At 44.1% G+C, this 70,493-nt stretch overlaps 1 protein-coding gene across 1 annotated transcript; it reads left to right on the top strand.

Annotated features, from left to right (window-relative positions):
- The first annotated feature begins 10,209 nt into the window (after positions 1 to 10,209).
- On the top strand, positions 10,210 to 27,206 carry GABRE (gamma-aminobutyric acid type A receptor subunit epsilon). The gene is made up of 9 exons (XM_068533865.1): positions 10,210 to 10,265; positions 14,385 to 14,605; positions 15,046 to 15,113; positions 19,468 to 19,688; positions 20,427 to 20,509; positions 21,872 to 22,009; positions 26,087 to 26,239; positions 26,357 to 26,556; positions 26,838 to 27,206. Exons 1-9 carry the CDS (start codon positions 10,210 to 10,212, stop codon positions 27,204 to 27,206), a joined length of 1,509 nt encoding a protein of 502 aa, XP_068389966.1.
- The last annotated feature ends 43,287 nt before the right edge of the window (positions 27,207 to 70,493 follow it).

Genomic DNA, 70,493 nt, shown 5'->3' with positions numbered 1-70,493 from the left:
GCAGGGCAAAACAGTAGTAGGGACAGGCTCTCTAATTTCAAGTTTAAATGTTCTGTCCTGGACAACTTAGGGTTGAAAAGAAAGGAGAGACTGATTGGCCCTTCTACATTCTTTCAGGAAATTCTTTACTTATCATATCAAAGGGCTCCTTTGCTATAGAACTAGTCTAAAAGTGACACAGCCTGCCCTGTGAGTACTGGGCTCCCCATCCCTGGGTCCCTAAAGTTGAATGCCCCACTTGTGAGGGAGACTATAACAGATATTCCTATTTCAAGAGGAAGTTAGGACCAGTTTCATCAAATCATTTATAGTTCCTTCCAAATCCTGATTCCTCTTATAGCCCATCATGCTAGACTCTTAGAGATAAAAACATATTATTTTTTCCTGTTAAAATTGCCCATAGAAATAGGAAGTCTCAAATTTATCTAGCCCACCTCAGAGCCCTTTCTATTATATAGAAGAGCACTAGCCCTAATAATTTGAGAACCGAGGCCCAACCAATGATGCTATAGGTGATGCATCAGAAAAGAGAGAACACCTGCTCTTTACAAAGGCCTTTTTACATTGAAAGTACATACTTCCTTGGTGAATTCACCTCTCGATCTGTTGGAACAAATCTTTTGTAGAACAGGTTGCTTTGCGTTGTAGATTCAATGGTGGAGCTTCCATCCAAGGAGGCTTCCAGAGCACTTGACCAAGCCCAACAATCCCAACTGTTACAAATGATTGGCAGCCGGGCCCAGCAGGCATTATGAAATTGTTATCGGTTTTCCACAGGTTTGGGAGGAGAAATGCCTTTCATTAAATAAGCTACATTTGTCCAGAGCACCAGGGAAAACGTGCTCCTCCTGGGAATTCCAACAAGAGACTCCCTAACCTACAAAAAGGCAAGGAAGTGTGTCTGCTGAGGAAGGGCAAGGGAACCACAGACTCTTTCATCTAAGTGCCTAGCTCCATCCCCACCAGGAAACCACCCTACTCCCAATCGTTGCTGAAGCATTTGTTTGTTTCCTTGGGACCTTTGACAGTTGGGAAAGTCTTACTGAGAGCTGGGGTGAAGAAATACAGCTCCTCAGGGTTATTCATGCTCAGAAGCCCTGTCCCCTGAACATCAGGCTTGGGAAAATAGGCAAGCCAGTAAACCGTTGAGACTGTTTGTTGCAAAGTCCTGCAGCTCTGAAGGATGAGTCATCTGCTTTTACCACCACTTGAAATAAATGATAATGGCTTGGCAGCCTCTCATATATTAATAGCCTTGTCATTTTACCTTCCTCCTGCTCCCTTTATTCCGCATTGGAATTAGAAATGGCAAAAATGGTTTCGGAGCTGATTGCCCTGATTTTCCAAGCTGCCCAGAAAGCCCAGGACATTCCCTGCACCCTTGCCAGATTGACACTCCACTGTTTTGATCCTATAGTCATTCTTGGCTATATTACCAATTTTAACTGCTTCATGCCATTTCATACTGCAAATTATCAGATTTGTTTCCTTGTCTGTGTATTGCGTGTTTCCTTGCATAACAATGTAAGCTTCATGAAGGCAGGGACTTGTCTGGCTTGTCACTGTATCCCTAGCACCCAGAACAGCATTTTGGGAAAGGAGAGGAGACGCTGGAAGTGTTACCTCTTCTCTATGCAAAGAAGGATACACAAAGGGGGCAAGGGGTGGTAATGGAGGAAGGGTCTCATGAAGGGGAGAACAGGACTCTCCGTAACCAGGGGCTTTTTGATATACTGGCCATTCCCCTCCAAACCCTGCTATAAACGTGTGTCACAGCTCTACCTCTGGTTAATCTCAGACTTAATCACTAAGCTTAAGGGGTTAAAAGGAATAAAACCTGGAGACTGTAAGTGGAATGATTCCTCCTCTATTTAGTGTCTCCATTTTGCCCATATAATAGGAAACATCTGTTGCTTGCCCTATGAGAGAAACATTTCTGTTCCTTCTCTTACTTCTCCCAGAGAAGCAGTGGCTTACCTGATTGGGAAGACAGAACAAAGGAAACACAGCAATCCCAGTTCCCTGGTTCTTCTGTACCGCAATTCTGAGGTACACAGGAGGGTCATCTGCCTTTTGCAGCTGCCTGTCCTCGGGAAAAGTAGCTAAGTTTAATTTGAGGCAAGGGTGAGGGATGGGGTGGCATTTCTGGAAGCCAGTTTGGAGCCTCTGTCCCCTTTATTAGTGAATGTGGGGAAGTATCTGTCCTGTATCTGTCTGACCCCTGTATCTTATTTTTAAATTACTCTGAATTTGGAGGGAGGGGATAGGGGTGTGGGTAATCATCTCTCTGAAACTCCAACAAGACCCACCATACTCCACACCCCAGTCCTCCACCGTGCTCTCTAGCGCACCCATCCCTGCACTGTTCTGTGCTTCTGCAGCTTCCATTGAACCCCTGACCACCCTGGTACCCCCTCTACATCTTCAATACCTCCCACCTCTTGGTGAACACTACCTCCACCTCTTTATCCAAATCCAACTCTAGCTCCTCCACCTGGAGGACATGGCTTCCCCTACAGGCCTCTCATTTACACACTCAGTCATTAACCTGGTCAATACACAGTGATTGGGCACCAGCTCTGGAGACCAATCGAAGCCACTTATTCTCCTGTACTCCGTGTCCCTCAGGGTCTGATGTAAGGTTGTCACATTCTCCAGCGTTGCTTCCAAACCATTACATCTCATCCCCTCTTGCTTACTCAGTGACATCACAGCAATCCTCACCCTTACTCCCCCAAAGCATAAAGTTTTACTCTTACTTGGGCATTCCCTTCAGCATATACACATGCTGTCACTTCTCCCACATAACCTACTCTTGATCCTCCTTCCTTGTCTAATAACTGCCCCATTTTCTACAAACAAAACTCGCCAAGGTGTTGTCTGTGCTCCTTATCTCCAGTTCCTTGTCTTTTTTGAACCCATTTCAATCAATCTTGGTTTCTCTTTCCCACTCCTTCCCAAAACACACACACACCATAGAAACTTCTTCTATCAAGGTCACTAATGACTTACATGCTGCTTACTGCAATGCTCAATTCTTAGTCTTATCCCACTTGACCTGCCAGCAGCAGTTGAAATTTGAATTCCTCCCTCCTTCACTCTCTTGATTGTCCTCCCACCTCACTGGTCACATTTCTCAGTCTTTTTTGCTGGCTCCTTCTCTTCTCCCCAGTCTCTTAATGTCAGAGTACCTTGGAGCTCAGTCCTTGGTTCACTTCTTTTCTCTAGCTACACTTATTCCCATGGTCATCTCATCCAGTCCCATGGCTTTAAATGCCATCGCTATGCTGATGATTCCCAATTTTATTTCTCTAGGCCACACTTTTTTTCTACCACAAACGCCAGGCTCATAAATGCATTTATACTAGGAAATCAAATAGACATCTCTATTCAACATGTCCAAACCTAAACTTCTGACCTATCTACCAAAAATGAAACAAAATGAGCTAAAACAAAACTCCAACAAAACAAAAGAAACAAACAACAACAAACAGACAGACCCTGTTCTATCCATAGCCTTCCCTATTTCAGCTGATGACAATTCCATCCTTCTCTAGTCATCCTTGACTTTTCTCTTCCTTTCACACCACATATATAATCTGTCAGGAAATCCTGTTGGCTCTACCTTTAAGATATATCCAGAGTCTGAACACTTCTCACTATCTATCCACTGCCATCACCCTGTTCAAAGCCACCATTATCTCTTTTTGGGATTACTGCAATGGCCTCCTGTTTTTATCTTTGTCATCATCGCTTTATTCTAAACACAGTGGTCCTTAAAAAAAAAAAAGTAAGCCATATCATGTCACTCTTCTTCTCATAACCTTCCCAATGGCTCCCATTTTCATGCAGAGTAAGTTAACATTCTTCCAGTGACTATAGGATGCCCCATGATTTGCCAGCCCCATTTCGTTATCTCTCTGACCTCACCTCCTACTATTTCCTCTTTGTTCACTCTACTCCAGCCACACTGGCTTTCCTGTTGTTCCTGGAACACTCCAAGTATGCTCTGACCTTAGGTAATTTTCATGGTTTGTTCCTTTGTACTAGAATACTCTTCCTTCAGACATTTGCATTGCTACCTTCTCAGTGATGCTCTCCCTTACCATCCTATGTAAAAGTATAACCCACTCTCCCTAGCACTCCCAGTCCTACTTACCTCACTCTGCTTGTTATTTTTCTCCAAGCCATTGGGCCATGCTATAAATTTGCCTGTTATATATATAATGGTTGGTCTCCTCCCTCTGGAATGTATGGCCCACAACGGCAGGAATTTTCATTTGTTTTTCTCTTTTCTTAGCATGCAGGTAACAAATGTTAGTTGAATGAATGAGCCTGTATCTTTCCTCTCCTCTCCTTTCCTCCCTTCCTCCTCTAAGGAAGAGGTATCCATCCTCCACTGGCAGACCAATCTGGCACACTAGGATGTGACCATACCCAACTACCTCCTTAAGAACTTCGTCCTCTCCCTCTTCTATAGTTTCACCCCCTTCCCCTCAATTGGCTTCTTTCTCTCAGCCTATAAACATGCTTATATCTCATTCATCTTTAAAACACAAAAATCAAAATGATTCAAATATTTGCTTCCCTCTAAGTGTTGCACTGTCCTCCTTCATGGTACAGTTCTTGAGAAGCTGTCTATGTTTTCTGACCTCACATCTTCACCTCATACATTCACTCCTCACAGAAGACACTTTCCAGACTTCGTCATTCTCAACTGCTGCCCAATACCATTTGCCATCATTGTTAGTTCCTTCCTTGAATCTCTTTCTCTTCCTCTCCAAGGCCTTGGTCCAGGCCCAAGGAACTCAGAGTATAAGCAGACATGATCCCTGCACTAAGTCTCCCTCCCCACATTTGGTCTGGGAGACAGCAACAACAGCTCTCCCTGCTTTCCAGCCAGACTTATTTGAGTCGTCCACTGCTCCACTGCAATAGCTCATGCCAGGCTCCCTGTTGATAAACCCAATGGACACCATGCAATTCTTGTCTTACTGGAATGTTGTTGAACCTGCCATCCTAGTAGAAATGTCCCTCTTTTCTGTTGGCTGCTGTGACAGCCCTCTCAGGACTCAGGCTTAAGCCCTCTGCTTTCTCCTTGGATGACTGCATCCAGGCCCATGGCTTTGAATAGCATCCATGTGCTGGTGACTCTCAGTCTCCATCCTCAGCCATGCCTGTCCTCTCCCATGTAGGCTGGACCTGAGCACCACCAGCCTGGGGTGCTCATTGAGTGGTCCAATTCCTTGAGGTCTAGACTCCTGTTTTGTCCACTCCATTTCTACCTTCTTGGGACAGGGGCCTTGCTCTGCAGTGTATATCTGGGGCTGGGCTCTTGCTCCTTGGTCAGATACTTCCTAGGTATGCTTCCTAGGTATACTTCCTAGATTTTCAAGACCTCAGGGACACCAGTTGTGCCTACACTGCTATTTATCCATTATTAACTAATAATAGGAATGGTAAGAATGGCACATAAGTTTTGTAGCATGTGCTGGAACCTGTGCTAAATGCTTTCCATGGTCTATGCCATTGAATCATCACTAATTCCATGTAAACTGGAAAGCATTATAACTCCCACTTTACACATGAGAAATATGGGACTCGGGGGGCTTTAAGTAACTTGCTCATGGGCATTTAGCTAGTATGTAGTGGAGGGTCTGAAATTCAAACCCAGCCTTGCCTGTAGTGGAGTACAGAGGCCTAATCACTGCCCTGTGCTGCCTCTGTCTCCACTGTTCATCTATCTGCTCTGAAGTCTGGCTGTCCCCTGCTTGCCCACTTCAACCACTTCAGCTCCCAGCTCAGCCCTGTAGGTAGTTCTGAGACAGGAAGGAAGAGGGCAGGGCACAATCATTAAAAGAATGAGACAAACATTAAGAAGAACAGGATATGACAAAAACCAGTTAGAACCTACTGGGCTCAAGATGGCGGAAGATTCCACTGCTGGTGGACCTTGAGACTCATTATATGCTCATTGCAATACATTAGTATGCTAAATGACACACCCACAGGCACCATGACAGTTCTGAGGCTGACCAAAAAGTCCAAAAAGTGAATGGTGCCCCAACTCCTGGAAATCCTCACCCCTTCTCCAAGACAGAATAATCCTCCCACTTGTTACCCTATGATATTACCCAGCCCATAAAAGCTAACTACCCCTATACCTCAGGGCTCTCTCACTTTCCAAAGAGATGATGCCATGCCCTGGGGCCGCCTCGTGCCTTCTGAGACAGCCCACACTCTGTCTATGGAGGTGTGTATCTCTCTAAATAAACCTGCTTTCACTTTACTATGGCTCACTCTTGAATTCTTTCCTGCTCGAAGCCAAGGACCCTCACTTGGCGGCCCATCCCAAGGACTCTCGCAGTACCTGGGATATGACCCTCCTCTCATGCCCCATTTTTTCCTATAACAGTTCTTTCTCCAGCTTGCCTCCCCCAATGTCCCAGGTATCTTGATCTTGCTGCAAGCCCAGATACTTAACAAGCTAAGAGTCTTGCACAGCTTCTCGGGGCTTGTATTTTTCACTTGGCCTAACAGGAAAAGCACATTGTGCAAGTGGTACAGTTTGGGCCAACCTAGGGCAGAAATACAAAGACTTTATGACCAGGAGCTCTGGTTTTACCACTAAACCACGTTTATAGCAGGGCATATGTGATTGGATGTTGGTTATTAAACGTGATTATTCACAACTGACAAAGGGGTTGCTCACAGCTATTCTGATCAATGGGTAGTTTGGTTTAGTGATGACAATACAGCTACTATATTAGCTTTTTTGTTTATATCCAGCTTTTATATCAAATTGAGGAGAGACATATTTGGCGTACAAACAGCCTAGGATTAAGTGGGCGCACGCACGTGGGTGTCCACATGCACGCGCACACACACACACACACACACACACATATCTAGACAGTAAATGTTAATGTTCTTGGAATATTAGAAAGTGAAATGCAAAATGCCAGAGCCTGTTCTCACTACCATGACTAAAAGCTCTTCCCCCTCCTGCCTTCTCTATTTCGGTTCGCCACCCTGGTCACCTGGGGATGATCCTATATCTTCTCCAGCAACACTCCTTCCTTTGCCTCCTCCCCTACTCCATCTAATGAGCCATCAATTGTGTCAATTAAACCTCCCCCACAGTGCTCCCTCCCTTCTAACCATCCATGTGGCTCTGATATCATTCAGATCCTTATAACTCCTTTTTCTAAGAGAAAAGGGGTTTCAGTCTATTCTTCCTGCAAACACTATTGCCTGCCTGCACCAGAGGGATCTTCTTTTTTTTTTTTTTAACATCTTTATTGGAGTATAATTGCTTTACAATGGTGTGTCAGTTTCTGCTTTATAACAAAGTGAATCAGCTATACATATACATATATCCCCATATCTCCTCCCTCTTGCGTCTCCCTCCCACCCTCCCTATCCCACCCCTCTAGGTGGTCACGAAGCACCGAGCTGATCTCCCTGTGCTATTTGGCTGCTTCCCACTAGCTATCTATTTTACATTTGGTAGTGTATATATGTCCATGCCACTCTCTCACTTTGTCCCAGCTTACCCTTCCCCCTCCCCATATCCTCAAGTCCATTCTCTAGTAGGTCTGCGTCTTTATTCCTGTCTTGCCCCTAGGTTCTTCATGACCTTTTTTTTTTCTTTAGATTCCATATATATGTGTTAGCATACGGTATTTGTTTTTCTCTTTTTGACTTACTTCACTCTGTATGACAGTCTCTAGGTCCATCCACCTCACTACAAATAACTCAATTTCGTTTCTTTTTATGGCTGAGTAACATTCCATTGTATATATGTGCCACATCTTCTTTATCCGTTCATCTGTCGATGGACACTTAGGTTGCTTCCATGTCCTGGTTATTGTAAATAGTGCTGCAATGAACACTGTGGTACATGACTCTTTTTGAATTATGGTTTTCTCTGGGTATATGCCCAGTTGTGGGATTGCTGGGATCTTCCTGAAGAACAGTTCTGACATGCAGTGTCCCTGTTCAAAACTCTTCTGTACCTTCCCCTTTGCCTACAAGGTCAAGTGCAAGTTCTTGGCTTGGAATTCAAGGCCCAGCATTAGCCTATTCAGCCTCCCACTCCAGCTTTCTCTCCCACAAACTCCTCCTTATTCTCTAGCAAGCACCACGCATTTCCGATTTCAACACCTTGGCTGGATCTCTGCTTGGAATGCCCATCTCTGAACCCCTGCCTGTAAGACCCATGTATGGCTGCAAGGTTCAAGTCCACGTGAAGGGCAGGATCCTCCTACCTACACGCAGCTTCCAGGACTGCCCAGTCAGATGGAGGCCCATCTTCCTGGAAACTCCAGGACAATCATGACTTCCGAACTTGCGCTAGTAATTTCTGAGAGAAATCCCCTCTCCTGTCTTGAAACACATGTGAGAGCCAAGACTGCGTTCGAGGCCTTGCTGTATATTCAGCCATCACCAAGTCCAGGGCCTGGCATAGACAAGCACTTGGGAAATACTCAGAGAACCACAACACAGTAAAAAGGCCTTGCCTCTTGGAAGGCTCCAGAGTTTCCAAAGGTCCTTGCAGTCATCCAGTGGATGAGGTTTATAAGGAAGATGGCAAAGTGTGATTAATCTCAACCCTTAAGAGAAAGCTGCCCCGGGTGGGTCATCTGATGAGGAAGCTGTAACCGTCTGCCTCTTTTGGTGCCTGGATTCAGTCACTCATTCAGCAAATATAATTTGCCAGTCATTGGGCACTGCACTCAACCCAGGGGAATACAGGTAAATCAGACAAACCTCCATCTCCTGGAGCTCCAGTGTCAGTAGAGAAAAAGACATGCATCTAAGACAGTTCGAGTCCAAGGCTGGCTACAGTAAGTGCAGAATCGCCTCTCTCTGCAGCAGTCTGGTGCTGGGCAAAAAGGCAGATTTCTCTTTCTAGTAGAAAATCATCAGTTAGTGAGCAGTGTTGAGAAGATGACAAAGCAGAGTGATGAGATGGGGGTGGGGTGATGGAGTGGGTGTATTAGGTTAGCGTGGTGCAGCAAAGCCTCTCCAAGGAGCCGTCCTGAGCGCTGGGATGCACACAGCCCGCTCTAGAGCAACAGGTGAGGATGGTGCTGGTGTTTGGCATCAGCTTGACGGGCAAATCTCTGCAATCCCTTCCCCTCTGAAGTGAATCATGAGGGTCTAGGCAAGAAAGATGAAGTCTGAGGATGATTGAGACTTGAGATGCTTGAGCCCCTGAATGGGGTCACTGACCCCTGCACCCCACCTCCACCCCTTGTGCCTTCTCACTTCTGGCATCACCAGGAGCCAGAAAGATATAGGCAGCCAATCTTGGAAAGAGGCTTTCCAAGGTCCCTCCACCCCAGGTGGTCCCTGTCACACCCAGGCCCCTGGACTGAACTGTGAGCCACGTTGTGTCAATGTTTCCTTTGGGATCAGAGGAAGTCCTACCCTGAATGCCTTGGGCTGGTCCTCTGTTGGTGGGTCCTCCCCCACCCCTAAATACCTGGGGAAATGGCCTGTGTGGTAACTCAGATCAGAGCTTCCTGGGGAGACTCCCAAGTCTCTTTTTTTCCCCTGTGCCAAGGAAGGTGCTAAGTTACTCAGCTTCCTTTGGATTTCGAAAGGCTGTGCTCTGAAGGACTGGAAGGTGTGTAGTGAGGGTGGGGAAATCTCAGAGGTCCGGGGACTTGGGAAAGTGATGAGATGCAACAGGTGGTGGGGGGAGCCAAGGGCTGGAAGCCACAGTCTGACCCCAATGCGCACCAGCGGGCTGGAGGGGGTCGCAGCCCCGCACCTTGCCCCTGCCAGGCCCAGGCTGCAGTCTCTCTCCCAGCCGCAGCGGCGGGCCGCCGGTTTCCCCGCCTGGGGCCCGCACACCGCAGGCTCGCCTCCTCCTTCCTCCCCCGCGTCCCCCGCTCCTGGCTGTCTGGCAGCGCTGCGGTGGTGGCGGCGGGGGGCCGGGGGCCTTGGCGACAGGGCTCCTTCCTCCTCTCCCTCCTCCTCCCCACGCCCGCTGGAGCCTACCCCTCCCTCCGCAGCAGCAAACACGTCGTCGGAGATTTCCATCGGGGCTTAGGGGGCGGGGCCAGGATGGGGGGCGCGGGGCGGGGCAAGTGGGAGGAGTGAAAGTTGGAGCCCAACAAAACCCTCCACACCGCGCTCAGTGCGGCCAGACGTTGCGCAGCGACCTCCGCACAGGTGGTCGCGCCGGTCCCCGCCACGATGTTGACCAAAGTTCTCCTGATCCTCCTGGGCACGTTCGTAATCCTTCCGTCGAGGTAAGTCTCCAACCCAGGACCCAGGAGCCCTCCGAGCCCAGCTCCCTCTCTCCGGGAGCGAGGCCGGCTCCTGAGACCCCCGCACCCCGTGTTCCTCGAGCCCCGCGCCCACCCTGCCCCTGGCCCTCGCACGGTCTAGCCTGGTCCCGCGTCCCCTCGACGCGCGCGGCCAGCCTCCACACCGCTCCCCCTAGGACGGGCTCCCTGGGCCTTGAAGGGGCTCCCAGGAAGGAAGACGGGACGCCTGTCACCTGGCCGCTCCTGTCCCCCCTCCCTCTACTCCTCGGGACTCCCGCTCTCCAAACCACCGCGTCGGCTCGGGAACGAGAGAGCAGGTCCCTCCCTTTCTGAGCCTTTCGTGGGAAGAGGCGAGCGGCCAGGGCAGGCTCGCGCTTCTGGGGACTGGGGGGACTTTGGGAAGGTGGCGGGCGGTGGGTGGAAACTGCGCTTAAAATGTTTGAGTGTTGGCTAGTCTGTCCTCTCGTTAAATATATATATATATATATATATATATATATATATTTTTTTTTTTTTTTTCCTGAGCGCCTAGTGAGTACCAGGCACTGTGCCAGACAACTCTGACTTTACTTACTTCCCTTCCCACCGCTCCTCTTGGTGCCAGTCCCAGGCAGGAGCCCTGGTTTCCTCTAAGAGTTCCCACCCCAGCCGTCCACCTCATGATGCCCCCTCTGCCGCCAGCTTCCCTCTTCCGCCCTTATCCCCCCAGACACCCTGCTGGGTCTTGGGCAGATGGGAGCCAGAGGCCAGAAATGGTAATCTCTTAGGTCTGTGGTTTGGGTCCTGCATTTCAATACCTCTCCGCTTTTCCAAAGACTAGCAGCAGGTTTCCCCTGAGCAGCCAGCTTCCCTCACACCTTCTTCTGGCCCTGGGACTTTGCCAGGAAGGTTGTCGCCTGCATTTCTGGCTTTTGAGGGTGGAAGATGACTGCTTCATATTTTTGAGATGATTTCCCATTGGGCACAAACTGTCACAAGTTCCTAAGCTTCCTGATCTTTCCAGCATTCTCGAAGCCTCCATGTCACTGGGCTTATGTTGCTTTTCTGTTTTGGGGAGGGGGAGAGGGGAGATGGCTTCTCTCCCCACCCCGGAATGCTTTAGCTCCTTAAGGGAGGGGCTGTGGGGCTCCCTGCTGACTCATTGGTGCACTGGGGAGTGGGGGGGCTGGCCTCGTCAGGGGGCTTGGTAAATATTTCTGAATGCGTGCTAGGAATTTCCAGTCATCCACCTCACTCCAGATGTGAATTGGACTGGTTGGGAGAGATGACATGGTGACTGGTAAGGGCAGAAGAGGGGTCTGGGGTGCAGAAGGAGGGAGAGGGAGCAGAGAGGAAAACAGCAGAGAATAGGGGCCGTTGTGATGGAAACTACCCTTCCAGCCAGGGGGAAGGGCTGCAGTAACTGACGTTCAGACAGTGTCAGCAGGGCAACCTGTGATGTCATTAAAGAGCTGGGGAGGTGGCAGCGGGGTGTGCTGGCAAGGGCCACCTTGAACCGCCTCGCTCTGGTCCAGGCTCAGCTTAAAATCACTTGTGTGACTTTGGGCACAGCCCCTCCCCCCACCTGGGCCTCAGTTTCTCCATCTGTAAGGCGAAAAAGAGGACTGATTTGGAAAAAAACAATCCAGTGGCCCTTGTCATGGTCCTTTCCCTCTCCCCAGCTAGTTGACTGAGCATCTTCCATGGGGGAGGGGTTGCAGAAATCCACCTCCATCTTAGATCATCACATCTAGAGGACTGTGGATGCCTGAAAAGCCCCCATGGAAAGATCCCACTAGTCCAGTGCACGAGTGTTTTCACTTTTCTATTATTTCTAGCTTTGAAAGTGGGCTTAATGGCTAGCTGAGGAAAGGTATACATTGTCAGCAGCTCCTTAACCCCAAGGATCCCAGGATGAGGGTGTTTTTTTGTTGTTGTTGTTCATTTGAAGTTTTTTACTGACAAAAGCTATTTGTAGGATGACAGCAACCTCAAGACCCTCTGATCTCACTTTCATAGCAGACGTAGTCTGGGAGCAGAAAGGCTTCGGTGGTCTTAGGGCCTTTGCTTGTTTGTTTGCCTCTCGAACCTCGGGGTTTTGTTGTTGGCTTTGGACTTCTGGGAGGGGTCATTGCAGGCTCTTGGGTGGTCTTGGCTAACAGTGCCAGTCCTGCTCATGCCTTGCTCCCATTCAAGTCACTCATTTTGCAGGGTGCCAGTTCCCTAGTTCTCCCTCCTCCTCTCCCACGGTGGCTGGCATGATCTACTCAGAGGACTGGGGGAAAAACCTCAGGGAAAGAGGACATCTCTGGATATGATATTTGGAAACGGAAACTGCTTTTCCCAAGCCCAGTTCTTCCCTTGCCCACAATGGGAATTAGCCACTTCAGACATAAGAAATGGCATAGACTTGGCACACCTGTATGCCAGTTAAGCAATTCTAAGAGCTTGAAATACTGCAGGAAAGCGCATTTTGCTGCTCAAGTTGGCAGTTCCTTGGTCTGCAGTACAGAGACCGTGCCCCCATCTCCTGCCCTGTTAACCCCTTATTTGAAGAAGCAAGTTGTCTGATTGCTTTTGTAAAAATAAAATCATTTTGGAAGTGTAACAGAATATAAAAGTGTAAAAATCAGGAGTGGATTTTTACAAAGTAAACATGCCCATGTAACCAGCACCTAGACCAGGAAATAGAACATTGCCAGTCCCCTCCCCCACCCCTCACAAGCTTCACCACATTCCCCCTCCAAGTACACCCAAAGGAAAACACTCTCCTGCCTTCCAACTTCACAGATTAATTTTGATGATGGCTTTTTAAAAAGCTTTTAATTATAATTTTTTTTCAAAGACATATAAAAGTACAGGGAACAGTAGAGTGAATCTCCATGTACCCATCACCAGCCTCATTAATTATCAACTCATAGCCAGTCTTATTTTCTCTGTATCCCACCCACTCTCCATTTCCAGCTTAAATTCTTTTAAAGCAAATCTCAGACATCGTATCATTTCATATGCAATTATTTTAGTGTGTATTTCTAATCATAAGGACTTCAAAAACATAATAAAATACCACTATCACACCAAAATTTTTAGAATAACTTCTTCATGCTGAAGAAACTAGCCAGTCAGTATTCAAATCTCCCTTATTGTGTCATAAATATATTTTTGTTCTGTCGTGTTTGTTTTGTTTTTTATGGTTTGCCTTTTAAAATCAGGATTCAAATAAGGTCCATATATTTGCAGATTTCAAAATACTTTTTATTGAATTAGAACATATATGCAGAAAAGTGCTCAGATCATAAGTGCACGGCTGATGAGTTGTCAGAAAATGATCACACTGGTATCAAGACACCCCCTGGTGCCCCCTTCCTCACTGCCTCCCAGCAAAGGTAGCATGACCCTGATTTCTAACACCATCGGTGAGCTTCATACATTAGCAGATGGCTTTTTTAAGTTTTAAAAAATTTTTAGTTTAACTCTTTATATTACTTTTTGGCTGTGGTGCATGGCTGTGGCACTCAGGTTGGACTCCTGTTGACCATCTATTTCCTGAATGACAGTCCTTGTCTCTTCTCCGTGCTCAGAGTTTCCCCTACCCCCAGCCCCCAACTCCAATGCAATGGAGTATCCCAAAAGCAAAGAAATGCAGAATTTCCCCACTGTTCTAGCCCTTGCTGGGAGAGAGTGCTGTGGCTCTCCTGAGCATTCCTCAGCAATCCTGGACCTCTGCCTGCCCATTTGCTCCCAGGTGGCACTAGTCAGGCAGACTAAGACCAAGGCTAGTAATGGCAGCTGATTGGCCAGAGCTCATACACCAATACCCTCTTGATTTTACGTTAAAAATTCTTTTAAAATCTCGAACTTGCTTTTGTTATTGATTTTTTAAAAATAAAGTATGAACATAAAAAAAAAAAGGATAGCATAGGAAGTTCCCAGAGAGCATCAGCTTTAGAAGAAATTCACAAGAATAATCTGTTACTGGCTCTTAATTTACTGTTACCAGTCACTCTTTAACTATGCCCTGGGTTGCAGGCTTATTTTGGTTTGCTTCTGTCCCAAGAGGTACCAGCTGGGTCCCCTACGGAGCGGAGGACAGAGCTTCACTTGTTTGCTTTTATGTTCTAGGATTGAAGGACCTCATGTTGAATCAGAGAAGGGACCCTCTGCCAGTGGTGATGATGTCTATGGCCCCAAGCCCCAGGCTCCTGATATGGAACTCCCCCCTGAAGAAATAAAGCCCACTGCTATTGACACCCATGACAGACTTGGCAAAATGCCAACAGCCACTGAAATCCTGGATGGTATCTTGAATAACTATGACTACAAACTGCGCCCTGGCATTGGCGGTGAGTAGCAGAACATAGTTCTCCCCCACCCCGGAGGGCAGGAGGGTTGAGGTCCTAAGTGTGGAGAACGGGCCTGGGGTGTAGGTGATCGTGCCCTGCATGTGGGCGGGAACAACTGTTGCTGACCTGCCAAGTAAGAGATGTCAACTCTAGTCTCAGCAGTGCCATTGACCTTGGTCTAGATTTTTCCCTTCTCTCACCCTCAGTTTGTCCAACTCTAAAATGAGATGACTGGACTAGGTGATTGACCTTCGAGGTATGTTCAGCTCTTAACAGTCTATGAATTGGGTCTTGCCATGAAAGAATAAAGAAAGAAATGGTATCGGATGTTGAAACCATGTAGTCCAACCCTTACCCCCTTTATTCCCCACTGACCACACCCTCCCCTGCCCCATGCTTCTGTTTGACACTTACCTCTGCCACTTCTGCTTACTTTACAGAGAGGCCCACTGTGGTCACTGTCGAGCTATCTGTCAACACCCTTGGGCCTATCTCTATCCTGGACATGGTGAGTACTGAGCTTTGATTATAGTGGGGCTTTCGCATACTTGTTTTTTCTGTGTGTCTGTAACAAGAGTTTTGGCGGGGAGAGATTTTAATCAACATGGACTTGAGAAGGAGGCTGAAAGGGACAAGTCCCTTGCTGCCTGAAGAAGACCTTCAGAATCCTGACTGTATCTTCCTGTCTTTCATTCAAAATAAAAATAATAAAGCAGCTTTAAACAACACAGTGGCATGGCTCTTTTCTTCTGATAATGATTTTTTTTGGACTTAAGCCTGTAGTTACCAACTCTTCCTCTAGGACTGTTTCTCTAATTTTGCCCTAGTTCCTTGTCTCCTTTTCTGCTGCTATCATCCCAGTGTCACTACTGTCCCCAGTTAGCCTCCGTTGTCTCCCACTTGATATATACAAAACACAAGGTCCCTGCCTACCCCCCCCAATCTACCTACTAACCTGGCCTCCTGAGTGATGTGCCTCCTGCAGTCCTGACCCTGCTTAAAGCATGAAGTTCAACCCCACACTCTAGCAGTCAAGGCTCTCCATGGCTAGAGCCAACCCAGGGCTCTACTTTTATTTCTTTTCACCCCTTTAGAGACCACATGCACTAGTCACACTAGCATATGGGTGTTCCCAGGCTATCTTGTACTTCTGAGCCTTTGTTCAAGCTATTTCCAGTTTGGGATGGCATTGTTCCAATTTTCTACCTTATCCTTCAACTTATATCACACTTGTTTACCTGACCTTCTCTACCTCACTGTACTGTAATTATGTACTCTGTCTGCCTTGCTCTCTCAACTATGTCTTGATGTCAGGGACCCAGTATATGTTAGCTGAGCAAACGAATTATAAAAGATGTTCTGCAAACGTTACTTTCATCTGCGGAGCCTGATAATGAGGAAGGCTGTGGTAACCAACTCCATCACAGCCATAGCCTTGACCTGGCTCAAGTCAGACACAGTTTTAGCATACACACTGGTACCCAAGAGGCACCATGTGAGTGGGTGAGCTCAGAGTCTAGGCTCTGAGATGGTACTTGCAAATAGACACTCAAAGGTAAGTAAATATTCATGGAGGATCAAGGTGTTTACATAGGCTGAGTGGGAGAGTGGGGTTTCCCACTGTGATGCTTTGTTTGGCTGCCTAGTTCTTGAGGCACAATGTACTTATATATGGCTATGCAAAAAAAATTACCCTAAAACACAGTGTCTTAAAATGACAAGTAGTCATTAGGTCACAGCTCCTGTGGGTTAGGAATCCAGGCATGACTTAGCTGGGTCCTCTGTTTCAGGGTCTCACAAGGCTGCAGTTAAGGTGTCAGTTGGGGCTGGGGTCTCATCTGAAGACTCGACTAAGGGAGGATCCACTTCCAAGTTCTCACATGGTTGTTGGCAGGGTTCAGTTCTTCTCTGGCTGCTGTCTGTAGGCCTTCCACAGTCCTTGCCACGTGGGCCTCTCCACAGGGCAGCTCACAATGTGGCAGGTGGCTTCCCTTAGAGTGAGCAAGAGCATGAGAAAAACTGCTGAAGATGGAAGCCATAAACTTTTGGGAAATAACAGGGAAGAAGAGAAACATGAGAGGAGACAGATCTTTTTGAGTTTCTATTGACATTTTAAAGTTCTTTTTTTCCTCTTCCCTTGATGTCAGATTTACTCTTTGCTGTTATCAATGTGCTTACCACTAAGTGAGTATGAACTTAGCAATCAGTTTGATTAAAATTGTTGATAAACTAAGAAACGCTGGGTTCTGAGCCAGAGGTTGAGTTCTTCTGGTCCACCATCATGACCACTGTTTACTCTTAATAGGAAAGGGACCTTTCAGATCATTGGTGGGGGGATGGAGAAAGTGGCCTGAAGAGTAGTAGAAAATCTGTGGCTACAATCTCCTTGCTATTTGCGTAAGATACAATTTTGGGAAACCTATTTCTATCATCTGCAAGAACCTGTGTGGCAGCAGAGCAGCAGCCCCACTCACAGTAGCTGAATACCCTATCCCTCTTTGCTCTATGCCTACTAATGTTGGCAGCATTGGTCTCACCTGAAGTGATGATACCTGACAAGCCTGAGAGATACAGTTTAATAACCCAGCAGTCACCGAACCTGGCATGCAACACAGAGCTGGTCCAAAGAGGAGCCAACAATTTGATTTTCTTTGGCCGGTAACATAGTGCTATCGCCTGGGCCAAGTGCCTTTAGAACATTCCAAACACTCATGTGGTATTAAATTTCCCGGAGAAGTCTGGCCTTCTACATAGTTCCAAATAGTTCTTTAAAGCTGTGGGAGGTCCCAGTCCTTGTACAGGCTACTTTTCTCTGATGATTCTGTAGAGTCCAGTGCTTGGTGAGGAGGAGTTCCAACATCCTTCAGTCAATCAGAGGTTGTGTAGAGCACAGAATTTGTCCTCAGGGAGAGAAAACAAGCCCCCTTGTCAAACTGGGGAAAAACTGAACCGTTAGTTATCAGTTGATGTGTAGTGAAGTTACAATTGGAATCTTGTTAAATAGAAATTAAATGCTCATTTGAAACACTCTAACACAGAGCAGGAGCCAGGCGTGGACTGTAGAGGGGAAGGCTTCCTCTGGCTGCCCAGAAGTTCTGTAGGCCAATTGGGAACTGCCAGCCACTTAGGACTGCAGAGCCACCCTGAAGGCCACTTGTGAAGGCTGGTGTGGCTGGGCAAGGCAGGGCGGGGGGCTTCCATGTGAATGGTAGCCAGGCTGCCAGCTTTTTCCTGTGTGATGCTCTGGACTCCTCCAGGGAACATTCTCGGCCTGGGGGTCTGGCTCCCTGCAATTTTGCAGTGGCTCTCACCACCTTTTGGCCTGATCAGCAAAGGCAAGCAGGGATTGTATTGACCCTCTGCATCCCCACCTTGAGGGCTCTACAGGCCTCCCAGGTTGTGGGTTTCTGGTTGGTGTTCATTGTTTGATGCAGGATAACTCAGGGGAAAGACCTAGGGGTCCTGCAGAGGAAAACTGGACCTTGATCCTAAAGGGGTTCTTGGAGCAAGTGAAGTAAGCACTGGAGAGGAAGATGGGTGAAGGTCGTCCCAGGGCAAGACCATGGCAACGGTGCTCTGAGCATCAGAGCCAGTATGTTCCCATTAACTGTTTGACTTTGAACAGGCTCCTTTCTCTCTGACCCTCAGTGTTGCTACCTCTAAAATAAAGGAGATTGGCCTAGCCCTCAAGGTTCTACCTTGGCATAGTTGTGGTACTTGCTGTTCCAGCTGCTTGCAGTTCTATTACAGTCTGTTTTTTCTCTCTTCAATACCAGTGGTGAGATCTCTAGCTTCTCATGCTTCTTGCTATTAAACATTCTTTTTGATGTTTAATAATTTATGGGCTAATGAGAATTGTAAGCTTCTTGAGAGTCCAATCATAAGAATTTTGTTCACACAGCATGTGTCTGGTACATAGAAAACTCTCAGTACAATCCTCCCTCAGAATATGTTGCAGATTGGTTCTAGGACACCTCCCACCCTCCACAGATACCAAAATCTGAGGATGCTCAAGTCCCTTATATAAAATGGTGTAGTGTTTACATATAACCTATGCGCGTCCTCTTGTAAACTTTAAATCATCTCTAGATTACTTATGACACCAAATACAATGTAAATGCTATGTAAATAGTTGCGAGTGAGGGACAAATTCAAGTTTCGCTTTTTGGAACTTTCTGGAATTTTTTGGGGGGGGGTTTGAATCTGCAGATGTGTAACCCACAGATACAGAGGGCTGGCTGTAAATGTTTTGGTTAAATACTACAATCCCTTAAAATTTCTTTAATTAGTTGCTACTCTAACCTCAGACTACCTCCCTCTGCATGTCTGTGAGTGGTAAAGTTTTATTACATTGAATCCTTATCTTCAAAAAAAAAATAATTTATGGGCCATGCAATATCTAGAGACCAAATAATCATGGGTTAATTAACATCTGTGCTCCCCAAATAAAAGCTGAAAGGGGCAACTTCACTGTATGCAATCAAAAGTGTGTGTGTTTGTAAATGTTTAGAATGATTTTGACCTGAGATCTTTGATTTGCTATGGAAATATGGGGGCTGAGAGGCTGTTGGCCTGCTACAAGGGAGTAGTGATGTGATGAGCCCAGCCTGTACAGTTAAACCGCCATCACCTGTGTGTTTCTGGATTAAATGCATCTTCCCAGATTGTTGTTCATTCAGGAATGTTTTTTTCTTTTGGGAATACCTGGAAATAGAAAACATCCTACAGCCAAACTCATGCTGTTTTCCTCTGTGCAAACCTAAGTGGGTCCCTATCTAATTGATAGGCCCATCACAGGATGGCATGGGAATGTTCTTTGCCTTCACAGCCCCAAATGTGTGCTTTTCTATCCTTGCCACCAGGAATACACCATTGACATCACCTTCTACCAGACTTGGTATGATGAACGCCTTCGATTCAATGGCAGCTTTGAAAGCTTTGTTCTGAATGGCAACTTGGTGAGCCTGTTATGGATCCCAGACACCTTTTTTAGGAATTCTAAGAGGACCCAAGAGCATTCAATCACCATGCCGAACCAGATGGTCCGCATCCACAAGGATGGCAAGGTGTTGTACACAATCAGGTATGTCAAGCCTCTGGAGTCTTGCCTCTTGAGACTCTTCTTCCCCTCCTGAGAATTTTTGCCGAAGAAACATGGACAGAGGTTTCATCCTGAATGATACTTCTAAGGGCCCCTCCAGCTTTCCCAGACCATGAGCTCAATCCCCTCATGTACTGACACACACACTAAGGCCTCAAAATAGAAAGATATTGCTTAAGACCACACACCAAGTTTGTAGCAGAGCTTGGACTGATATCTAGTTACTTGGCTCCCAGTCCAGAGCTCCCCCAACTAGAATGTAGCACGGTGACTGCGTTGTGTGGACAGTTCCACCCCAAGTGGGCACTGGATGTAAAGACACGTCCACAGTGGTGGAATTGTCCAGGCGGAGCAGCAACCCAGCAGTTGGAAAGATACCTAAGACCAGGCTGGGTACTTGAATGCCTGGCTGGGAAAGGTTGTGTACAGGTGATAAGGTGGCAGGGAGGCAATAAAGAGTGGGAGAGTGTTGGCAGGTCCTTGAAGCTGGGATGGGCAAGAGGCAAAAGTCCATCTAAGTTAGTCCATACGTTTCTCTGATGATGGAGACCAGGGTAGCCAGATATTTCCAAGCTGTTCTTCCTCTCTTTTTGTCTCTCCTTTGAGCTCTTTGTCTCAGCTCCCACCATTGCCACACATTGGTGGTGGTCCCCAGGCCCAAGCTGGGTGGATACCTAAGTGTTCAGGGTCAGCCTAATGAGGCTCCTTTCTCCCTTCCAGGATGACCATTGATGCTGGATGCTCACTCCACATGCTCAAATTTCCAATGGATTCTCACTCTTGCCCTCTGTCTTTCTCTAGCTGTGAGTACCTTCTTAGGTTTCTGGGGCCCCAGAGCCATCATGCTGGGCCCCTTCTTTTTCTCAACCTTTCCCTTTACATTTTTCTGCCTCTGCTTTTTCCCCTAAGATGGTGCCAAAGTTGTCCAGGGCCTCCCAATCCATCCTCATCTCCTTTCCTGCTAACAATACTGTGTTGCTTAACCTGGGCTTCACGTTGGGTTCCTCCCTCTCCTGTCCACCCCACCTCAACTCAGTCACCGGCCTCTGAAGTGTATCTCAAGTATGTCTGCTCTCCATCTCCACTGTCACTACTACCTTGGTTTAGGTCTTTGTCGTATTCCACTTGGACTTTGCAACATCTTCACTTTGAAGCTGAACATGTCCAAAACTAAATATATGGTCTCCACCGAACCGCTACCCCCAAGACAAATGTGTTGCTTCTGTGTTCCCATTTGTCTCATTGAAAGGCACCATCACCCGCTCAGTTGTCCAAGCCAAGAACTTTGATGCTTCTTTCTCCTTCACCTCCTCATCTATTCAATCAACACATCCTGTTGGTGTTCCCTCCCGAAGCTCTGTCGACCCTATTTCTCTGCATTCTCACTGCCACCGCTTCGAATCCTGCCTTCATTCATTTTATTGTGCCCGGGTTACTGAATTGGCCTCCCATAACTGGTCTCCCTGTCAACAGGCCATCCTCGTACAAAAACTAGAGTGACCTAGCTGAAGCATCATCTAGACTAGGTCACTTCTTAGTTTCAAATCGTTCCTGAACTCTCATCGATAAATTCCAAATTGCTTAGAATAGCCCTCAAGGCCCTTCATGAACTGGCCCCTGCTCTCTACTCCTACATACCTCATCCACCCTCTGTGGGCTAGCCATCCTGAACTTTTGACATTTCCATAACACATCAGGCATTTTCACCTTTCTGTGCAGAGAACACCCTCCTCACCCCTTCAGCCTCATCCATACACAGAGTGTTTATATTGGACTTTTAAGACTTATTGGGAATGTCACCTACTCTCTGGAATCTTTTCTGGGTGTGTCCCCAACTGATCTTTCCCTTCTTTGTTTCCACACTCTCCCACGGGCGGAGGCTTCTCAGAGGTATTCCAACAATTACAGATGTGTACTTACTGTCTTACTCAATAAAATGTGAATGCTTGAGAGCAGGGCTCCTGCCTTGCTTGTCTCTGTATGTCCAGCACAGGGCGTGGTACTGAGGAATGCTCAGTAAATGCACTTATTGGATGGACTTCAGCAATGAGGTAAGAGAGGTAAGGTCCCACAGCTGGTGAGGCCAGAGTCAGACACCATGCTGGTGGAGACCTCAGCTGGGCTTCCCAGTCTCACATGACTCTCCTTCCCATGTTGCCTTACAGTTTCCTATCCTGAGAATGAGATCATCTACAAGTGGGAAAATTTCAAGCTTGAAATCAATGAGAGTAATTCCTGGAAGCTCTTCCAGTTTGAATTTATAGGAGTGAGCAACACGACTGAAACTATCACAACCCTAGCTGGTAAGTGTGCCTTTGAGCCAGGGCTAGGCAGCAGAGGCCCAGGAGGGTGGTAGGGATGACTGGAGGTGGCCATCCATTCATCCAAATGCTTATGTAATCATCCCATGAAAATACTGTAGAACATGGCTCCTGTTTTGTAAATGCTAAGCACTTACAACTGTTTGCAGAGGAAACTGAGACTTTGTAACTACATCTCAGTCTCATCTGCAAAGAAGTAAGTGCTTTGCCAAGCCCCGGAGAGGGCAGGTAAGTAGATTAAGTTTTATTGCTGTCAGAATTTGCAACTAGGTTTGTCATGCAGACCCTTCAGTTTCGAAGTCTTTGTTACAACTGACCTACTTGGATGACTTTGGGAAATGGAGGTCATGTGACTTCTCCATACTCAGAAGCAATCCAAGTGGTTCTAGTTGAGTGGGGTGCAAAGTCCTTCCTAATGGGAGGTGGAGGCTTGAGTTGTGTCATCAACTAGGTGAGGGCTGGGATAATATGGAGGAGGTTTCAGCAGCTACAGTGGCTGCTGTATCAACATTTATTTTAAAGGAGCAGGTCTGATACGCACAGATTCCTGTGAAAGACTTCATGGTGGATTCAACGTGGACATGGTGATCACTGGTTTTCTGACCTTGTCCCTAACAAGGACTAAAGGGGAGGGTCCTGGGTCTCTTAAACTTTAGCTCCCAATTAGGTGTGAGTGTCTTTGCTTGTGTTCCTAGGTGATCTGAATGAGGAGCCAAGGGACCTCCCTAGCGTTGCTCCCAGAGCAGCCCTGGAAACCCTCTTCACACATACTGACCAAGTCAGGGCAGTGGTGGCACTGCCCTCATCGTTGCCAGAATACGGATGGAACCAGTCACCCAACCGGCCATTTGCCATGGGAAGCGTCTTGCTTTGCTTCCATGTGGCTAGGCGGAAAATCTGCTTTTTCTTTACTTGTTGAATTGGTCACTGGGTGAGGGATAGCTCATGCTCATCCGGCTAGAGCTTTGCTTGCACAGCACTAGGCAGGGGCAGAGGGCTGCTTTACAAATGCTTTCCTTTTTCTCGGGGGCTCTGGGTAAACAATTTTACTACCTTTGACTTAGGACCCTTGCTCTTCTGCCAGCTAACCATTGGCATGCCTCTTGCCTTTCTGCACCTCAGTTTCCCCAGACAGGTTGGGGACCCATCATCAAAAAGCAGCAGAGGAGACAAGGCCCAGGGGCTTTCAAGTCACTAGTGGTTCCGTTTAGTAGATGGTTGTGCATTGTTTCAAAATGGTGCCCTAGTGACTACAAAGCCCCAGAGCCAGCATCATCACCAAAGCAATGACAATAGGTAAGCACCAGTCCTCCTTGGGAGAGAAGAGGGTTCTTGGGAGAAAGGAGAAGGGCTTCTTTCTCTTCTGCTAGAGATGAGTTGATCTTGAATCATGGTTTCTTCAGTATCATAGTTATCTTTGGGACTGGACCCAAACTCTTTCAGTCAGTCCCTGGGCAGTTCTGTCCATCTGGAACAGACTTATGTACTCAGCTCCTAAGGGTTCAGAATGAAGTGGTAGCATGCTACTCTGGCCACCTTGGGCCTTCAACCAGAGAATCTCTGCTTCAGGAGGCATTCAGAGAGTCCAGCCTTGCCCCCAGTGAGTGAGTCATCTTTCACTGTTGGCTGTTGAGCTTTTGATAGAATTTTACCCATGATTAGGATTTTGCTTTCTCGCAAGGGAGTTTCTTCCTTCTCTAGACAATTCTGTTCATCAGAAAAATCTCCCTGTTCATCTGAAATAGAGGTCTCTGGAACTTCCACCCATTAGACTTAGTTCTTTTTCCCTAGAAATACTGAGCTTACAGTAAGTCCAGTCAGTCTTCCACAGGGTCAAGATCAAAGAACTAGTATTATGGTTCCAGCCCTGGGTCATATTCTTGTACGGACTATACAACCGTAGTTCTTTTTCCTCCCCCTTGTTCTTCAAAGCTTTGGCTCCACTCATCCTTCTAGTCCCAGTCCTCTGGACACAGTCTTTTTGATTGTGTTCCTCTGACAGTGCAGTGACCAACTGTGGTCTGGCTAAAGCAGATAAGAGCAGAAAGCATCTTTAGCTTTTTCCCCCTTTGGCTCCTTAGCCCCAGGTATCTTTTTTTTCCCTTACCCATGCTCCTCCATTCCTCAGAAATAAGAAAGTGTGTGTTAATATCCTTCACTTGGCCTTAAAAGACAAATTCCCATCTCTTGACAAGTAGAGAAGGTTCTTCTTTGCTGAAATAAATAAAATAAAAATAGAAAAAGCTGATAGAATAATAAATCTTGTTGTAACAAGAATATATAAACTCAGCAAAGTTTTGTGGGGAGTGGTTGTAGCTGCGTAGGGCTGTCTTAAATTGCAGTCAAGACCCCAGGACAAGGGAACTAGGATCTTGATAAATACATTCTGGCTAGTAGGCAAGTGCGAGTGGTCCCTGCAGCAGCCCTGGAGGAGGAGTTCTATCCACAAAGCTACTGTTCTGGACACAGGTATTCAACTGACCCCAGGCTACTTCCTTGCCTTTTTCCAGAAGATTCTGAGAAGTCTTGCCCCTTGAGTGTCAGTGCTGACAAGGTGAGTAGGAAAGGCTGCTCTTCTCATTCAGTCCCAACATACCCAGACGTGCTGGGCAGGTGATCTATTTTCTAAAATAGGAAGACACACGAACAGGTTAGTGTTCTAGTATGCCTTACAAAGCTGTTGCCAGGAAGTAGCAAGAGTTGTTGAGCATCTGCTAGGTTCCAGGCTGTGCTGTGCATGGATGGGCAGGAGTGTAGCAACAGGGCTCAGATGAGCCCTGTCGTGAAGGGGTTTAAAAACCCACCTAACTCAAGACCAGGGAATTCTACAGCATCACTGAGGTGGAAAGTTGGAGCTTAGCTTCACTAAGGAGCCAGAATTTGAACTATTATAAATCCAACATGATGCTGAGAGCAAAAAGGGATATTCTGGCCTCAGAAAGGACTCCAAAATCCCTGGAGTCATGGTGAGCATGCAGAGTGTTTGGGATGGGTGTGTCAGAGTATAAGGCAACATGAAATGTACAGTAGAAGATGCCAACTGTAGACATAGGTTGTCATCAGGTCCTGTAGGAGCCATCACTATCTAGGCTGAGAGCCAACATCAAGGACATGATACCCAATGAATGCGAAGACCTCAGTCTGCCTTGTGGATGTATACTCTGCAGACCTGACATCTAGAGGGCTGACTGAAATTTTCACTTTCAACTAATTCTTCTATTTTCTTGAAACACTCAATTTGGGCTAGGGTAATAGACTAAGAACAGGGAGTCCAGGGTTTGAATATTGGTATAAATATATGCATGATATCTTAGGGAATCTGAGTAGATGGGGTTAGCTTAGAGTAGGGTGTACATGTAAGATGTCAGTTGGAGCCAGGTTTTGGTGAGCCTTTAGTGTCAGATTACAGAGTGTAGACTTGATTCTGTAGCTCCTGTGGAGCAGGGAACCATCAGAGGTTTGGGGTAGGCAAGTGATTTCTTTTGGCCATCGATGGAACAGTGCTAACTAAGGCATTTCACCAGCATATGAATGTATAGGAAGGAGGCTGAATAGCTTCTGTGCTTCCCCCACCACAGGTCACTTTTAGTTCATTTCCTGAGAGTATACATTGTAAGGGTCAGTAGTGCACATACAAAGCAATGATTCTGCAGACTAGATATGGCACCTCAGTGGTGGTAAAGGCCTCAGTCAGCCATCTGGACGTTAGCTGTGTGGCTCTGATATCTAGAAGCCTAACTGATTTTACTGCTTTCATTTGACTATTCTGTCCCCCACCCTGGTAAGACAGATGTGGGATGTGGGACAGCGAACTGAGAAAGAAGTTATTAAGGTTCTAGCCCTGGCTTAGCTCTTAACTGACCATGGGTCTTGTTGTGAGTCTTCTCTCGGGCTTCTTCTGATCCTCCGTGTGTGGCATTGGATTAATGTGCCTCTATCCTAGGACCGTGGTGGGCATCCCATGAGCTGAACAATAGGACCCTTAATATGCATGTCTTGCGTGTGGGAGACCCTCATGGCAATGCTGTAATGAAGTGATATTTTTTAAATATCTTCCAGGCGATTACGTAGTCATGACGCTTTTCTTCAACGTGAGCAGGAGGTTTGGCTTTGTGGCCTTTCAAAACTATGTTCCTTCTTCTGTGACCACGATGATCTCCTGGATTTCCTTTTGGATCAAGAAAGACTGTGCTCCAGCCAGGACTTCTTTAGGTAAGTGGGTAAGGTGGGCATACACATGAGGCACAGAATTGCATTTTCAGGGGTCCTTTCCAAAGTGTAATATATAGAGCAGTAGCTCCGCCCACCTCCATTCCTGTGCTTTCACAGGGATCACTTCTGTACTCACCATGACCACTTTGGGCACCTTTTCCCGGAAGAATTTCCCACGTGTCTCCTATATCACAGCCTTGGATTTCTATATTGCGATCTGCTTCATCTTCTGCTTCTGTGCTCTGATGGAGTTTGCTGTGCTCAACTTCCTGACCTACAACCGGACAGCACCCCGTGGTTCTCCGAAACTTCGCCATGTATGAGCTGGGTATGGGAGTGGTGGCAAGGCTTTGGAGTACGGAGGCATGCAAGTGAGGGCACTAGGACTCATGACACGTGGGTGGCCAGCTCACCGAGTGATGGGGGTAACCTGGGGCTTTGGGGGGAGTTGAGTAAACTTTCTGATGTGATGGTGGGAATTCTGGGGGGGCAAGAGACAGTGTGCCAAGGACGGAATCTCCAGGAAACCCTGAGGCAGCACCTAGGCTTGGTTCACCTTCCCTTGCCTTATTCTGACTTCTTCCCTTGTTCCTTTCAGCCTCGTGCCCACGCGCATGACCCAACCCCTTCCCGTGTCCGTGTCATCGAGCATCCGGAAGCTTTTGTGTGCGACATTGAGGACTCCGAGGAAGAGGAGGAAAGTGAGGAAGAGGAGAGTGAGGAAGAGGAGGGCCCATCTTGCCCAGCCCGGCAGTCCGTCAGGCCAGGCAGCACCCCTCGCCCTGGTGGCTGTTGCAAGTGGTGCGAGAAGTACTGCTGCACGGTCCCCACTTGTGAGGGCAGCACCTGGCAGCAGGGCCGCCTCTTCATCCATGTCTACCGCCTTGATAACTACTCGCGAGTGATTTTCCCAGTCACCTTCTTTTTCTTCAATGTGCTCTACTGGCTTGTTTGCCTTAACCTGTAGGCACCAGCTGGTACCCTGTGGGGCAGCCTCCCCAGTTCCCCAGGAGGTCCCACAGCCTTTGCCTAGGGAGTTGGGGGAAAGCAGCAGCAGCAACAGGAGCAACTAGAGAGTGTCTCTCCTTCCCCCTTGCCCAAATAGAAGCCTGCAGGGAATTGGTCCTTGCCGGCCCTCTCCCCTACCTGGCCCATTCACTGAATCTCCTTAGCAGCCCATTTCAAGTAAAATGACACCCCTCTCTATTCCTCAAGGGGCATTTATGATGCTCAGGCTTCAAAAGGTAGGCTCTCAGTGACCAGCTCCCTAAGATGGTGTCCATGTATGAGCGGATTAGCTATCTCCCAAAAGGGCTAACACCCACTGCCTTTTCCCAGAAACCCAGTACTGCCTTTGTGGTGCTCCAGGCCCAGCTCTGGCCTCAGCCTCAAAGTGCACAGACCAGCTACTTGCCTGTTCCTGACACCTCCTTAAGGTGCTGGGCAGCAGTGTTAACAGCGGGAGGGAATCCCCATCCTTAAGTCAGATTATTATATTCTTGATTCTGTCTCCCTGCCCTCCCTTCCCCTGCAGATAGACGGACACTGGCATTATCCCTTTAGGAGGAGGGGAGTCAGCAATTGAGGACAGTATCCCTCCCTCTGCTGCTGTGACATCTCCATCTCCCTTCCCCGCTGGCCTTCATTCCTCATCTGCAGTACCAATTCAATGCCTTGCATCCAGTGGGTATCTATTTTTGTGTGTGATAATACTAATGACCCCCTGCTTTTTATGCCACCTTCTTCCTCCTCCTTGACCCTTGTGACTCTTTCTGTAATTTTCCCAGTGACTTTCCCAGCCCCGACCCAGGTGCTAGGCCATGGTGACTTCCTGGAGCCAAGAAACTAAGGGAACTCTGCTTTGCAGCGGGCATTACCCGCATTGATTGGTGCCCAGCTAAGGCACAGCATAGGAGTTTTGCCACTTCCTTGGCCCCTGGACCCATGAGCCAGTCCACTCCTATCCCTGGGGCACTCTGACAATCACAATCAATCAATTGAATTCCCTTAAATTTGTATAGCACTTTACCTTTTGCAAAAGCACTTTTGACAAATTATTTCTATTTTGAGTCTCATAGCCCTGTGATATATTCAGGGCAGGATTCTTATCCCCATTTTGCAGATGAGAACCCTGAGGCACAGATTTCTATGGGACTGTGGATCTCACTGGAAACTACCCAGGAGCCCACTGTCACCTTCTATACCACATGACAGGGCTAGGCAGCTCTTTTCACCATGATTTGATTCTATAGCCTCTGCTGGCACCCCAGTGGCAGGGCCCAGAGTGGCAGCCTAATTTCAGCATTGGCCTGCTCAATTCCTGGGCCTCAGGTGCTCAGACTGCCCCTAAGATCTAACCTCTTGTGGCTCTGGTAACCCAGTGAGGTGAATTTGGACACGCCCCAACGCTTGTATATGCTGAATGAAATCTGTGTCTGTATTTTATTGGGGGGTGGGTAGGATGGGGATCCATCTGCTTTTTGTCACCATCAAGTGAGAAGGGGAAATATATCAATAAATATATCAGCAAAGCATAGAAGGTATGGCTGGTTTCTCGGGCATTCAAGTTTGCTCTCAGCTCAGGTTTTATATCTTAACTCAGTGACCCAAACATTTGTCTGTTACCCTCTCCCATCCATGACTCCCAGACCTACCACACACATACCATGTCCCCTTCTCTCAGTGCAGAACTTAAGGGAAGAGAGTGACCAAGCGGGTGGCCCCCTTTTACTGATTCCCTTACTTACTCCTATGCCACTTCTCCCCTCCATGTCCCTTTTGCTTTGCCCATGATTCTAGCTTCATCTAGTCACCTAGAAGTTTCCTAAAGACCATCAGACACAGAACACTCCCCACCACCACCATTTAAAGGTGGGGATGCTGAGGCACAGAGCAGAGTGTCTATTATCACACAACCAGTCAGTAGTGGAGTGGGGCCAGACCCCAGAAATCCTAATACCCTGTCTTGGCTTAGAGCGTGCCTGGAGATCTTGGTTGATTACCCTTCAAACAAACTTTCTAAAGGTATATTGGGAAATGTTGGCCCTGGCATACTTTGACACATCCAACTCTAAGGAAAGTCAGAAACAGCAATAAGAACCAAGGAGGAGACAAAATGACATCTGAACAGCCAACGGTTTTGCCATAAAGTTCTTGAAATGATGCTCAAACACTTCCCCTGTAAGAAATCCGCTTGCCTCTACTGTGTATTTTTCTGATGTCCTAACCCAGAGCACATTACAAGTAACAATTTAGAACAGGGAAAATATTTCCTCACTTTTACTTATATTAGATGCAGGGGGGGAACAAGGAAGCCTGGCTCCTGAGCAATGGAGACATGCAAGTTTATGAGCACTCATATTTAAATGCATTTTGAAACAAATAGTGCAAACCTGATTCCTTAATCACCCTACAGTAAAGCTAAAAACAAATAAAATTCCTACCATTTGTAAATTTTAAAAAGCTCATGTAAACAGTTCTTTAAAAATGAAGAAGTTAAAACCATAATTGGGTGCATAATATCAAAAAAATTAAATTAATGAAGAAAAAATTACATGTGTTTTAAAACTCATGGGATGCAGCCAACACTGCACTTGGAGAAAATTTCATGATTTAAGCATTTCAATTACTAAACATAATGGAAGATAAATGAGTTAAGCATTGAAACCTAGAAATTGGAAAAAGGATAAAAGCATATTATACCTTAGAAAAGTTTTGGGGAAAGAGGAACTTAAAAATTAATTAGTGTCGGGAGAACTAGTTACTCATTTAAAAACAAACTGGGTCTCTATCTCTCTCTCTACATCAAAATTACAGATGAAACAAACATCTTAAAACTTTTAAAGAAAATCATAAGACAATATGGGTGAATATGTTTATATTCTTGGGATGGGAAAGGCCTTTATAAACATGACGTAAAACACCAGTTTGTCCATACTAAGAAATAATAACTAAAGGAAAAGCCAAAAAAAAAATGTATAGCAAAACACACTATCACTGGTTAGTTTTTCTGGGAAGCAATCTCTGAGACTGAGATTAGTGTGCAGGAGGTTGACTGGGGAGTGCTCTTGGGGTCAATGCAGCCACCATTAGGTCCTCAGCTGTACACATGGGAAGTTTTGGAGTTGGGGTGGGCTTTCCAAATTGTCACAAATCAGGGCAAGGGGACTGGGCCTTTATACTCTTGCATTTATCAGTTATTGGATGTGAGCATGAACTTGGAAGGGACATGAACTTGGATGTGTCTGGAGAAGGATTCAGTTGAAGGCTGTGAGCCTCCAGCAATCTCAGCTGTTGGAGAAATGAAAGCTTCAGTCCCAAAGGGGCACGGATGCGGAAGGTCTTGGTAGCACACCACAGTACCCACTATAGTTCATCCCTCACTTTGTTCAGGCTCATTTGCTTCAGATAAATAAAATCTGGAGAAATTCACCCATGGTTATGTTGAGCTTCTTTTCCTGAGGAAAACTTACACGATCAATGAAACACACTATAGCACCTGTCACTGGAGGTGGTCTTAGAAACTTAAGTGATAATCATCATGTCTGTTCCACTACCAATTCTGAATTTCCTCTCACTCTCAGCTAGTATCTCTCCTGATCTAGGTAGCTCACCTGGTCAAGTGACTATAAGCTTCGTCCTTGAAGGGTCTGAGATCTGGACACCTTGCTCTTCTCAAGCCGTGGCTGGAGGACTTGTTTGTCATTTCTAAGGGATACCTAAGTGGGTCACCTAGACATCAAACCTATTCTTGCCTGTCCCCACTGTATAGCAGTGCCCTTATCTCCTCCCAATTATTAGGGTCGCTTTCCCCTGTCAGGATGGTTATTTGTGTTCTTTTGGCTGGTGCCAAAAGTGATCAGGCACCACCCGTGGATTAAAATTTAATGGGGCTCGTTGTTGTCCTCTGGTGAAGGCACAATCTGGGAGCCAAGAACTCTAAACCTGCAGAACCCAGAATTATGAGGATGGGAAGTACAGATTCCCCCAGTGGATCTCTGGGAGTGATGATAAGCAAGACAACTCCTATTCCTACTCCTTAGTTCCCAAACCTATATATCCTCCTTTATAATGGTCATTGATTTAGGATGTATAATGCTTCTTGGTGGGTAACACCCCATCCTCTCAGGGTATCATCTCCAAGCTGACACTTCAGTTGTGGCTTCAACACACCATTTCATCATTCTATCTGGCCAGCACCTTCTCAGTGGAGTGGTATATAATAGAATCCCAGGCATGTGCCCAATGTTGGACTCCTTTGGCCAGAAAGTGGATCTCTGGGTCCATTTCAAGTTATATAAAATCCTGTCCCAGTAGATCAAACACTCTATGCTCTTGAATAGTGGAGCTGTCTGAGGTCCTCCAGGAACGAAAGGCAAACCCATATCCATAATGTGTTGATTGCAATTGAGATGAATCATTGCCCTATGCAAGTCTGAAGAGGCTCAATGTAGTCAACTTGTCCCCAAGTCACTTGTTGATTTTCTTCAAGAATGGTGATATATTGGGACTCATCATTGGTCTCTGTTGTGGGCAAGATCAATAGCTAAATTAGCCTTAGTGAGTTGGTGACCATGCTGTTGTGCCTACATAAAACCTTAACCCTGCCGTTATGGAAGGGTTGCCAAACTAAGTAAATGAAAATCCAGGATAGCCAGTTAAATTTGAATTTCAGACAAATAACAAATATATATTAGCATAAGTATGCTTTATTTGAGGTCACACTGTCTGTGGGCTCCTAGCCTAGGACTGAGCACGGCAGGGGTACTAGAGTATGCACACCTCTGCCAAATGCAGATGGACTCCTCCAACAAGCAGTCTTTGCACCAGAGCTCCCCTTAAGTCAGTGAGACTTAGTCAAACCTGCTCTGCAGTTCGAGGGTCTTCCTCCTATTTATCCTTGCTTCTCCCTCTCCTTTTGGGTGTCAGACCTTATTCCCACGTGAAGGTTTCTCAGCTTACTCCTGCTCCTTCTTCCTTTATTTTTCACAAACATTTGCCCCAACAAATCTCTTGCTCTTCTAATCCCATCTTGGCATCTGCTTCTCAGACCACCTAAACTGACCCAGTTGATACCATAAAAAGTACAAGAAAGTACACAGTAAGATGGGGTTCTGGGATCACCCACCACCTGGCTGGCAAGGAGCAACCCATCCTGAGTCTGGGGCACATATAGTATCTGAAACAATGTGACAGCCCAATTCCTGAAGATTTCACTGGTGGTTATCTCAGGAAACATCCAAACGGAGGGAAACATGTTGCTGATTCAAGCATATTTGAAGGTTATGGGGGAAACATTGTATATAAAGAGAGTGGCATTGGCCAGTTATTACTAAATGTATTGATGCCCCACAGAGAGATAAGGAAAAACTGAGAATAGTTGACAGCAGTTTTAATACCTTAAAGTGTAAGGATGAGAGTCAGAGGGCCTCTTTGGAAGCTTATAAAGAGAACATTATCGCCTTCAGTGGGAGAGCAGACAGAGATGAGGAGAAAATGCAGAACTTACGAGTTATGCTTGCAAAAATCCAGGATATGGTTAATTGTCCAGCCAAGGCATATCTCTTAGGCTAAAATGAGGGCACTGTTTGAGAAAACTTGGGACTCTGAAACATAGAATGGGAACATGTGAGTGAATACCTTCAAGGATTGAGGCTTTGTAGACTTTCCTGTATAGGTGGTTCATCGCTCCCTGAAAAGGGCTAGCACTTCCGCAGTACTGGAGGACTCTTTAGAGACCTTTATCTCTCAAGGCAATAGATGCTCCCTTCAGGAGCTGTCCAACTTCCTTTCCTGGCTGCCAACCCAGCTAGAGCTAAATCCCAGCATAATCCACTGGGAATGTACTAGGTCTAATAAAAGAGGAAAGAGATGACTCTGAATGAGCTATAGGAATTAGCTAGCATATACCAGGAGGAGTCAGGGGAGTAGCACTGGGACTGGATTTTGAGGATGCTTTATTACAAGGGCTGGAACATAAGAATGAATAACCATGAATCCATTGACATGGGGATACTTTCTCAAGACATGAGATTTAACACCCTGGCAAGAACCCCAGGGGATGGGTCAAAATCTCTGCTATGGTGGCCCTTAGAAGCTTAGAGAATATGATGACCAATGCTGAGCAAAGCGGAAATGCCTGAACTGCACTGGCAGACAGTAAAGGAAAGAATTCAAAGGCCTGAGGGAAGTGCGCCTGCTAGAATGTATAGGTTAGGCCTGTACATTAGATGAGGCCAGGAGACTGCCCAGAGAGGATTATATTCCATGAGAGGGCCCAGAAGACATGATATTCCTCAAAGCCATGAAGAATGCACCAGTTAGAGAGGCACCAACATCGCTAAGAAGTTCAGTAGTAGTTCTCCTCTGCAGGCCCGGGCTGACCATAGCAGAGACATTAGCTTGGATGGCTAATAGCAACGAGAATGATGGTGTCCTGAAGCAATGGAGACCAAGTGGTAGTACTTAATCACCAGAAGTCAGGGTATGAAATTATCTTAACCAGCAAGGTTGGAGGGACAGCCAAGGGAGCTTGACTTACAAGAAGTTGTAGAGACAGATAACAGAACAGGCAAAAATAGATGAATAGCTAACAAGAGTGCTACTTAAAATCTACAATCGGAGGCAAGACTGCAGGAACAGAAAGTTGAGTGTGATTGCCCAAATAAAAAAGTCATGATACTTTGCTCGGTTCTTGCCCCTGAGCCAACCTTCAGAACTGGAACTCATTGACTGAACAGATTTCCAGGTCTCTAGGAGGAAGTACTATGCAACTCCATGAAAAGCATATACTATGATTATATCCCCACTCCTTCCTCAAAGGGTTTTATAGCCATTTACTCAGAAGACTGCATACTTGGGATAGAAGGGAATACCAAGACATTTCAAGAACTCTTAGACATAGGTCTGAATTAACATTGCTACCAGAAGACTAAAGCATCATTAGACTTACCAGTTAGAGTAGGGGGCTTATGGAGACCAAGTAATAAATTGAATCCTAGATAGATTACAGTTCACAGTTGGATGACTAGGTCCACAGACCCATTCAGTGGTCATCTTGCCATCCTATAGTGCATAATTGGACTTGATATACCTGGAAGTTGGAGTAACTTCCACATTGAGTCCTTGATCTGTGTTATAAGGGCTATCATAGTGGGAAAGGCCAAGTGGAAACGTCTGAAAATACCCTTTCCCAGCAAATACAGTATAGCAAAAACAATATCACAAACCAGGTGGGGGAATTAGTGCCACCCTTCTAGATCTCAAGGAAGTCACCATCATATGTCCATTTAATTTGCCAGTCTGGTCCCTGAAGAAACTAGATGGATTCTGGATAATGACTGTATGTTGTCACAGGCTTCACCAAGTAATAGTACAGATTACAGCTGTTTTGCCACACTGTTACTAGAATAGGTTAATAAAATCTCAGGTACATGGTATACAGCAATTGATTTGGCAGATGTGTACTTTTCCATTCCAATTACAAAAGAGGATAAAAAACAATGGTAAAGATAAGAATATTTATTTACAATTTTCCCCAAGGCTGTGTTAATTATCACAACCCCAGTCATAATATAGTCAGAAAAGATCAAAGCTGTCAGTATATCATGCAGAACATCACTCATATCAATTACACTGACACCATCATACTGATTGGACAGGAAGAGTAAGAGGCCTCTCTAAGACACATGTGCTCAAGAGCATGGGAGATAAACGCTATGAAGATTCAGGGACCTGACATTTCAATGAAGTTTTTAGGAGTCCAGTAAGCAGAGGCATGCCAGGATGCCCCCTCCAAAGTACGAGACAAATCATTGCGTCGTGAATCCTCCACCACAAAGACGAAAGTAGCACACCTGGTAGGCCCCAGGATTATTGCTGCAGTCCATGTATCAGGTGATGCAGAAGGCTGAGGGCTGGGGTGCAGGAGAGGAACGTGCAGCAGAGGTGGGGTGCAGGAGAGGAACCTGCAGCAGGTCCAGGCTGCAGTGCAAACAGCCGTGTGGACCATCTTTTATGACAGACCCCATGGTGTCAGAGGTATCAGTAATGGGCAAGGATGCAGTGTCAAGTTCAAAGCCAGCCCCTATAAGAGAATTGCCACTCAGGCCCCTGGACTTCTGGAGGAGGGCCATGCCATTAGCATCAGAGATTATATGTCTTTCTAGAAATAGCCTCTGGCGTGTTTCTGGGCCCTGGTAGAGACAGATGCTTGACTATGGGACACCAAGTGACTGTGTTTCTGGGAACTGGCTGCTGCCAGACCCACCAAGCCACAAAGACAGATTCAATAGTAGTTCATCCTAAATTGAGCCTGAGCAGCACCAGAGAGCAAGAGTAAGTGCCAGAGCAGTATTCCAGACTCCTAAGTTACAGTTGCCCTAGCTCACACCAATGGTTATTTGAGGAATCCTGTACAACCAGCTAAAGGAGAAGGAAAGGGATAGGCTTGGTTTACAAATAAGTCAGGTTTAATAGTGGGTGAAAATTGAGAAATGATGGAGGCTATACTGCAATCACACTGAGGGGTGATCTTAAAAGACAGTTGCGAGGGAAAATTTTCCCAGTGGGTGGAGCTGCAAGCCGTACACCTGGTCATGTGGTCATTAATTTTGTGTAGAAGAACTGTCCCAGGGACTGAATGTTTTGTCCATCCAAAATTCATGTGTTGAAGCTCTAACTCCCAATGTGATGGTATCTGGAGGTGGGACTTTGGGGAGGTAATTGGGTTTAGATGGGGTCATGAGGGTGAAATCCCCATGATGCGATTAGTACTCTTATAAGAAAAGGAAGAGACAGGAAAGATTTCTCTCTCTCTACACGTACACCCTGAGGAAAGACCATGTGATGAGCACTCAGCGAGAAGGCAGCCATCTGCTAAGCCAGGAAGGGCGCCCTCACTAAGAACCAAATTTGCTGGCACCTTGTTCTTGGACTCCAGAACTATGAGAAATAAAGGTCTGTTGTTTAAGCCACCCAGTCTACGGTATTTTTTATAGCAGCCTGAGCTATAATGTATATAATTCATTGAATGGGTCCTGGGTTTGAAAAATGGCTGACATCCAGAAACTGGGCAAGGGATCAGGACTGTTGGGATGGTCCTCATCCTCCTGATCATCCGTATTTGACTTATTTTGGTTGCACAGATGGAGCAATAACCTTGGTATCTGCCACTAGGACATCTTTCTTCATTCTATCTCCACAGTCTTCTTCAAATTAGACCCCTGGCTGCTACTCTGACCTTGTTGCTCATTCTGATAACTGTGCACACCTTGCTTCTTATAGTTAAGCACCATTACCTGATCTCTATTATTTTGGGATCCTATTATTGCTAATAGGGATCCCAATTCTGTAACAGCATCTTTCTGGCTACCCTGACCTTCAGGCAGGCACCTCTAAACTTCTGGGAGTTACTGGTGTCCCTCTCATGAGTTCATTCTTTACCACTTTGGTAAATAGAGTGTCCTTCTGACTATCCCACAAAACAGTCATTTGGATGTGTTTTCTGGCCTTATGAAATACATTCACTCTTCCATGTCCATTTCTCTAAGCATTTTAATCTCTTCTTTACTGTTTTTCTTGATGCATTTCACCTTGACTTAATGTGGACCATCACCTTCTTCATGCTTCTGAAAGCCACTCTAACATAATATTAACACTATTCCACAGGGTTCTTGCCAGGCTATTAAATATTGTATTATAGGAGAGTGGTCCCATACCTATAAAATCTTCCTTATCCAATGTTATGGTCTGCCTCTATTAATCCAGTACTCTCAGAAGCCAGGCCTATGCATAGTCTCAGAGCTCCTGGTGTATATGTTAGATAGATCTTGCAGCCCCTTTGGAATATAGTCTGTTTCATCTATTAGCAGACTTAACATTTGTGTAACCATGTTATGTTGTGACTTAACCCTAGTTATTTCTCTATTAAATGGTAGGGTGAATGGGGACAGATATTGAAGAGGATGTATGTTCTCAAACAAGGCAGAGATCTCTGCATGGCCTTCAAGCAAGTAGGAAGTACTAATTTTTTCACAGGAAGGAATGGTTCACTTTGCAGGCCCAAGGGGTTCAGAGGAATTTGAGGAATCAAGATGTTTGAGTACATCAACCCAGACGTCCCCACTCAATGCCCCAGCCCTACTCCTTCCCAACCATGGCTCTGATCTTCACGTAGCCAACCTCCAGAAGCCTTGCAGAACATTAAGTCCTATCCAAAACATCCATAAGACATTTGGTGAGTAACAAAATGTTCTTGATATCCGGTCCTGTTCAAAATGTCCATAAGTCATTTGGTCCACACCAAAAGGTTCTTGATATATGTATGACCATTTGGTCCTGTCTAAAAAGTCCATAAGATATTTGGTCCATACCAAAAGGCTCTTGATGTTTGGTCCTGTCCAAAACCATTTGGCATGGACCAAATATGCCCAAGGATGTTTTGGAAAGGACCAAATGTCTGCTAACCTCTAAAAGTTTAGAATTTAACCTCATCCTCTTATAATTAAGCCCCGGATCTGAAAATCAGCTTTTCCTACCTGCCTTATGGCTGCTGAAACAGAATCTCTTTATATGCTGCCAAGGAATTACACTTTTTTTTTAACATCTTTATTGGAGTATAACTGCTTTACAGTGGTGTGTTAGTTTCTGCTTTATAACAAAGTGAATCAGCTATACATATACATATATCCCCATATCTCCCCCCTCTTTCATCTCCTTCCCACCCTCCCTATCCCACCCCTCTAGGTGGTCACAAAGCACCAAGCTGACCTTGTGCTATGCGGCTGCTTCCCACTAGCTATCTATTTTACATTTGGTAGTGTATGTATGTACATGCCACTATCTTACTTCCTTCCAGCTTACCTTTCCCCCTCCCTGTGTCCTCAAGTCCATTCTCTATGTCTGCATCTTTATTCCTCTCCTGCTCCTAGGTTCTTCATGACCTTTTTTTTTTTCCCCTTAGATTCCATATATATGTGTTAGCATACAGTATTTGTTTTTCTCTTTCTGACTTACTTCACTCTGTATGACAGACTCTAGGTCCATCCACCTCACTACAAATAACTCAATTTCGTTCCCTTTTATGGCTGAGTAATATTCCATTGTATATGTGTGCCCCATCTTCTTTATCCATTCATCTCTCAGTGGACACTTAGGCTGCTTCCATGTCCTGGCTATTGTAAATAGAGCTGCAATGAACATTGTGGTACATGACTCTTTTTGAATTATGGTTTTCCCAGGGTATATGCCCAGTAGTGGGATTGCTGGGTCATAGGGTAGTTCTATTTTTAGTTTTTTTAAGGAACCTCCATACTGTTCTCCATAGTGACTGTATCAATTTACATTCCCACCAACAGTGCAAGAGGGTTCCCTTTTCTCCACACCCTCTCCAGCGTTTATTGTTTGTAGATTTTTTGATGATGGCCATTCTGACTGGTGGGAGATGATATCGCATTGTAGTTTTGATTTGCATTTCTCTAATGATTAATGATGTTGAGCATTCTTTCATGTGTTTGTTGGCAATCTGTATATCTTCTTTGGAGAAATGTCTGTTTAGGTCTTCTGCCCATTTTTGGATTGGGTTGTTTGTGTTTTTGATATTGAGCTGCATGAGCTCCTTGTAAATTTTGGAGATTAATCCTTTGTCAGTTGCTTCACTTGTAAATATTTTCTCCCATTCTGAGGGTTGTCTGTCTTTTCATCTTGTTTATGGTTTCCTTTGCTGTGCAAAAGCTTTGAAGCTTCATTAGGTTCCATTTGTTTATTTTTGTTTTTATTTCCATTTCTCTTTTTCTCAAAAAGGATCTTGCTGTGATTTATGTCATAGAGTGTTCTGCCTATGTTTTCCTCTAAGAGTTCGATAGTGTCTGGCCTTACATTTAGGTCTTTAATCCATTCTGAGTTTATTTTTGTGTATGGTGTTAGAGAGTATTCTAATTTCATTCTTTTACATGTAGCTGTGCAGTTTTCCCAGCACCATTTATTGAAGAGGCTGTCTTTTCTCCATTGTAAACTAAAAATAGAACTACCATACGACCCAGCAATCCCACTACTGGGCATATACCCTGAGAAAACCATAATTCAAAGAGAGTCATGTACCTCAATGTTTATTGCAGCTCTATTTACAATAGCCAGGACATGGAAGCAACCTAAGTGTCCGTCAACAGATGAATGGATAAAGAAGATGTGGCACATATGTGCAATGGAATATGACTCAGCCATAAAAAGAAATGAAATTGAGTTATTTGTAGTGAGGTGGATGGACCTAGAGTCTGTCATACAGAGTGAAGTAAGTCAGAAAGAGAAAAGCAAATACCGTATGCTAACACATATATATGGAATCTAAAAAAAAAAAAAAAAAGAGTAAAAGTCATGAAGAACCTTGGGGCAAGATGGGCATAAAGGCGCAGACCTACTAGAGAATGGACTTCAGGATACGGGGAGGGGGAAGGGTAAGCTGGGACAATGTGAGAGAGTTGCATGGACATATATACACTACCAAACGTAAAGTAGATAGCTAGTGGGAAGCAGCCGCATAGCACAGGGATATCAGCTCGGTGCTTTGTGACCGCCTAGAGGGGTGGGATAGGGAGGGTGGGAGGGAGGGAGGTGCAAGAGGGAAGAGACATGGGGATATATGTTTATGTATAGCTGATTCAATTTGTTATAAAGCAGAAACTAACACACCGTTGTAAAGCCATTATACTCCAATAAAGGTGTTAAAAAAAAAGAGTGTGGAGAAATCCACCACTTCAAGTGATGACCTGGGCAACCAGTAACTTCAGAGTGAGGCTAGAGGCTTCAGAACACTTTGCAAAGTCTCTGAGATCTGGCCTCTGAGAAGTGGCCAATGGTGTAGAGGCTAAATCTTACATCTACAGGGTACATCTATAGGGATGATTAAAATAAAACATATAAGTTGTGAAAAGATGTGTGTGTCTTCGTGAGTTCTCTGAATGTGGGAAGAAGGGAAGTGGCAGATGTATGAGGAGGGAGGAAAGTGGGGTCCTGCAGGGTTGGGGGTCAGACCAAAAGGTCCACAGTTAGGCAGACATGGAGGATAAGGACTGGGTGGCGTATGAGTTCTGAAGACAAACAACAGCAAAGAAAGATCATAATTTATCCCATGGGCAAGGAGGAAAAGGGCTTGGTGTTTCTGCCTATGTGTATTTTGGGGTCACAGGGCATGATGTCAAGGCATAAATTACAAGAACCTATTGGAGTGATATGTGTAGGTGACGGTGCCACCCCCCAAAAAAGGGCAAATACATCACCTTTAGGCCACTTACCTCATAGTTGTATATATTGTGCCACACCATGTGCTGTAAGCAACTGTAGGTTCTTATCTGCTGGATGAAAAATGGTGGCAAATCTCATTACAGCCATGGAAAAGGATTGCCTGGAAGCAATGATTGCTCAACTAAGGAATGACCCTGATTTATAATGAGGCTAATCATGGTTGTGTGATTTTTTTTCCCAGCTGGACTCAGAGCTGCATCTAAAAACAAAGAAGTTGGATTGTGGATGATTAGTTCATCCAGGGTTGGGATTTTGTTGGGTGGGTGCAAGGAAAAGATATGAATGGGAAGGAATCAAGAATACTGGGGACAGAGCTGTCCCACTGATCCACCATGTATAGTGGCTTGACTTGGGAGGAAAGGAAGAGAGGCTTGGAGGAGGCTGCTGGACGGACAGTAAATGGGTGCATCCATAGGCTGGATGACTCTCTGAGGTGAAGAAGAAGGTACATCAGGAGTAAAAGTATGAAAGAGTTCAAAGGACTGGGGCATGTGGTCAGGGGATGTGATCTGAGAGCTGTTGGTGGAAGGGGTTCAGCCTCTGAACTTTTGGATAATGTTCCACATCTTTGCCCATTGGTGTTGGCTGGCAACTCCCTTGAGTCATGCCTCACGTAAAATTTGGAAGCAGGGAGTGTGTGAGTGGATTTGGAAAGTTCCAACTCTTTTTGAGATGGGAAGGAGTGATAAACTTGGGAGCCAGGAGAATCATGTGGAAAAGAACATTTTCAAATGAAAAAGACATCAGAAGTGACGAATTAGAAAGAAAACTTCTGTCTCCTGGACCAGCCGAGAGATGCATGTGATTTGGAGCACGGTGACCTTTCCATTTCCTTAGAAAGAGATGAGACCACCATGGGGCTTTTCTTATGTGCAATGGCATTAATTGGTCTAAAATTGGCTCTGTTATCTAATAAAAATAATAGCAAAAAAGGAAATTGGCCAAATTAACAGAAACTTGAGGGTCCAGTGGGAATGATTTTTACTCTTAATGACTTGGAGCAAGGCTGGACTGTAGAAGTCACCAGAGGTTCAAATGCAAGGTGTTGAGACAGGCTAGCTTAGTGATGTAGCAAGCTGGCCTGGGTCACAGGCTGGCCAGCTTCATCCAGCCAAGGAGCCAGCTCTGAGGCTATCTGGCTGTATACTGGCTGTGGAACCTTACAGCTATGACACTGTCTGCTTGGTCCTGCTAGGGCCAACATGATCTGTAGGAATCTGAGGACCATTGGGAATCACAGTCAGCCAGCTGCTCTCCTAGTCTGCCCTGAACAATCCCAGCATCCCATTTCTTTGTGAGCATTTGAACCTGTTTTGACCTTTAGCTTGTTCCTGTGACAGACATAAAATCATTAATGTACTGTTTTTTCCCCCTGTCCTTCTGTCAACTCTCGCAGTGATTCTCAAGCTTTAATCATCAAAAGAAACACCTGGGTATCTTGTTCAGTGCCGATTCTGATTCAGTAGATCTGGGGTGAGGCCTGAGACGCTGCTCCCAGGTGTCCTGATGCTGCTAGACTGGGATACATAATGGTACAAGACATGGTTCCTGCCCACAAGGGAACAGGCAATGACATTACACTTGGGTATAATAGAAAGATGGAGGGAGGGTTGAGGGAACACAGAGAAGGGACTAAATCCACCAGGGTTTTCCAGAAGGATTCAGAGTGGAGGTGACATTAAGATGGAGCTTGAAACCTGAGTTGGAGGGCATTAGGTGAAGAGTGGAGAGACATTCCCAGCAAAGGGAAAAGTTTGTACAAAGGACTAGAAAAGTTTGTACAAAGGACTAGAAATGGGTAGCAAATTTGGGCAATGGTGAGAAGTCAGGTGTCACCATAGTCCTGGGGGAGCAGGTGGGTTGTGAGTAAAATATAAAGTCACAAAAGCTTTGTCTACCCTGCTAAGAAAATGGTCAGCAAACCTCTGACCTTGCAGCATGTTTACACTTATCAGCTAGACAAAAGCTCAGACAGGTAGGTTGGACAAGCAGATATCTCATAATAACAGTAACTTCCTATTGATTCCAACCTCCAAAAATGCTCACTCCCCCTGGGCTGGACTACCGTGGGAGAAAAGGGGTGACAGAGAGGAGGAAACTGAAAAATGGCAAAGCATTTCAAGAGCTACCGCTTGTACCAAATCAATGTGCTAAATACAAACGAGTCTTATTTGTGCATTCAAGCCAGCCGTAAGGCTCCAGGCTACTTTTTGGATCTAATTTGCTGTGAGAATACATAAACTTTGTGTAATTGAAATAAATTGACTGTTTTTCTTTAAAGACTGTACATAATCAGGCCTTTGACCAATTTATAAGGCTGGCCTCCATTTCCCGTCATGTGCCCCCACAGCACAGTCAGTTTCTTTCCCTCTATATAATGAACAGGCCCAAATCTGCTCAGCTTCTCTGGTTTAACAGGGTAAGAACAGCAGGGAAAAGGAAGGAAGGAAGGAAGGAAGGAAAGAAAGGAGGGAGGGAGGAAGGAAGGGGGAAAGAAAAGGGAGTGAGGAAGGAAGGAAAGGAGGGAAAGAAAGAGGAAAAGAGGGAGAGAGGGAATGAGAAAGAAAGAAAGAAAGAAAGAAAGAAAGAAAGAAAGAAAGAAAGAAAGAAAGAAAGAAAGAAAGAAAGAAAGAAAGAAAGAAAGAAAGAAAGAAAAGGGAGTGAGGGATGGGAGGAAAGAAAGAGGAAAAGAGGGAGAGAGGGAAGGAGAAGGAAGGAAGGAAAGAAAGAAAGGAAGGAAGAAAAAGAAAGAAAGAAGAAAGGAAAGAGAGAGAAGGAAGGAGAGAACAAAGAAACCAAAAGAAAAAACATTTCAAAAAGCAAAGCACCCAGGTAGCTATCACCATGTGCAAAACTAGAAGGGTGTAGAACATTGTTGGTTTTTTTAAAATAATTTTTATTTTTATTTTTATTTATTATTTATGGCTGTGTTGGGTCTTCGTTTCTGTGCGAGGGCTCTCTCTAGTTGCGGCGAGCGGGGGCCACTCTTCATCGCGGTGCGCGGGCCTCTCACTGTCGCGGCCCCTCTTGTTGCGGAGCACAGGCTCCAGACGCGCAGGTTCAGTAATTGTGGCTCACGGGCCCAGCTGCTCCGCGGCATATGGGATCTTCCCAGACCAGGGCACAAACCCGTGTCCCCTGCATTAGCAGGCAGATTCTCAACCACTGCACCACCAGGGAAGCCCCAGGGTGTAGAACATTCTTACACTCATTTTCTGGTTTATACAATAGCCAACCATTATTTTTTAATTGCAAATGTGTGGGTGGCATAATCTTTTCCTTGTTTAGGGCCTTTTAAACTCATAATCAAGTCCTGTTCTGGCGAATTCAACCACCTGGAGCATGAGTGTATGAGGCACAGGTGTGATGATGAGCTGGCCCAAATGGCCACAGCCCTCAGCTGTATTTATCCATTGGTATTCAGTTTCCCCCCCCACCACAATAACATTACCCACCAGGATGAAAGACTCTGCCTTTGCCTTTACTTACAAACTAATTTTATTGGATTTAGTTGCATTTGGTCGCACAACTTTATTTTTCCCCTGGCTGTGTGGGGCTAAATAACTGACATGATTAAGTCTTCCATCGTTGACCAATTTCTTTGGGCATAATGAAGTCATCCCACATATACAGAAGAAGTGAGCAGGTATGTAATGAGCTGCTGTTTCCAGTCTCTCACTCTAACGACTGTGAGGATGCTGAGTGGCATCACCTGGATTCATTACTGGGCCTGGGTGACATATTAAAAAGGATAAAATGAACCATGAGAAGTGAATAACAAAATTAAGAAGACTTTATTGAGAAATACAAAATACTTGAATACATTTAAAATGTGTAAAAAAAATAAAATTAATTTAACCTTAAAATAAAATGTGTGTAGATTCATGGCAATACTGCGTAAATAACAGATTTTATTTTGTGGGTTTTACCTAACCACTTGTCTTCCAACCTTTCATTCATAGTATTTTATCTTTCTTTTTTTTTTTTTTTTGCTTGTTGATTCATCTCCTCATTTGACATCACATGTTTTCACTAAAATTTCTTCTTTCTTTAAGAGAGATATTAGTTTCCAAATACTAAGATGCATATGTGTAACTGAGCTTTGTATTGCATTGTGAAAGACTTCTACACTGTTGTTTGTTCTTGGCATATTGTCACATGTCTGTTGATAGAAGTACCGGAGTTCTATGGGAAACGTGGGTTCAACTCTGTGCCTTCAAATCACCAAAGAATTTGCAAACTGATGTTATCATTTTCTAGTATAGTATGCAATCTGGCTTTACACTCTCTTATTTCACACTTCCAGTAAGTTTTATCACCATATTTTCTATCAAATCAACGTACATAGTTGTTATGATCAACTATTTTAAAGACTGCCACGTCTATTTGTCACTGTGTAGACCATTACGATGGCTAAGATTCATGTCATATAAAAATGGGAGTATTGTGTCAATGGAGAAATGAAACCAAACTGTCAACCAGTTGAAACCAAACTGTCAAACTGTCAGTTAATTTATCTTTTACAACAAAATTGCCTTACAGCCAATTAGCTATGTAGCAAAAATGCTTGCAGCAAAGATATCTATGGCAAAGATGCTTATGACAAAAATACTGGACACGTGGAAAGGTATGTGCATTTTATGTGGACTTTATTTGAAGTGTGATGGGAAAGCACTAGAGGTTTTTAAGCATGGGGGAAAATGAGCTGGTTTAGCTATTTAAGAAATCCCTCTGGCTGCTCTGGGGAGAATGGATTGGAAGGGCCAGGAGTGGATGTGGAGTGGCTGTCACAATAATCAAAACACAAGATGTATTGGTCACTGATGGGGTTGAATGAACTTTTTGGGTTATGCCTCTATTAAACAGTTGATTTTATTTAGCTTCTCTTTGATCCTCTTGCTTCACTATCCAATTTCTCCTCACCCTATTCATTACCCAGTTCTGCAAGTGAGCCAGAACTTCTTTTTCTTGGCAAATCTGGCCAATGGAATGTGAGGGAATGTTGGAATAAGGGTGACTGAAAGAAGGAGGGAATGGATGGATGGATACATGGATGAATGGATGGATAGTTGTGATGGCCCATGTCATTCCTCTATGGCCCCAATGCCCAGCAGAGATCCTTGATGCAAATCAGGTCCTCAATAAACAATGACTGAATGGATGAAGGAATAAGATGATAAATAAAAGTCAGTTTATCTCCAAAACAAACAAGCAATCATGGATCCTGTGGATTTCGTGATGAAGGGATTTTAAACTTTGAATTAGGGAGAATATCTATATTTCTTATAATGGATTGCAGAACAAGAATTTAGGAACAATCTTTGGATAAGGTGCGCTCCACTTGAAGAAAAGAGTTTTGCTGTTTTTAGGAAGAATTGACTGAGAACAACAAACACATGTTTGTTGGTGATCATATGGCAAGCATGAAGACTTTGGATTAGTTGTAAATAAGTTCTCAATGTCCCAAACAATTCAGGAACGCCCTTCTAAAGTTTTCTCCACCTCAGTGAGCTGGACCACCTTCCACCCAGTTTCCCAAGCCAGAAACCTGGCAGTTATTCTAGACTCCCTTCTCTCCCTCACTTACTGCATCTAATAAATCTCCAAGTCCCATCAACTGTACCTCTTAAACATCTCTCTGATCTACCCACTTCTCACCATGGCCATTGATACCACCTTATTCCAGGCTGCTATTATCTCTTGCTTAGACTTCTGCGAATGCCTTCTAATTGATCTCTCTGCTTCCACTCTTGTACCTCTACAATCCATTCTCCACCTAGAAAAGTGATCTTTTTTTTTTTTTAAGAATAATTCAGATAATTTCTTTCCCATACTTAAAATCCTCCAACGACTTCCTCGAATGTGTAACTCTCCAGCTTCGTCTCACATCTGTCTCCTCTCTTGCATTCTATTCTCCTGCTATATTAGAATTCTTTCGGATTCGTTTTCTGGAATCTGGGCCTTCAAATGCTTGGTGTATTCTGTCTAGTGTGCTATTGCCTCTCCCCACTTCTTCTACTGCTCAGGAGGGGTTACTAATCTTAGAAGAGACAGTCCAAAGGAGTAAGACAGGCAGAAACTCTCAATCTCTACCCCCACTACCAGTCAGGTATCTAAAAGCAGCAGTTTTTCTTCTTGGCCTGAAGCCAGGCAAGGCAAGAAGGGGAGGAAAAGGATGGTTGGACCATTCAAGTCCATCTAGGACCATCTGGTCTCTTCTCACCTAATTTTACTTCTCTTCCTGGTTCTGTAATAGGACTAGAGGTCAATGTGAGCCAAAATAGTAACCTCTCATGTCAATGTAAGTTGTAGCTATAAGTAAGGGGACAGCATTGTCTAAGATGATTTATTTCTGACCAACCATTTCAGCCAGAGCACTGGAGAATGCAGATCTGGGCCAAAGGCATGCAGGAAAATACAAGCACCATCAATATTCTGTATGGTCTCAAAGGCCATGCTAGGGCCGGAGCCACTTCCGATAACACAGTTTAAAGCAATACACACTCCCCAAGTCTCCCTGGTAATCCAGTTGCCTTGGAAACACAATGATGCTAGGAATGACACACACAGCTAATGGTTGCTGCTTACCCTTATTGAATGAAAAGCTTCACTCATCAGGGTTTTGAAAATTCTGGTCGCTTTTTAATCTTTATCCCTCTGCCTGGTAATTCTGTTCTTATGCCAAGAGCCAGCAGCAGCCCCGCGTCCATCCCTAACTGATGCAGAGACTTTTTCTGGTCTTGGATTTTGCTACTCTCTAACTGGCTATTAACTTTTGACCCCAGGCTGCGGTTTGCAGCACACCAGGAGACAAACAAATTAAAAGTGTAGAGCCCATGAACTTTTTCCCTTATCGGTCCCATCCAAAAGCAGACTGAGTTAAGAGCCTGACGTATGTGCAGAAAGCCCTTCTCTTCTCACAAATAATGCTCACTGACTTGTGAACTTGCCAAGGGATAAAGGAATGAAGCGTAGGTATCTTTTCTGTAGCCTCTACCTTCCCCCTCCAATCCCATCCCCAAGACAAACAGGTGTGGTCCACGACCTGACTTTGACACTGAAACACCAAATGTAGAGGGTGAATGTACACTTTCACTGTCCCCTCATGATCAAAATGCACCCCAAATGTGTAAGCCCTCCTTTTTTGCCTCATCCTCAACAGCGTTCATCTGAGCATTGGCTCTGGCTTGACGTTTAACAGGACTAAAGCCTTGGAACCTTGTAGGAACTAAATCCAGGAGTGATGTTCTAAAATCATGAGAAGAAAGCCTAAAGGCAGGAGTGGAGAGAAGGCAGGGATCAGGAGGCAAGGCTGGGCTTTTGGTTGGTGGGTTAGCAAACACATTAAAATGTATGATCCTTTGGCCACCCGCTACACATGTCCCACACTTTGCTTGCACATTTACACTGCTTCCTCTACCACTTTTTCATCATAGTCCTAAACACGGCTGTATGGTTAAGACGTTTGGTTTCTGGAGGTAGATCTCCAGGGGGCAATATACCAGCCTTATCATCCCTTTGTGACTTTGGGCAAGTTTTGTGACTTTGGGCAAGTTACTTAACCTCTCTGGGCTTCAATTTCTTCATTATGTGTAATAGCACCCTGCCTAATGGCATTGTAAGGATTAAATGAGATAATGCACGTAAAGCACTTAGAATACAGCCTGACTCTTAGCGTGCCAAAAACGTGGTCTATTACTATTGTTTTTATTATGAAAACAGATGTTGAAAAGGAACCACTAACCTGAACTGCAGTTACACTTGCTCAGGTATGTCTGACTACTCAGCTTCTGAACATTCTGCCCACTGTAGAACCTTCTTTGTCCCCCAGCTACTGCAGCTACACATTTGCCCCTCCCCCTAGAAATCCTCTCTAGTTGAGACCCCCCAGACATCCAGGCTACTTCTAATCCCAACTCAATAACTCCAGCCCCACCTTGAAACAGTGCCACTCTTGTGCAAGGTAGAAAATAAGGAACTACATATTAAAGGATTTCAGAGATGACGTCAATTTTTACTAGGAGAAAAATGTTTCAGCCAAAGTCTTTTTATATGCAGTTATATATTGCATTACACAAGCTATACTGCCTGGGCCGTAGCCATTGCCACATACTTTCTACATTACCCTTTAACCAGAGCATAGCAATGTACTAAACTTTCTGGATCATTCTCCATTTCTGTTATTCCTGAGTTTGATCCCAGTAGTACTTGATATTAGTAATCTTCATTAAGTTTTCCTTTTAAAAATAGCCTATAACCTTTCATGTGTAATTTGCTATTTTACTTATTTTCTATCTCTTTCCAGAAAGTTACCATTACCTTTTAGCATTTTCAGATGGCCTGTGGACTTATTATTTTTGACCCTCAGAGTCAAGTCAATATGGAAATATTCTTTTAATGAATATCTATTGAGTACTCTATGTCAGAATATTCCATATTATACTGCAGTAACAAACAATGCCCTGCAAACTTAGTGGCTTACTTTAAACAAAGATTTATTTCCTATTCACACTGCATATTAATTGCTAGAAGGCTAGAAGCCTGCTCCATGTCTCTTCACTCTAGGAAGTAAACTGACATATTAGCCACCAACTTGGATGCTGCTGGTCACTGTGACAGAGGGAAGAAGAACTCCTCCAGAGCATTTTACACTGGAGGTTAGATGCTCTCTGTGGGAGTAACATGCAACTTTCACTCAAAACTCTTTGGTCAGAACTATTAACATGGCCATACTCAACTGTTAAAGGGCCAAGAAATGTATTCCTACCATGTGTCCTGAACAGAGAGCTAGAAGCTGGTGAACAGCATTAATGAGTACCACGAGTGCTTACCATATGCCAAACACTGTGTCAGAGATGGGGATACATAAGTGAACAGTATGGATAAGGTCCCTGCTTTCACAGAGCTCACTTCTTTGTGTGTGTATGTGTGTGTGGGAGGGGCATAACTGACATTGAAAATTAACTGCAAATGTGATGAGGGTTATGGAGGGAAGGTACAGGATGCTATGGTGTGTATAACAGTGGAGTTAATCTGGTCTCAGGGGAAAAAGGAGCCCTCCCAACCAACCCTAGGGAATTTACAGTGAGCCTAGATAGAGGAACTGGCTTTATCAGGGTGTGGATGTGTTCTCAACTTGCTCATGCCTGCCAGGTTTTGGCTCCTTGCTGGAGGATCAAACTGAGGAGATTTGAGTTTTCACTCTTGGTGTTAATCCTTAGCACTCTGACTCCATTCACATCCAGCAGGGTTGCTTCCACTGTAGTACTAATTTGCTCCCGTGGGCACTGGGCACACATATCATGACAGTGGGTACAGTATGAACTGCAAACCGGAAGATGTGGATCCACTCACAAGCTATATGACCGTGAACAAGTCATTTCACCTCTGAAGCCTCAGTATTTTCATTCGTTAAATGAGGATAATAAATAGTCCCTATCAGCCAGTCCAATATCTTCACATTGTCTGACCATGGCCAGGTTCATATGCATAGCCTTTGCATAGAGAATTTCACCTTAGGAGTAGGTTGACTGCCTTAATGGAAATGTCTGCAAGCACCTACCCAAGGGGTTCTCAACAGAGGATGATGCAGCCCCCTAAGAGGCATTTTTAAATGGTGGGGTGTTTTTGGTTGTCATAATGCCTGAAGGGATAAGACTAGAATTTGGGAAGCTGAACACCCTGCTATGTGAAGGATCGTCCCACACAACAAAGAATCCTTCCATCCAAAGTCCCAGTAGTGACCTGTTTGGGAAAATTGTACACCGCATTTTACAGCAATGTGCTAGTGAATGTGGGAGCTGACCTCCTACTATCCTGCTAGGCATGCCTCCCAACTACTTCAGGAAAGGATTCTGCCTGAAATTTCCAAAGCGTCCATGCAGCTCTTAATGACTTGGCTTGAAGATTGTAGTAATCAGGATAAGCTAAGTTTTGCTGAAGAAACAAACAACTTCAAATTTTCAATGGCTTAAAACAACCAAGTTTTATTTCTCACTCACATTACATACACATCAGTTGAAAGGCTGCCCTGTTCTTTAAAATCATTCCAGGTCCCAGTGTAGAAGTAAGCAGATAAATGAACAAGGAAAAGATCAAGTGGAGCTAACTGCCCTCTACAGAATCAGAACAGTTTGAAGAGGAGCTGAGGAAGCTAACTTTAAATCTGACCTTCACGAACGGCTTCCCTAAGGAGAAGCCTCTTGAGCAGGATGACCCAGACAGAGTAAACAGCAAATGCATGGTCCTTGCGAGACTGAGGAGCAGCAAGGACGCTGGGGTCACAGGAGAGGAATGGGGGGGAGGGAGGAGGGCAGCAAAACATTGGGGTCCAGAGCATAGAGGGCCTTGCAGGCCACCATAAGGACTTGGGCGCTTACTCTGAATGAAACGGGGCCATTGTAGGACTTTAGGCAGAGAAGGGATGTGATCTGACTTGTGTTTTTAAAAGATCACTCTAGTTGCTGTGTGAGACTAGATTGTGGCAGTGGTCCGGGGAAAGCCCTCTTTGCACTCTGCTTACCAGAGAGAGATGAATAGGACATGGTCAGACTTTAGCTCTGCTTCAGTCATGTGAGTGGCTGAGCAGCTGGGAGAAGGCTCTTTTAATACAGAGAGACACCTTTACTTATTTATTTGTCTATTGTTCTTCTCTTTCTCCAAACTCTTTTATTGGCCCCGGAGTGAAAGAGGACAGGGGAGATGACATCTAACCTTCCCAGAGAAGCCTTAAACATGACTCTCAAGATTGTGGAGCTAGGCAGCAGAGAGGCCACCTGATGTGATCGAGGCTGCAGCTCTGGCCTCTAACTCTGCTCTGCCATGCTTTGCTGTCGGACCCTGGACTAGTTCTTGCCCCTCTGAAAATCCATTTTGTCATCCCGGTCCTGATTGTGGGGTTGAATAAGTTTTGTACTTGGCAGGACAATGCCCTGTGCCATGTCTGTACCACCACTGGTGATTGGGTTTCCTGCTTCTTTTCTCCCAGCCTCAGTATGTTTGGGCAACTTAGGTGCTCCTAGGATCTGGGCCCTGATGGAGCTGAGGCCACCCTAGAGACTATAGCAGCCTGTAGCACCGGATTTTCTGGTAACTTTTCCTCCCAGAGAAGACTGACTTGGAGACCAAAAATAGCTACAGGCTATTAACAAGGCTTAAAATGCTAATTTATAATAATAGCAGGTGATATTTACTGACTGCTCACTGTGTCCCAGACACTGTGTTAAGTGCTCATAAACCAGAGCTTCAATACCAAAATTAATACATGAAATGAAATATAGTGGAAATACCTGGAAGAACAAATTAGAGAAAATTAAATGAAAATGATTGTCCATGAACTGTGTTCCATCCATCTGGAACCATTCATTCTATGATCATTTCCTTGGTGCCAACTCTGGGCAAGGCATCTTGGATATCATCCTTGTACTCACGGCTTCACTGGAAACTTTTAGAAGTTGTGCCCTGGCATGTTGGAGGCAAGTTATTCAGGTTATTCCTGTCTGGCCCTGTGTCCTGGTCACGAACCAGCCTTAGTCTCTCCCAAAGGTCTCTGCCCACTTGCCACCTTCCCAAACTTATTTGCTCCCTAAAATTGGATGATACTAAAATCACCCAGCAAGGCATTGGAAAATCACAGGTGTCCTGCCCTTGCGCACTACTGCTACCCCAGCCATCCATTTCCCTTTAGGGACTGGCAGAGAAAGGTCATACTTCAGTTTTTCCCAAGCATTCAGACATGGGATAGTGCTTCTGGGCAGATTCCTGAGAAGTGGTGCAAATCCTGAGGTCCAGATTAATTTGAAGGGCCCAGGCAGAAAGTGGTAAGGCAGCAGCCATCATTGTGCACAGGAGGATGAGGGGCAGGTGAGGAGCACACTGGTCCGGCTGCAGATGGAAAACAGACCTGCCTGTGACACCGCCCTCTCCCACTGCCACCACAGCCCTCTCCTACTGAAAGAAAGCTTCTTTCAAGGCTCCCCAATCTTCCTTCAAGTTTCGCCACTATGGAGAAAGAGTAGCTGACATTAAAAGTTTCTATGACAGAAAGAACCAGAGCAAGGGAGAAATTAGTAGTTGATGAGTTCAGAGGCTGGAAAGAATAGAAAAGACTGGTTTTAAATTGGTCGTATGTTGAGTGTCAGTGGTGGTTAATGAAGTAGTTTATTGAGCTGCATGCTAATCATCTATGGCCAAGGCCAGCCCCTGGCAATGTTTCCCAATGGGAAGGGGCGCTCTGAGCAGCCTCTTGGGGGACAGGATCCCACCTACCAAGGCCCGGGGGCCCTAACTCTCTGTTGAGTCATTCCCAACAGAGGACTTCCCGGGCTTCTTCCCTGGTCCCCACTACCCATAGGACCATGGCTAGTATGGAGAAAGTCTGACCCCATAGTTGCTGCTTCTGAACTACCCCCACTGGGATGGACGCAGTGGAAGATCAGCCCAGATGGGGTAAAGGTAAGAACACCAAGCCAGGAGTCTGAAGTGGGGTCAAATTTGATTTCACCCCTGACTGGCTCTGTGGCTTTGGACCAGTCCCTGACCCATACTGAAGCTTTAATGCCTTTATTGGTACAGTAGGAGTGATACATGAGGTGGAATCTGAGGGCCTGCCCATTCTACATCTGGGATGCCAGGACGCTTGGAGTTTGGGGCTTCCTTATCCTCTTTGCCACATGCCACCCACACCCATCCCCAACACAAGAAGGCTCAGATGGACTGGCTTCTAGGCCTTCGCAGATAAAGTCCCCCGAGTGGGTTCCCATCAACCAATCAACAATTCTACAAAGGCCCGAGGGAAAGCATTTAATTCTAGCAAAAGGGGTTTGATCTTTCCATTACTGAGTCCTGGTAATTGCCCCCAAAGGCCTGTAAAAGCTGCTAAAATCATCCTATTACTTTCGGGTGTTTTGCCAACAAGAAAATGAACAAAATTGTTACTTTTGCTCTGCAGGCTATTTAACTGAAGTTACTCCTCAGCAGAGACAGGATCGGGACTGGGGCCAGCTTGGGAGCCTCATGGGGTTTCACATTTGATGAGGCTTTCGGAATTAGGTGTGGCCATCCCTGTGGCAAGGCACCCATTTTGCCCTACCGGGTAGAGCAGCCACATCCCCACCTGAGTTTGCACGGGCGTTGCCCTGCAGCAGACCAGATTAGAAGCTGAAGATTTAACGTGGGCCCTTTCTTTCCTGGCAGCTGTGCCTCACAGACACCTTGCACTCCAATGTGGCACACCTGACCCCATCAGCTCACCCCCACTCTTCTGCTCCTCCAGGACTTCCCATCTCAGGAGCGGTGCTTTCATTCTCTTAGGAGATTCATTGGAGGCATCCTGGGAACCACCTTCCTTCTGACTCTCTTTTGTATTTGGGGAACAAACCCTATCCATTCACTCTCTTTCAGTATGTCTTCAATGTGCCCTCTCTTTTTCAACCCCACTGCCGGCGCTTCAGATCAGACCCTCCTCAACTCTTGCTGAAAGCCTTAGAATAGAACTCTATTTTCTCTGCAAATGATCTTTCTCTAGACTGTCTTTTTCAAAAGACAGGTCTTCGTGATTGTCACAGGACTGCCTACCCCCATGCAGTTCAAACAACTTCCTTGGCTCCAGGGCACGTGCTGAATAACACACTTGACAATGTAGCTGTCAGATCTCCGAGGATAGTCCTATCAGGGCTGTTGCCCCTCCTTCCTTCCCACTTCTTTACCCTCAAACACCTCAAAATTCATCCTGCTGCCTGAGCAGACTCTGCTCTCTGCCTGGAGTACCCTGAGTCTGATCTCCACCCGTCTAAAGAATTGTTTCTCGAAAGACTCAGCTCAAATGCTACCTCCTCCAGGATACCTTGGATTGCAGTTGGATACCTGTTGGTTTGCAGTCCCTTTGGTTATTTGGCTACCAGGGTAATTTGTAGCTCAGAGAACCTATCACTAGTTTCTATATAATAGCTGATCACAGATCAACCTGTGCCTCCAAATTTCCAACATCAGTAGGGCAAGGACCAGGTGTGACCTATGGCCATGTGCCCAGTAGAGCAGCTAATAGACACTCTGCAAATGTCTGTGGCACTGAAGCAAACCAAAATACTCCAGACGAGACCCAAGACCACATCCTTTTACCCTAGGCTGTTTCAACTTGGGACCAGCTCCTGGGATATAAGACTAACAAGTAGGCAGGTGCAGGCTTGGAAGCCACATAACGTGCAGGATAGTTTGCCAAATCTTTGCCCAGTCAGTCTATTTACACAGGTAGTTGGACCCTGCTTACAGATGAAGCTGCAGTGTGGGTAGAGAATTACTCATCCATTCAAGACACAGCCGGGGTTCTTCCAGACCAGAGAGCTGTGCTTGGCAGGGGTACAAATAGCTTCAATTTCCAGATCTTTAACAACTCGGCCTGAGTAATAACTGAGACCTGCCTCACAGCTGCTTGCAGTGAGGGCCCAAAAGCCTCAAGCTTTATGCCTGGGATGGGACTTGTCCTCAGAATTAAACCTAAATCCTCAAAGCTCCAGACAGGGGCCTGATGAATAGGCTAAGCCTTGGGACTCCTTGGGAAAGAGAGAACATTGCTGAGCCTGAGCCGAAGGCCCAACTAAATGAGGCAGAGAAGCCCCAGGTGGGCTTTGGGTCTACTTGTTGCTTCTTGGAGAGCCTGTGGTGGTAGCGTAAAGGTGGCACAGTTCAGATTGCCACATTAAAGGGGCCACAGCAAGCACAGCTGGGTCTCAACTTCCTGCTGAGGGTTTTTGGGCCCTTGTTCTTTAAAGAGCAGTGGCATTTTTCAATGTCTATAGGCATCTAGGTGAATTACAAGACAGAAATCAAAGTAAACCATAAGAAAAATATTTCTAGTCCCAGAGACCTGACTTCTGCTCTGCTACTGGGCAAAACTAAAAGACCAAGAGACTCGGGTCATGTCCCTAGCAACTGCTCAGTAATAACTGAGAGACTGAAGAATGCATGCTCACTCCCACGAAGGCAGAATTAAATCCATCCTATTAGATGGCCTGTAGTATCCTCTATATGTTCAAAATCAAATTCATCTTCTCCTTCCAAACTTTCTGCTCCACAGTCTCCCTCATATCAGAGAATGGCAACATTCAACCAGTTATTAAAGCTAGTAACTTCTGATTCCAGTATGACTCCTCACTCATCCTCCTATTTTTCATCTATCCCATCATCAGTTACTTTTGATTCTACCTCCCAAATCCCTCTCTAATATATCAGCTTCTCCTTTACTGCACCATTACCACCCTAGTCCAAGCAGACATCAACTCTGGATTAAACTATAGCATTATCCTCCCTAACTGGCCTTATTGCCTTTACTCTTAGTCCATAAAGCCCATTCTCCCCTCATGAGCCTGTGTGAAATTTCTAAAGCACACACTTATCACTCCCCCGCTTAACACACTTCATGGGCCCTGAAGTCCTAAATTCTGGCCATGACCTACAAAACAGTCTTACACAGGGTTGCCTAAAAAAACATACCTTAAGGCGAAGTTTGCATCCTAAGATTTTATTTAGAATTGCAGTCACAGGACAGCAGGAGTGAAGGAAAAAGTAAACTGAGGTAAGAAAGGAGTGAAAGCAAATAGCGAGTGGTAAATTATGGAGCTGGCCAGAGTTTCAAAAGAAATTTGGTTGGTTGTTCAGTCACATTGGACACCCATGGACAGGTGGAATGGAATGGAACCACCTTGCCTCAAAACAGTCCACCCCATCTTCCGTTGTTTATTGTTGAAAATCCAACTCAGAAGTTATTACCTCACCTGTAATTCCAAGTGGTGTTATCTGGCCCCTCAGGCATCTCTCACTTATGGAAGTGAGATCCCATGTTCAATGAGGCAGTTCCTCTGAGTCTAGAATCTTCTACTGGGTCCAGTTGTATCAGGCCTTGGTAGCACCACAGTGGACTCAATGGAGATATAATGGAATCTAGCCCTTACCCTGGAAGAGGGGGTGACTGAAACAGCTGGCAATTCTAGGTGATATGGCAATAGCAGTGGCAAATGGGGCTTTTCATTAAGAAAATGACTTTGTGTCTTGAAGGCATGTGGGGCTGAGTAAAGCTAGGGTGGCAAATAGCTTGAATCTAAAACAGAGAGCCCGATTAGACCAGCTTCATCTGGCGACATGCTCCTTTCTTTCTGCAATTCAGCCACACTGAACTTCTATAATCCTCTAGAATGGTATTGTTCAAATATATATGTGGCTACTTCAATGTAAATTTAATTTTAAATGAAATTTTAATTTTACATAAAATTGAGACTCCACTTCTGGCCAGGATAATGTAGCAAGGACTGGATTTATCCTCCTGCTTGAGAAACAAAAATATGTGAAGCAACAGTTTTCAAAGTACTGTACATCACCCAACAAAGGACAGAGATTCCACAGAAAACAGGAAACAAATGTGCTGAGCACTATGATTGTCCCAGCTTGCTGCCTTGGAAGAGTTCTCAAGCTGTGATGCAAGGAGGGGGAACCCAGGCAGAGCCTGACAGTATCCCTGAGTTGAGGAGACAGAGCTGAGTCTGGGAGGACAATGGCACTCGAGTTCAAATGCAGAATATTGGAGAGGAGAGAGATGTATAGAGAAAGAACTCCAGAGATCTGCAGAGAATCCCCCTCAAGTATTCAGCTGAGTACTGATCAGCACATGCATGTGAGGAAACTAGTCAAGGCTGGGGAAAGCAAGGATGAGAGTGAAGAACACAGCACTCACACAGAAACTGGCATAGGACTTGCTCCCATAAGTCAACTGGACAAACTCATAACTCAACTAGCATTGGGGAAGGTACACAGTAAAGTGTTGCTTCAGGACTGAGCAATTATTAGCTCTAGACTGAACAATGCCTCACTCCCAGAAAGTAAATATTAAAAGTAAGACCCCAAAGAATAAAACTGTTTCTAATTAACTTGACTGCATCCTGGAATAAAGCTCAAGAACATTTATAGGAATACAAAAATATCTAGCACCTGACAAGGTAAAATTCAAAATATCTAGTTCCAAACAAACATTAGCAGGCATACAATAAGCCAGGAAAATATAAACAACAACAAATAAATCAATCAGTTGAAACAAAGCCATAACTGACACAGATGTCAGAATTAGCAGACAAGAACATTAAAACAATGGTTATAATTGTGTTCCATGTGGTAAAAAAAAAGTAAGTAGAGACACAGAGATATAAAAAGACACAAATCAAACATCTACAGAAGAAAACTACAGTGTATGAGATTTTAAAAATTTACTGGATGAGATTAACAGAAGATTAGATATTGCAGAAAAAATATAAGTGACCTCAAAGACACAGCAACAGAAACCATCTAACATGGAAAGTTGAGAGAAAAGTGATTTTTTTAAAATAGCAGAGCATCACTGAGCTATAGAACATCTTCCAGTGGCCTAATAAACATATCACTAAAATCTCTGAAAAAGAGGGGGCAGAAAAAATGTGTAACACAATAATGGTCAATTTTTTTTCAAATTTGATGAAAACCATAAACCAAAAAAACATAGCAAACACCAACCACAAGAAACATGAAGAACACTACACTACATTTGTCTACACACCATAGACAAATTCTGAAAACCAGTGATAATGAGAAAATCTTGAAAGGAGACAGAAAAAAGAGACATGTATCAATTTACATTCCCACCAACAGTGCAGGAGGGTTCCCTTTTCTCCACACCCTCTCCAGCATTTATTGTTTGTAGATTTTTTGATGATGGCCATTCTGACCGGTGTGAGGTGATACCTCATTGTAGTTTTGATTTGCATTTCTCTAATGATTAGTGATGTTGAGCATCCTTTCATGTGTTTGTTGGTAATCTGTATACCTTCTTTGGAGAAATGTCTATTTAGTTCTTCGGCCCATTTTTTGATTGGGTTGTTTTCCTCTAAGAGTTTTATAGTGTCTGGTCTTACATTTAGGTCTTTAATCCATTTTGAGTTTATTTTTGTGTATGGTGTTAGAGAGTATTCTAATTTCTTTCCTTTACATGTAGCTGTGCAGTTTTCCCAGCACCATTTATTGAAGAGGCTGTCTTTTCTCCATTGTAAACTAAAAATAGAATTACCATACGACCCAGCAATCCCACTACTGGGCATATACCCTGAGAAAACCATAATTCAAAAAGACACATGCACCCCAATGTTCATTGCAACACTATTTACAATAGCCAGGACATGGAAGCAACCTAAATGTCCATCGACAGACGAATGGATAAAGAAGACGTGGCACATACATACAATGGAATATTACTCAGCCATAAAAAGAAACGAAATTGAGTTATTTGTAGTGATGTGGATGGACCTAGAGTCTGTCATACAGAGTGAAGTAAGTCAGAAAGAGAAAAACAAATACCGTATGCTAGCACATATATATGGAATCTAAAAAAAAAAAAAAAGGTTCTGAAGAACCTAAGGGCAGGACAGGAATAAAGACACAGACGTAGAGAATGGACTTGAGGACACGGGGAAGGGGAAGGGTGAGCTGGGACGAAGTGAGAGAGTGGCATGGACATATATGCACTACCAAGTGTAAAATAGATAGCTAGTGGGAAGCAGCCGCATAGCACAGGGAGATCAGCTGGGTGCTTTGTGACCACCTAGAGGGGTGGGATAGAGAGGGTGGGAGGGAGATGCAAGAGGGAGGGGATATGGGGATGTATGTATATGTATAGCTGATTCACTTTGTTATAAAGCAGAAACTAACACACCATTGTAAAGCAATTATACTCCAATAAAGATGTTAAAAAAAAAGCATTGAAAGAAAAATAAAACTGTCAACCTAAAGCTCCATATCCAGGAAATGTAGCAGTCAAAAATAAAATGATATAAAAGCTTTTTCAGGCATACAAAAGGTGAAAGATATCACCACCAGGAGATCCTCCCTACAAGCTGTTACAGAAAGGAAACAGAAAGATGGAAAATGATAACAGATAGAAGTGTGACTATAAATGATGGAGAGCGCCAAAAATGGTGACTGTGTGGGTAAATATATGTGATTCTTTTTCTTATTATTTAAAACTTTTTGAAATAATCACAGCTTAAGCAAAAATCATAAAGTAATGTGTAATTTATAATATATGTAGAAGTAAAATGTGTGTCAATAATAGCAAAAAGACTGGGAAGGGGCAAATGGAAGTATACTTGTAAGGCTCTTATACTATCTGTGAAATGATATGGTATTCCTTGAAGGTGGACTACAATAAGTTAAAGATGTTTACTAGAAACCCTAAACGACCACCAAAATAACAAAACAAAAGTTTTAGCTAAGAAATCAAAAAGTAAATAAAATAGAATTATAAAAATATACAGTTTATTCAAAAGAAGGAAGAAAAAAAAGGACAATGGGATCAAAAAACATATGGGACAAATGGAAAACAAACATCAAGGCAATAGATTTAAACCTAACCATATCAATGATCCCATTAAGTGCAATGGTTCAAATTGACAAAAAGCAGAGATTCTTAGACTGTATAAAGAGGCAAGACCCAATTCTATGCTGCCTACAGGAAAGACATTTTAAATACAAAGACACAAATAGCTAAAAAGTAAAAAGATGGAAAAGATAAACCATACTAACACTATTAAAAAGAAAGCTGAAGTGGCTATATTAATGTCAGACCAGGTAAATTTCAGAGTAAAGAATATTACCAGGGATAAATAAGGTCATTTAATAATGATCAAGAGGTCAATTCATCAAGAGACTATAAAATTCATAACATTTATGTAATTCATAACTGATCTTCGAAACATAAAAAAAAGACAGAATTGCAAGAGAAAAGGACACATGTACAATTACATTCAGAAATGTTGATACCTTGCTCGCAATAAACAGAAAATCAGTTAAGGATACAGAAGAATTGAACAACACTATCAACCAATGTGACCTAATCGACATTTATAGAACACTTTACACACAACAGTGGAATACAGATCTTGCTTTAAGATCTGGAACAAAATAAGAAGTCCACTTTCATCACTTCTACTTAAGAGTGTACTAGAGACTCTAGCCAGCACAGAAAGCCCCTCCTCAAAAAAAGAAAAAGAAAGAGAAATAGAAGCATATAGGTTGAAAAAGAAAAAAACTTTTTATTTACAAATGACATCAATGTCTACATAGAAAATCTGACTGAATCTAAAAAACAATTTCTAAAACTATATGACTTTGGTAAACGTTGTAGTCAGAATAACAGTCCCCTAGAGATGCCCAAGTCCCAATCCTTGGAACCTGTGGATATATAACACCTTATATGGCAAAAAGGACTTGGTGGATGTGATTAAGTTAAAGATCGTGAGATGGAAATATTATTCTGGATTATCTGGGTGGGCCCAATATAATAACAAGAGTACTTATAATAAGGAGCAGAAGGGGCAGAGTCAGAGAGAGAGAGAGAGAGGAAGAGGTTGGCAGATGCTATACTGGTAGCTTTGAAGTAGAAAAATGGGGCTATGAACAAAGGAAAGCAGGCATCCTCTGGAAGGTGGAAAAGAAAAAGAACAAAGCCCTGAGGACACCTTGATTTTAGCCCACTGAGACTGATTTTGGACTTCTAATCTTCAGAATATCTTTAGAATTGTGAGATGAATAAATTTGTGTTGTTTTAAGCTACGGAGTTTGTGAGAATTTATTACAGCAGTCATAGGAAATGAATACAGCAAGTTTGCAGGATAAGATCAATATACAAAAATCAATTGCAGATCTATATACTGTCAATAAAGAAGTTGAAATAAGAAAACAATTACATTTATAATAGCTTCATAACTATGAAACAGAAATGTCTGACCAAAACAGCAAAACAAAACCCATAAAACACTTATACACTGAAATTCACAAAACATTGCTGAGAAAATGAAAAAAATATAACAAAGTAAATAGAGAAATATACTGTGTTGCTGGGTCAGAAGACTCGATATTGTTAAAATGTTAACTCCCCATATTTTTATATGGATTCAATGCAATTCCAAATAAAAATCATAAACAGAATGTTTTGTAGAAATATGAAATCTAATGTTAAAATTAACCTGGAAATACATACAACTTTGAATAGCCAAAAGAACTCTGAAAAAGGAACAGGGGCTGACATGGGTTCCTTGAGAAGAAAATGTTATTTACAGTTGTTGGGGCCCCCTAAGTGGGACTTACATCAGTGGACGCACACAGGTTGACAATGCCTCCAACACGTCCCCTTGGATTGTTAGTATGCCTTAGAGTCCCCAGTTCAGTTTCAATTAGCACTCTCAGTCCTATTTCTACTCCACAGCCATGCTAACCTATAGGGTGGCCTGTGTTAAGCACCCTTTGAAGGATAGCAGGAGAGGAGGACAGGTTCTCCAAGGCTGCTGTGGTTTGTGCTATGATTATTTAAAAGTAAAACTCTTCAAGAACCAGCTTTTCAGAAGAACAGCATACATCTTACTTCTGAGGAAATGGCAGAAAAGACCCTTTGGGAAGTGTCCCCCATTTCCCTAGCATACTATCCAAAGGAACAAACAGAGAGTGGGATATACGCGTGGGAGGAGGCATGTGTTATCCTACTCTGCCCTTTCAGATATATTGCCAATTTAGTTTCCGCCTGTGTAACTATATCTGCATAGCTTGAGAAGGGCTGGATTGATTGCCACACAATTTAAGGAAAGTTTGGAAGATATATGACTTAAGTTGTAGGCCCCATAGAATGCATGAAAATCACTTTGGGGTGGCCATCAGGACAGAGCATCTAGTGATTCAAAGAGACTTTGCACAAAGACATCCGCGAATGTCCCCAAATACGATCCCCCAGGGGAAAATCCCTAGGGTGGAAATTTCGTCTTATTATAAGTGATGATTTTCTGCCCAGCCATGGTGTGGCTCTACCCCCAGTGATGGATGAATGAGTCTGAGTGACACCAGGATGGCCAAGAGGTCCATACCTAACAACTACAGGGCCACTTGTTGGTCATGTGCTATCTGTCCTGGAGAGCCCTCTGCTCCTCTGCTCCTGACCTCAGTCTTGCTATGACAGCATCATTATCCCAACTTGAAAAATAATTCCTCTGCAAAAAGAACCCTCAAACCTAGATTAGGCTGAGCCCAAAAAAGGGCAGGGTCAAAAGGGCTGGGGTCCAGATTAGCCTGGCTTCAAGTCTCACTTATATTTTTATATCTGGTTTGTGAGACTGACCTGGCCTGGAACCCTCACTGTGGCAGGCAGAAATATCTGGCTGGTTTGTCAGTTTCCTAGAGTCCAGCCCAACATCTGACACAGAGCAGTTTCACTCTTTAATGAGTGAAGAAGTTGCGGTTTCCTCATCTGTACAATAGCATAATGATTCCTGAGATGCCTACCTCACAGAGCTGTTATGTTCTGATGTCTGTGCAGTAGTAATACTGAAGAAAAGGTGTCCTCATAATTGTAATTTTTACACCTACTGCGCCCAATATAAAGCCTTTATCAACACTGAGCACAGAATAGTCATTTAATGAATTCTTGTTACTACACATCCACTAGAAAGGCTACTAAAAACCTATTAAAAAGACTGATAATAACAACTGTTGGCAAGAATGGGAAGCAACTGGATTCCACATATATTGCTGGTGGCAATCTAAAATGATACAAACACTTTGGAAAACAGTTTGACAGATTCTTATACAGTTAAATATAGAGTTGCCATATGACCCAGCAATTCCACTCCTAGGTATTTACAAAAATGAAATAAAAACTTACGTCCACACAGAGACTTGTACTAAAATGTTCATAATAGCATTTTTCATATTTGCCCCAGACTGGAAAAATCCAATGTCGATCAACAGCTGAATGGGTAAGCAAAATGTGGTACAATGGAATAAAAAGAATGAACCCTGATATGCCCTATAATTTGGATGGACCTCAAAAATATTATGCTGCATGAAAGAGGTCAGACAAAAATATAATCTGCATGATTCCATTTATATGAAACTCTAGAAGAGACAAACCTTAAACTATAGTAATAGAAATCAGATTATTGAGTACATCTAGGGATGAGGTATTGAATGGGAAGGAGCAGAGAGAAGGGGGTAAAGAACATGCATGTTTTTTTTTTATAAATTCTTTTTTTTTTAAATTTATTTATTTTTATTTATTTCTGTGGCTGTGTTGGGTCTCCGCCTCTGCGCGAGGGCCCTCTCCAGTTGCGGCAAGCGGGGGCCACTCTTCATCGCGGTGCGCGGGCCTCTCACCATCGCGGCCTCTCTTGTTGCGGAGCGCAGGCTCCAGACGCGCAGGCGTCAGTAATTGTGGCTCACGGACCCAGTCGCTCCGCGGCATGCGGGATCTTCCCAGACCAGGGCTCGAACCCGTGACCCCTGCATTGGCAGGCAGATTCTCAACCACTGCGCCACCAGGGAAGCCCCCTCAATAATTTTTTATAAATAAATTCAGAGTAAAATGCCTGTTCCCAAGTGAATCCAGGGAAATGTGCAGTGCAACAAACACAGTTTTATTAAGTGTTTACTATGTGCCAGGCAGTATTTCAAGTGTTTTACATAAACTAACTCAATTTAATTTTCACAACCTTATGAGTAAGGTACCATTGTCAACCCTGTATTACATGTGCAGAAACTGAGGCTTGTGGATGTTAAGTCATCTGGCCAGCGTCACAAAGCTAATAAGCAGTCTAGTGGAGATCTGAACCTAGATCTGTGTGGCATCAAAGCTCTTAAGCACAAAAAAATTTTTGATTTCTAAAAACTGTTTCTGGGCTATGAGGATGAGTTAGTTCTAACAGGGTGAGTACTCCAGAGGAGGTAGGCCAGAGGGCTGAGGGTCCCAGAAGGCTTTAGGAAATGGGATGAGGAGGAAGGGACTTGATCACTGGCTGCCAGTCCTGACAGGGCAGTACTGGGGAAAAGGTCTAGGCTTGTTCTAACTGGTTCTAGTGAGCAGAGCTCAGGCCAGGAGGTAGATTTCAGCTCAGTCAAATCAAGAGCTAATGGCTGAGTGCCTCCCACTAGAATAGGATGCTTGTGATGGTGAGCAACCTGTCACTGCAGGTCAACCATCTGATAGAGACTTTGGGAAGTCCCATACTTGGAGACTTCCCACGGCCTGGTGGGTGCGTGATTAAGAAACAGGTCAGTGTTCAAATCCAGACTTTGCTCCTTCTCCCTGGGTAAACTTTGGCAAAAATATAGTTGTTTTTTTTTTTTTTGAGGCCAGAAAATGACCTGATGCTGTCATTGTCTGGACTAGATGATATTCGAAGAGCATGCAAGTCTAAAACTCAGTAACTCTGCAACAAAGCTAAGGCCAATCACTTTAAAAGGATACTGGAAGACTTTCTGGAATTTAAGCAGCTTTGACTTTGTCTTCAGCGTACACTCTCAGCAGGCCAAGGCACAGTCACATTTTAATTTTACAAGCTCACCCTGGCTGCCGCGTGGAAAGTAGACTAAAAGGCGAATCATGGAGGCAGGGAGACTGGTTCAGAGGCTGTCAGTTGCCCAGATATGTGTTAATAGGGATTCATTTACTGGGGATGGGGAGGAAAGACAGACAGCCAGAATGGTGACTGCACCTGGAATGGTGAAGGTGTTTCCCCCATTGACATGTACGAAGGCCCAGAACATCCCAATAGGCGCTGAAGAACCAGACTGGGGTTCCAGGCTTCTTCCTTGCATCAGCATGCCAAGGAGTCAGCCAGAGATGATGGAGTAGGAACACAAGCGGAAGTGACAGGCCTCCATCTGCAGGGCCCTGCATTACCCACTGAGGCTTTAATCATAATCAATTGATTCTAAATGGCTGCCAACCCATCTGTTCTGTTCAGGGCCACAAGCTTCCAATACAAACCTGAAGGCTCTGCAGTGCCGATCTCTCCAGCATCACTAGTACACTCAGGGGCAAATGAAAGAGAGGTGGGCTGACTCCAAGCAGCCTCAGGCTGGGGTGAAATTCAGGGAAACAGCACAGACCCCTAAACATTTCTATGGACACGAGGCTTTACAGTTTATGGAAAAGGATCACATCTATTACCCTGAGGGTCTGTACAAGCACTTCTCCCACTCTGCTTCAGGAGCTAGGGTTCCAGGCCTTGGCTGGGTCCTGAGTTAGATTAGCACAGGTGGGCCTGCACTCTTCTATCTATGTGGAGTCTACATTAGTAGGCACATTCTGGATGCTGGGCACTCAGGAGGCTCAACCTGCCCTCCAGGAATGCCCAACCAACCAGTGGGATAGATTTAATGCTGAAGATGCTTTTGTCCATCTCCACTTGAGTGCCTATGATCCCTGGGACCCCTTTCCCCAGGCATGACTCTGCCCTGTACCTGGCACCACTGCTCCTCTCTTAGAGGCTCCTTCTCTGCTGCCAGGCCAGCCTGGATGCCACAGGATGAGGTCTGTTTTTCTAGACACTTTAGTTGTCCCATGTATTACATCTTTTGACAATATTTGATACAGACAGAAAAATAAGAGAACATTTTAGAGTGTAATGGTGAAACAAACACGGATCCACTAACCACCCAGAATAAGAACAAGAACATTCCCAACAGCATTGCAACCATCTGGGTGTTCCTTCCCTAGCTCACCCCAACCTCCCTTCCCATTAACAGTGACCGTGGTTCCAAACTTTGGGTTTATCAGGCCCCTGTCTTTTATTTTCCAAGTTTTGAAATATATGTTATGTACCCCTGCAGAATCTATTGTTTATTTTTACTTGACTACTTTCTAAAAATGGTATCATACTCAATATTATATACCATATTCATAGAATAAAGGACAAAAACCACATGATCTTAGTAAATACCAGAAAAACTGTTTGACAAAACCTAACATCCTTTCCTATTAAAAACATACAGCAAACTAGGAATATAAGGAAGCTTCCTCAACCTGATAAAGGGTTCTATGAAAACAAAAACAAAAACACAGCTAATATCATACATAATACTGAAAAACTGAAAAATTTCCCCCTAAGATCAGGAACAAAATAAGGATATTCCCTCTCACCACTTCTATTCAACATTGTACTGGAAGTTCTAGCCAGGCCAATTAAGAAAAAAATGAAATAAAAGGCATTCAGATTAAAAAGGAAGGAGTAAAACTATATTCTTATACACAGAAAATTCTAAAAACCACAAAAATACTATTTGAGCTAACAAATGTATTCAGAAAAATTGCAGGATACAAGATCAACAAGTACACAAACATTAGTTGCATTTCTATACAATAGGAATGACCAACCCAAAAACAAAATTAAGAAAACAATAGCATCACAAAGAATTGAAAACTTAGAAATAAATTTAACAAAAGAAGGATAAAATTTAAGCTCTGAGGACTAGAAAACATGCATCTAGGTGAGGGTAGTGTAGGTAGAGATAAGTGCACAGGACTGAGATAAATTTTGACATTTTTTTCGCCATTTTTTGGGTGGTAAAATATGTATAACATAAAACTTGTCATTTTTTACTGTTTTTAAGTATACAGTTCAGTGGCGTTAATTATATTTACAATGTTGTGAACACATTACCACTATTTCCAAAACTTTTTCATCACCCTAGACAGAAACTCCATAACCATTAAGCAATATTCTCCCATTCTTCCCTCATTCCAGCCCCTGGTAACTTCTAATCTAATTTCTATCTCTATGAATTTGTCTAGTGTAGGTACCTCATAGAAGTGAAATCATATAATATGTGTCCATTTTGTCTGACTATTTTACTTAGCATAATGTTTTCAAGTTGTATTGTAGCATATGTAAGAAATTTCATTTATTTCTATGACTGAATAATTTTCCATTATATGTATATACCACATTTTACTTATCCATTCATCTGTTGATGGATGCTTGAGTTATTTACATGTTATGGCTACTGTGAATAATCCTGTCATGAACATTGGACAGGTACAAGTAGCTGAGTTTTTTTTTTTTCAGTTCTTTTGGATATATACATAGGAGTGGAATTTCTGGGTCATGTGGTAATTCTATAGTTAGCTTTTTGAGGAACTGCCAAAATGTTTTATATAGAGGCTGCACCAAATAGCATTCACACCAGCAGAGCACCAGTGTTCCAATTTCTCCACATCCTCACCAACACTTGTTATTTTCCTTTTTTAAAAAAATTTTAGACATCCTAGTAGATGTGAAGTGATATCTCACTGAAGCTTTGATTTGCTTTGCCTTAATAACTAAAGATGTTGAACATCTTTTCATGTGCTTATTACCCTTTGCATATATACTTTGAAGAAATGTCTATTCAAGTCCTTTGCTCATTTTTTGTGAGTTTATGTCTTTTTGTTGTTGAATTGTAAGTGTACTTTGTATATAATAAATATAAAACCCTTATCAGGTGTATAATTCACAAATATTTTCTATCATCCTGTACACTGCCGCTTCATTTTCATAATAATGTACATTGATGCATAAAAGTTTATTTTAATTTTAATGAAGTGCAATTTATCTATTTTTGTTGTTGTTGTTGCTTGTGCTTTTTGTGTCACATCTAAGTATCCATTGCCAACTCTGAGATCATGAAGATTTACCCCCATGTTTTCTTCTAAGACTTTTATGATTTAGCTCTTATATTTAGGTCATTGATCCATTTTGAGTTAATTTTTGTTCAAGGTGTGATATAGGGGATGGACCTAGAAACTGTCATACAGAGTGAAGTAAGGCAGAAAGAGAAAACAAATTATCGTATATTAACACATATATGTGGAATCTGAAAAAAATTGGTATGGAAGATCTTATTTACAAAGGAGTCCAAATTTTTTCCTTTGCCCATGGAAATCCAGTTGCCTCTGTACCACCTGTTGAAGACACTATTCTTTCCCCCATTAAGTGAACTTGGCACCCTTGACAAAAATCAGTTGGCCATTGATGTGTGGGCTTAATTCTGGACCTCAGTTCTATTTCATTGGTCTGTATCTCTACCCTTATGCCAGTACCACACTATTTTGATTACTGCTGCTTTGCAGTAAGGTTTGAAATTGGGGAAGTGTAAGTCCTTCAATTTTGTTCTTCTTTTTCAAGATCGTTTTGACTATTTGGGGCACCTTGTAATCCCAAATATGAAGTTGAAAGTCCAGCTTTTCTATTTCTTGAAAAAAAAAGCTGCTGCAATTTTGATAAATATTGTGTTAGATCTGTAGGTCACTTTAAGAGTATTGACATCCCAACAATATTAAGTCTTCTTACCCATTAAGATGGGATGTCTTTCTATTTATTTAGGTTTTCTTTAATTTCTTTTGACAATGTTTTGCATTTTCAGCATACAAGTATTTCACCTCCTTGGTTAAATTACTTTATAGATGCTATTTTTAATGAGATTGTTTTCTTAATTTCCTTTTTGAATTGTTCATCACTGGTGTATAGAGACACAACTGGTTTCTGTGTGTTGATTTTGTACCCTAAAACTTTGCTGAATTTCTTTATTAGCTCTAGTAGCTTTCTTATAGATTCTTTAACATTTTTATGTCAACTGTGAATAGAAATAGTATTACTTCTTCCTTTCCAATTTGGATGCCTTTTATTTCTTTTTCTTGACTAATTTCCCCGGCTAGAACTTGAAAAAAGTCTAAAGAAGTACTATTTGATAGTCAAGTAGTGATGTCAAGTTGACATCGGAGTTTAGAGTAGAGGTCAGTTTTGGAGATATGATTTTGGGAGCCATAAGCATACACAAAATATTGAAAGCTGTAAGAATGGGTAAGATTACCAAGGGGTAGAGCATAGAGAGAGAAGGGAAGGGAAGGAAAGGGAAAGAGAGACGAGGGGAGGGGATGGGAGAGGAGGGGAGGGGAGAGGCGAGAAGAGGTGCCATTTGTCTGATTACTACAGGTTTGTAAACATTCACAGCCTATAAGGCCCCTCGATATCACACTGTTTTGTTTCTCTTACTAGCTTGTGACCTTAGGTGAGTTCACTTCACTTCTCTGACTCTGTTAGCTCATCTGTAAAATGGGAAAATAAAAATTGTTCCACCTTAGTTCCAAGGAATATGTTTAGCTTTCAGACAAAGACACAGCTTTACCAACCCCTTGGGATAGGAACAGAATGTCACCCCAGAGGGTTCCTGGTGTTGCTACAGTCTTAGGAGAGCATGGCTCAGCAAGACTACAAATGGAGCAAATGGGACATGGAACTCTCATTTACTGATCTGTCCTTGAAATGCTGTGCCACCCTCCTACACACCCTAAAACCTGTCATTTGAAAGACAGACTACATCAGTCCAAACACATGGAGTAGGCACTTGAACATCACAAAGGGCAGCATGTTCCAGCATAAGTGGAACACTTCATCATTTGCAGTCAGCATCCTCAAAGAGCCACAGCTGTGAAGTCAGTGTGACTGCCTGAGAATGGAGCTACCATGCTGCTCTTTCCCCCACTGAGCCATCAGGAAGTGGACACTGGAGCCAGAAGTGGCAGGAGGTGGAATGTACTCAAGGCCAGTCTGGAAGAGTATCAGGTCCAGTGATCTGCAGAGATACTGACAAGGTCACTTTAACCATCACAACAGAATACCATTCCTCTTTCAGAAAAAGGCCAGGAATTTCTTTTTGTAGAGAAGTTACTCCAAGGCAGCTTGGATTTCTCTAAATGAGCTCATACCTAGGCTCTGTACCATACTTCTTCAACATCTAGGGTCAGTCACATCAAGACAAGGTAATTAAACCACATGCTTCAAGTGGCAAGCATGCTCATTGTCACCTGCTCTAGGTCCCCAAAGGATCTAGATTGTTGATCAAGATGATATTAGGGATGATAATGGGACAATACTACTTCTGACAATAGCTCCTATTTTAAGCAGTCTACCTTGTTTCAGGCATTTTGTGAATTATATCTCAAATTTTCAATATAACCCTATGAAGGAGGTACTATTATTATCTCCTTTTTAGAAATAAGGATACTAAAGATCAGAGAAGTGATTTTCCTAAGGTCCACATCTAGTGGCATAATTGGGCCTTGGATCACCTGATTCCAAAGTCT

This window comes from Eschrichtius robustus, chromosome X (genome assembly GCF_028021215.1).
Source record: "Eschrichtius robustus isolate mEscRob2 chromosome X, mEscRob2.pri, whole genome shotgun sequence".
Taxonomy (NCBI): Eukaryota; Metazoa; Chordata; class Mammalia; order Artiodactyla; family Eschrichtiidae; genus Eschrichtius; species Eschrichtius robustus.
Note: the sequence above shows the minus strand (reverse complement) of the source record. Positions and strands in the feature narration are given on the sequence as shown.

Excerpts from the sequence above, each read along its gene's own strand:
- GABRE (XM_068533865.1), top strand. The coding sequence starts at position 10,210 with ATGTTGACCAAAGTTCTCCTGATCCTCCTGGGCACGTTCGTAATCCTT. Across the intron at positions 20,510-21,871 it reads CCCTCTGTCTTTCTCTAGCT|TTTCCTATCCTGAGAATGAG; the intron begins GTGAGTACCTTC and ends GTTGCCTTACAG. Across the intron at positions 26,557-26,837 it reads GTTCTCCGAAACTTCGCCAT|CCTCGTGCCCACGCGCATGA; the intron begins GTATGAGCTGGG and ends TGTTCCTTTCAG.